The following is a 60,948-nucleotide window of genomic DNA, read 5'->3' as shown; positions in this document are numbered from 1 at the left end:
ATGCCATTTTCATTTGTTTTCTTATTTACAATATTATGTTGAATAAAAAATCAAAAGCAAAGTCTGATTTCTATTAAATATGGAATAAACAATGGCGGATGCCAATTACTTTTGTCAGTTTCAAGTTATTTCAGAGAAAATTGTGCATTCTTCGTTTTTTGTGGAGGGGTACCAACAAATTTGAGCACGTCTGTACTTGATAAGAATTCATTCACATATCCTGGCGCACAGTTAGGTTCCAGTGTAGCGCATAATGTTTTGCACTTTCAGCAAGGTACTGAGCATAAGTTATTCAATTAGTTCAGCTATTAATACTGATATCTAATAGCTATACAGTACTTATAAGCATACCTCCTTAAAACATATACAGTAAATATCCATCGGCATCTGTGGAAAACATTTTCTGTATTTTCATTAAAGCAATTACTACTGCATATGTAAATTACATACAGGCACTTTAGTAATCACTGGTTGAAAAAAAGCAATACACTATACCAGTATCAATAGCGTTTGTGATAATGAACGCGCCTTGTACAAAAAGCTTTAGAAAAACTAAGTTAATATGATGTCTGTGCTGAACTAAGGATTCCAAACAGCATGCATCCTCAGTTTCTATAGATATGATAGAAAGGCTACCAAGAAAGATAGGATGAGCAGCTTATCATTAATTCCCCTATTCCCCTCCCCACAAACCTCTGTGAAAGTGTTTTAGAGTGCATCCATTCATGATGAAAACATCTAGTAATCTAGACAATTATACATTTTCAAATAAAGGAGGTGTTTATACTGGCACCTATGGTTAGGAACCAATACCTGTTCAGACAAGTAAGACTAATGGAATTCCAACATTTTGGAATAGCTCTAACTAGATTCAATTATAAAACATACACGCACAGCAAATGGAAGGTACGTTTATTTTACTACACCTAAAATGAAAATATTTTTTATAAAGCCCCTTTCACATATAAATGCCGCTACTGAGGCATCTCAGAGTTGTTAAAAAACTACCCATTCACACAGCACGAAATTGCGCAATCTATGCCGGTATAATACTGTCATAACCCTTTCACACAAGGGATCATGCGAGTACAACTTTCAAAACTGTCAGTCAACAGATCGTTTTCATGGCAACTGCGATTCGCCCATAAATTACAGCATCACGCACCATCACTTCTATTTGTAAATTCACCTCCTCGCCAGCCTGTAAAGCTAACAATTCCTTAACTTATTCCAGACTCCAATTACTACCTCGTTCTTGATCAGCCATTGTATTTGACAAAAATGAAAATGTGTAACACCAATGACAAAAATACCCCAAAAGTCTAGTATAGTCAGATGGGATGTTGACTTTCAATCCACGCCCAGTCCCACTATAGTGCTTCAGTGCTAGCATATCATTTCACACAGGAGTTAAGACTGTTCAGTGTGATGTATGATGTATGTAACAAAGATGTAAAATCAAAACCTCAACAACAGGACCATTCTACTGTTAAATGCTCTGTTTAAGCAACTCTGGCTATGTTTACAACATAAATAGAGGTACCACGCCATGATTGCAGCACTTTTATTCCTGAATCCAAAAAAAACCTAGACCGTCCTTTATTTAGACAAGGGTTTACAACAAACGTCTGCGTACTGTGCCACTGGGTGCCAATGTATGATAATTAAAGAGGGACAATGCTAATATTGGATGTCAAACATCACAAGAACTGTGCTGTTAGAATGTTATTATAGAAACGTTTCAATTTCACTTTCCTAATCTTGACTATCCGGGTTTACAATAAATGTAACTACAGTGTCATCTCTGTCTTTTTTTTAATCTCAGAGGATGGTTAAATGTAATGCAAGATTCCCTTGTAGCACAAATTCGATTTGTTAACTTGTGCCAATACTAGGCTATCTAGATGTGTTTTGTGCGATCAGCAGTATCAATAGCTTCACTGTAATATAATTTTCAAGTTAAAACAAAATTCTTAACTCAGTACCTTTGTATTACATTTCTTTTCAACAGGGGGATTCAATGCTACGATCTTAAGGACTGGAAGTGAAGGCTTCATATTGATTGAGCTTGTTAATATGATTTATCAGTGACAGTCAGTAAGTGTCTATATCGACTATATTTTATTTGTCATTTATATTTATTAAAATGTACAGTGTAAATAGATTATACAGAGTTCTCAAGAATGTACTTTTGACAATTGTGGGGTAGCACTGACATACAGAGTAGCTCTGTGCCCTAGTCATTATTTTTTTCTTTTTACAAAGTGTTTCATTGGTTATTTCTTCTGAACACGAAACTTACAACAGGATCATAGGAGATAAGAAAAGTGTATTTCTGTCTCAGTACGATGACGATTCTTCAATTTGTCTTGTGAATTTGACACATTTTTGATCCATGGGTGCCCAAAGTCTTTGTAAACATTACCAATGGGACCAAACTCCCATATGATATATAGCACAATTCCGAGTAGACAAGGGTATATTTATTACATCACCAGAGTGTTTTAATGCATTACAAGAATATATACAGCTGTATATCCAGAGTTAAATGTTACAAAAATAAATTACTGGATATATAAAATCATTTTTATAAACAAATACTTAAGTTGGATCTGCTAGGAATTTGGAGTCAGTGTGCCAGTTCCATTATAGATATGCAAAAAAAAAAATGATCATGGAGGCTGCATTACCCTGTTATTTATTATAAAACCATGAGAACTACTTCTGTTAAAATGAAGAGGAAAAAAGAAATAAGGTACCTCAATACAGAAATGAGTTAAAAAAAAAACCTTAAGCCATATGGCCACCATATTTACACATGAAATGCCTGCCAGATTTCAAAGTACAAGAATTTACTGCTACCTAGAAACAGTCAATGAGAAGCCTTACTTTTCATTGTCAGTCCTCCGTCAGTGGTTTTCTAATGCAAAGCCCATCTCTTCAATGTTACAATGAGCTTGTTTATCCGTCACAGCCTGACATTGTTTTCTTGCCTGCCAGATCAGTCTGTCTTGATTGTGCAGTTAGACAGCACTTCCTCCAATTTCACATGACAAAAATGCAGCAAAAACAAAGTGAACGAGACAAGCTACGGTAATGTAAAAGTTAATCATTAAACAGTTTTAGATACTGTGATGCTTTTTTTTTTTTTTAAATCTGTGATCTTTAGTTGCTTTTGTGCATTTTCATTTGCAAGTGAACTGTGACATTAGGGCCTATATTCTGCAATATTGAATACTGACTTTGGATACTGTTTTAATTCTGAAAACTGTTGTTTTTTTAATTGTTTGCTAAATTGCATTGCCTTTTACATTTTACAAAGTTCTGTGCATGGCTAACATGTTGATTTCATTTTGCTGTTGGGTTGTTAACGGGGAATTTTACATACTGCTACAATATGTACCAGATTTAAAAGTATGTGCTGTATTACAGTCCACGTGTCCACAGTCATCTCTTTTGGCAAGTGATATGTTCAGAATCATATCATTCTGAATTAAAATACTTCTTTTGAAAATACAGTACTGTACCAACAAAACCAACTACAGAACCTCCAAATGGAAGTCTGCTTATTTTAAAACACAGTCCTTTCAGCTACGTATTTTTGACAATGTATCTTTTTTGTGTTCATTGAGGGTTGGAACGGGTCAAAATGAAATAATCAGATATGTGTCACACTCATTTAACCGTCACTGAAGTCAAAATTTGATAGGGTTGTATATGTAAGTGCTGACTGTATATGCCGAGTAGATAGGGTCAGCAGAGTTGAAAGGTCACACTGTCACATGGTTTGAATGGAATGAGGAAGGCTGTTCATTGTGAATTCTCACAGAGAAAGATGATAACGCAGTATTGGAGTACCAGAAGCACTCTAAATGACAGCAAACATCACAGAATATCAAAAGAAAGGGGGAACAAATAAATAACATAACATGAAGCTTCTTGTTGGTTAAAAAAAACAGTCTTTTAAGTGTGACATCCTTGACTTGTTCTGTTTCACAAGCAGGGCAAAATTGCAACTTCAATTGGGCCGTCTATTTTAGACTAAAACCATTACACACATTTCTCAACCTTATAAGTAATTATAAAAACAAATCCTTAGTAAAATGCATTTTGTTTATTTGTATTTCTTTTTACCACACAAATAGTGTGTGCAGCAAGAAACAAAACAAGCTGGTATGTGGCTAGGTGAGATTTTATAAATATACTGTAAATATTAATTTGTAATTTCCTTACTCATTTGGGTAAATGCTTTACAGGTAAGTTTACAATCGGACAAGCAGTTCTTTAAGTATATTTGAAAATGTAAGTGTGACATTCATCCATCGCCGGTGATAAGAAAAACGTTTCCGGAAAGAAGCTTACTTATAACTGTAGCGATCACCTCAAAGCAGATCATCTGGCTGTTCTGGAACAGTTTAACAAATGGAAATGCCACTAACAGTAGGTAAACGATCTCCCCAAAGACGGCTAACCAGTGAGCCAAAGATGATAATATTCTACAAGGACAGAACCAAACAAGCATCAGTTAGGTCGATATACCTTGAGCACAGACCAATGTCTTAGCTAAAGAAGGAGCCTCGTGAAGTTACCATTTAACACAGTGAATGTGGATTAATACTTGTTAACTAAATTAGGCCACAGATGTAGGCATAGTACCAGGTACAACATTATTGTCTGTACCATAGCTTTGCTATATACTAAAAAAACTATGAGCAGGTTAAACGGCCCTTTCTAGACAGCGCTGCCCCAGACACACCGCTGGAGGCCCTTCTGCAGCTTGGTGCTCTTGATGGGCTGCACCTCGTGGAGTTTCACAAAGGCAGAGTGGGTGCCCTTGTCAGTCAGGCTGCAGAACGCTGCATGGTTCACAGGAGCGCCAGATGAACATTCTAGAATGAAAAAAAAACACACCACCAAAATGGGGCATGTATTCAGAGTGACTGTAATTTGCTGCTTTTTTTGGAAGTAGAAAAAGTCATGTTAATGTTACAAAATAAGAAACAAACCACTTGAGAGGGCTTAAAAGTACCTGGTCCTAACAAAATAATTCCAGTAAATTGTACCTATTATATATTACTATAATTTTGTTGATATCAGATTTTCCTATGTGAAAAATGCACACATTACGGTAAAGGTAAATTAGATGTTTTAATGGTAATTTATTTGAAGCTGTTGGGAGAAGAATATTTATCGAGGAATATTTATTGCAGATATTTCAATGCAGTACTTCCGGGCAAATTTCTAAAGTCGTATGAAGAATTAAGTCTGCATTGAAAATACGTCAGTCATAGGAAAAGCAGTGAGCCAATGTGTCTAGCTTTTGGGAGTTTCAGTTATTTTAAGAAAATAAATGGCAAATATTTAATTTTTTTAAAAATTTCTGGACAAATATATCGTTTTTAAAAAAGCGCTCATGAAGAATTTTCTAACAAAACAAGATGTTCATAATTGTTTTTCCTACTCGACTCCCAGAAGCAACTCATGTGTGCCGGTTGCACAAGACATGTTCGCCAATTTTATTGTTTATAAAAGCAATGAAAGAAATACCACTAAAAATCAAATACATGTTTAACATTATACGTGCATCTTTCAAAAAGGAAAATGTGAGATCTATGAAGTGATGGTAATACATATTACATAAGATTAAGAAAGGAAACTTGCAGGTGTGATATGTTAGTTTTGACATTGAGTAACCCAGGAATTGTTTTGGCGCCACAATCCCTACAGCGGCTTATAAAAAAATACTGTACCAAATAACTATGGTAACAGTGGCAAATGTCTTCTAAAGGCTAACATAAAATGTGATTTGTGTTGTTATTTGGTACTTTAATAGCTGCTTTAAGGATAAAGGAGTCACAATTAATATGTAAGCCAAAAGTAGGTCAGAAGATAAACTAGGCTTTGTTCACAAGTGATATAATGTTAAATGTTACCAAAGAGACGGCTTGGATTAAGCCACATCCCATTCCCTACAACAGATCAAATGCAGCCTTCAATACGGCATTAATATAATAGGACAGCACCCCTAGTGGCAGAGCATCCTGTTGTGAAGACACACAAACTGAATAATCTGTGATAAAACCAAAGCAAGCAGAAAAAATGACCCTTTGCACTACATATGTAGCTTAGATGTTATTGTGGCTATTTCTGATTCATGGTTATACTGTACCTGTATTTTGCTGGGTATTCCCCAAATCCTTTGATCAAGGCTTGAAGTCTCTTTGTTTAAACCCTCTGGCAATTCATTCTGAAATGCAAGTGCATTGAACAATGCATTAAATTAATCTTTGCTGTGCTCCAATTACAATTACAGGACGAAATGTATTAACCATGGAGATGCTTCAGTTCATATGCATATTCACATTAGTGGCAGTATGTATCAACAGAAGAATCACCAAGAACGTTATCACGTTTGCATTGTTTGTATATGCTATGTGGCTTACTAGCCAACTGAGTTATTTATTGGAAATGTTCCCATTATCAGACTACTATCAAAGCCAAGACTTGATGATTGAACTTGTGTATTAGGATACAGACCTATCACCACAAAAATAAAATGTCATTGAATGACTCAAAAGCTAGAAGAATGCATGGAAACAACAGGCACATAATGTTGGTGAATCAGCCACTGTATTAGGCCTGCTGCAAAGAATCTAACCATGTTTGACCATTCAGGGTTCGCTGGGTTCACCCCACCTCTCTCTTCTAGTGTTGTGTCCATGGGAGGTCTCAGGATTCGGGTCTGGGCTTTGGAATCTCTTGACAGGTCTCTGAACACGCCCAGATGCAACCTTCATCTTCAGGCTAGAAATCGGCTCTTTAGAAGCTTTGCCTCCGTCAAGGTCTATAATCACTGGCCAGAGGAGGTGGTGGCTATGGGTGTACACAAGATAAAACAACTCAGGAGAATAAGCTGTAAAACAAAGCTCTCTTTCTGATCTGATAGTTTCCCGACCATACACAGGAGCAGTGTAGGGGTTGTAGCACATAAAAACAGGCAAGTTTACTGCCCCTAGCTTGCAAGAAACAGGATTACCTGGCAAACAGAAATCATCCAGCAAACCAAAGCTTTTTTTAAATTACTTCAATCGCTGTTGAAAAAAAAAATAATAATTTGTTTCCAAATAGTGTTTTTTGATGTACTGATAACATTTTATAGGAAACTAATATAAAACCAATTGCCAACGTTTGTAAATATATGCCTACGTATCTGTGTGTTTTATAGATGTGTTATTGGCTACCTGATTAACATCCTTCGTGAGAGACTGTATGTTGTATATGTTAAGGCTGCCATTTTCCATCACAGCAACAATGTAGTGTCCATTTGGCGCAATTACAGCTAGACCAATGCCGTCGTCATGACTCCCAATGTCGAAGGATTAGCATGCAAGTCTGGATATGTCACCCTGACTCAAAACTCCAAGGACCTGAAAAGGTGGTACGAACACGAGTATGCAAGTTATTTTTACACATTAATGACGCTTTTTTTTGTCTTTGCTGTAGTCACAGAGCATTTTATGTTATATAAATTCAACCACCAATGCCTGCTTTAGTAAACAGCAAGCTTATTTATAGCGATTGGACAAGATAAATAGAATAATCTGAACCCATCACTTTTAAGAAAGTTCCTTGGGAGTAGTAGTTATGGAAAAGCACCTGCCAACGGAGCTCCTGCTATCAACCCTATCAGATCTGCGGTCTTGCCCATTGTAACTGAAACTTCAAATATACCTTTCAGTGCAATAAAAGAAAATCTACAGATCACTGTTTTACCAACCTGACTTGATCCTCCATCAAAGCTGTCAGGCAGAAATACCTGGGAACGAATGGTTCTGACTTTGGTGGCATCTGAATTATTCTCAGCAGCTGCCAGTATGAAACAAGGCAGTGGGGAGTAATTTATTTTACATTTCAATGAACAGCAAAAATCAATTTTCCTAACTCAAAATAGCATTACCAACATTATCACTACTCTTCTTGCTGTGCAGAATGTCATTCGGTTTGTTGCTTCATTTATTTATTTATTTATTTTTAATGGCTGCTTTTTAGAACCCATGTCACATGGGGTCTATTTTAATGCTCTAAACCATGGCAAATCTAAATTCTATTGCCATAACACTCTTAAACCTGATATACTGCAGACCATTTCTCATATTTTGTATTGTGATGTTAAAAAGAGGAGGGCAATATATCAACCCTGTGGAATTAATACAGAATTAAAAGTGTGGCAAAATTTAGATCAGCCTGTTTACATGATTAAAATAGATGCCTCCAGAAGTGGAACAGAATTAACCACACAACTCTTTCTAGATCACTGTTTTTCTATTAACCCACCTTTAAGGAAAGTGTGCATGACTGGTCAATATCCTTACTCATTCAAAGGGCTGTGTAACATAGTACATCCATACAACAAAGTCCTACCACCAATAGCACAGTGCTGCCACACAGTGCATTGGGGGATCTAGACAGGTAAATGGTGTATGCTGAGGGGAACATTGTGGGACAGAAGTGAAAAGGACCACTACAAAATCTTTAAGCCACTACTATTTTCACTGCAATATAGAAAGACTGTAAAGAACTGACGTTGTGATTGCAAAACTTTGTAATGGGCCCTTCTTCTGGCACTGATAATTGCTATTTACAGTGCAGTGTGTCGCTTTCCCAGGCGAATATGGATTCATCCTTACAGTAGCTCAGGATAATGTTACTTTATGGCAAAACAAAAACACTTACATTTTCTGCTTTACTTGGAGTTTAGAATATGGACATGCACTTCAATACTAGGAAAGTTCTGTAGCCACTGACATAATAACCCTTTAAAACACTGGTTAGCCAATTAGAAAGTCTCCTGGCATGTTGCAGTTCTACTGTATTACTTCTAAACATAAAGGGCTCAATGATTATGATCTTCAGGGAAGTTGGGGGTGTAAATCAGGAGTACTGCCAATGGACTTTTGCCAAGGTATTGAACCCGGGAGGAGATGTCTAGTCTGGGAAATCCCTGCCTAGCTGAAATTACCCCTAGCTGATATTCAATACTCTCATAATTCAGTCTACACTGCAAACCACAGTGCTTAACTAGGTAAACCACTGTGGACCTCATAGTCGTCCCTTCTGAGATACAAACATAAAAGAGTTAAACTGAGCACACAAGCACAGCTAAACGCATCTCATCATTATCGACTGTGACATATCCCTCACCCCCCCATTTCTTCAAGTCATGTTTACAGCCTATGCTGTGTTTTGAGTACCAGGGATTTTCTGTCAATATGATCGACAGACGATTCGTGCTCTCTCATCCAGCTTATCAGCTCCTTGGTGTCTTAACCACAAAAACAAATACACATCAGGTATGTATTACACTAACTACAGAGGACAACTTATTGGTGGGACTGCCAGCCCTATCAAAAATTCATATACCGAAACATGACATTTATCAGGTACTACATCCGCTGTTTTTATTAACTATTTGGACCCGCTAATTCAGTTCATTATATCACTACGTGATACTCTAATCATTACGTAGTGTTTCAGTGTAACTTAAAGTATCTTGCCATACTGGTTCAGTCACTGAAGCACTCTATGACAATGATCTTTTACAGCATTTCAAATAATATCTCGAATACAGTATTTACAGGGTAGTATGTGTTGACAAACAAGTGATTTAAGATTGAATTGTTAAATTATGACTATATGTTGGGATGTATATCAAGGTATACTAAGGCTTTAAAATCCACTGGTCTGTAACCTTATCGCTCATCCCCTTTTAGCATTTTCACTAAGGTCAGATACCAACATGGATTTTGAGTTTGTGCATGGATTATATGATTTCAGGCAGCTGTCAAGAAAACAACCCTAATAAAAATAGGTAACAATCATTTTTACACCGCATTTGCTTTCCATTATTTAGTTTCAGTTCCTCTCAGGAAACTACTGCACCTGTGTCAAACCACTAGAGTAGTCTGCTAGAGCCACCAAGTATTCAGTCTTCCTTCACAGGTTGAAGGCCAAAGCAGTGCATGCCTGTCCAGTCTTCCGTACAAGGTTAAACCTGTAAAATTATCAAGCAGCCGAAACCAGCATGATAGTGTACTAAAGCGTACAACAAAACAGAATTTAACATTAGGCCATGATTTAAACCATTAATTGCATAGCAGTTTGAGCCATTCTGTAGTTGTACTGAAATGTGCATTTGACCATTCACAATCTTGTTAGGTTGACTCAATGCCTAGGTAGTAGTGACCCTAACTTAGTTGATTTCCATAGCTTTTTTTTCTTATGCAAGTAGGAAGAGATGTAGGATGTAGAATTACGGTATGGGACACAGCCCAGATTTCAGTAAGTGGCAAACACAATTTAAGCTTCATCTATCAATTCCAAGAAATGCAACAATCACATAGATGTTGTTTACCTGTTTCAGTTTAAGTCAAACGCACAGACATTTCCACGGTGGTCTCCAGCAAGAAAAACCTCCCCTGTTGTGTCAAAGGAAGCAAGAAGAAACCGAACCAGCTGCACTGTAGATAACATTAACCATTACCCTGTATGGGGAAGAAAGGTCATTCACTGAATTTGTTTCACTAATTGTACATTTAGGAAACCAAGCTTTAAACAAAGCAAACCCTGTATTATAACCATGCCTCCCAGATTGTGCTTGCAATCACACAGAACTGACCACCTGTTGTGCCTCTTTTCAACCAGAAGATGGCACCACAATAGTGACCCAGGCCATTACATTTGATTTAGTTGAAGCCAATTCTAGAAATTAATCCCATCCAGGAATGCTAGTGGCATATCTTGTGAAAGGATTTTGTTTTTGTAATTAAATTATTACAATCAGCTTTTATAGTCCCCAAGACTTACATTTATTTTTGTGCAGAGGATATGAAGATGTAAAAATTGTGTTATATTTCAAGCAGATTACCACAATTTACAGTGGGTGCTAATGCCTTTGCGCTCTTTTGGAACTATTGCAAACAGACAAAACGAACATTTACAAGGTATAGTTATAGTGTTAACATGATGAAAAAGATACAGTACATCTCCTATTTGTACAGCAGCCATCGACCTCTATCGATCTAGTAGTAGTGGTACCCTTTACATACTGTAAAGGTATCAATTTTTAATTCATGGAAAGGATGTGAAAATCTAAAACAAAAATGAGACGCACATATTTGTTAAGCATCGCAAACGCCATTTAGGCTTTACTAGCTGCTTTACTAACTGTGCTGTAGAAGGTTTTCTGTGCCTGTCGTTGTTCTTGTTGCCTATGTCTGTGGTCTGCATTTTCTAAGCGATCAATATGTATCTGGAATATTTTCACCAGTGTGAGATGCAGAACGCATTTGCTTTCCAGTCGCCTAGTGTAGCGGGACATTCAAATATAACTTAGTTTGTAACCAAACTTTAAATATACGCTGTAGGCTGTAATTCCGATAAATGCATAGCCATTCATTTTTGTGAAATATTTTGTGAAACGTGGTGGGTTGTGGGAGTTGTCGTTCTTAAGGGGACTTCCTCTCTATTTCTAACCTGTTACATCAGTACGTATAAACTACAGACCCCATAGTTTATTTGATTACAGTAATCTTAGAATGGTGGGTGGGCTTTAAAGTAACTGCCACATGCATACATTCAATCTTTAAATGGCCTGTATGTTGTAGCTGCAAATACTCACTTCCTATGAAGTTTTATAGTGCCATGTGTGCAACAGATTCACCAATAATTTACATATTTAGTAGTTGTAGTTTGAGGAGTAAAAGTGTAATAAAGCAGAGTGGAAGTATGTAAAGCACAGGCAAGCATAGGTGCAACATTTTATAAGGAATAAACTCAAGCACAAGTTTATGGTGTGGACAGCAATGATTTGACTAAGAAATGTACATTAAAGGGGACATTAAATAGTGAATACATAATCAACAGCATGGCCAGTGGAAAATCAATGACCGACATGGCCAGGACAAACCAGTGCTGCCAATTGCTGAAATTTCCAACAGGTGGTTTCTTAACTGTTGGCCTTTATGTTGAAGCTGTGATTCAGTCCCATGGTAAACTTTTGAGGTTTGTTTAACATGTCAGTTCCACCAGTTGGCACTGCAGTAGAGAGCTTTGTAAACAATAAAATCCATTGAGGTGATTTCTTATGTAATAACTTTTATTGGCAATAATATTATATTAGGTAAACGGCACTATTCACAACATGTGAAAATGTACTAAGCTGTGTAAAAAAAGAAATCTTGAGATCTTAAGCAACAAACTTAACTTTTTTCAAATAATGTATAAATTAAAGCTTTGTGAATAGGGCCCATGCCCACTTAACCTATTTCATTAACTTGAAAATGTAAATATTGTAGCTGCACGTGCAGGCAGACCGGCTTTGTCTGTGGCTGTATTGCATTCCGGAACTGTTAACTTGTGAAACTTGATTGCTTGCACCATGTGGCAGGGTGCTGGGACTTGGCGTTGGATCAGACCCCATGCAGATGTACAGGACTTGACACTGGATCAGACAGTCTACACGGGGGTCACGGCTGTGCAGGACTCTGATTGGGTGAGGAACGTGATAATCTATTACATTGTTGTTAGTTAAAGGTCAGTGGGCGCAGTTTGGATAAAAGATGGTGCATCAGGTGTGTGTGGATTCAGAGAGTGGAGAATTGTGTGCTGTGAGCTGTGTTACTTGCTGTGAAATTGCTGCTGCAAATAATGAGCCTGCCGGCTATTGAATCGTGCTCTGATGTCAAGACAGCCTTCTTTTTCTGATATAAATTTCATCCAGTGCTATATTGGTGATCAGAAGTGAGATGGATCGAATACCGTGGAAAGTAAAGAAGGAGCCGGTGGAAGGTGCGACCGGAGCCGACACACCGCCACTGTCCAGGCGGAGATTGTCAGCAAGAGAGGGCATCTCCCAAGACTGGCTGCGAGAGTGGGTTGGGTTGCTGAGCGAGAGATGGAACAGAGTTAGAGTGGGCGCTGCAGACAGAGAGACCAGTGGCGAGCAGCAAGACCCAAGCAGTCAGCAGAGAACAGCCAGGTGGAATAAATATCCCGGGAGTCGCTGGCACCAGCAGTTGGGAAGCCTTCGCTGTGGAGCTGGAGTCACTGGCCAAGCTGCACGGCTGGAACGAGGCAGAGAAGGTGAGCTGACTGACCGGGATGTTGAGGGGCGATGCACAGCTGTTCCTGTTAAACCTTTCCCCGGCAGCCTGGGAGAATGCACGGCTCTGAGTGAGGCTCTCACGGCTCTCGGATGTACAGGACTTGACACAGGATCAGGCAGTCTACACGGGGGTCACGGCTGTACAGGACTCTGATTGGGTGAGGAACGTGATAATCTATTACATTGTTGTTAGTTAAAGGTCAGTGGGCGCTGATTGGTCAAAGCTTCACATAATTGTAACTTTGTGTTTTCTGGGTCTGGGTCTAGGTCTGATGGGGGATAAATGAGGGTGCATCAGGTGTGTGTGTGTGGATTCAGAGAGTGGAGAATCTTGTGCTGTAAGCTGTCTTACTTGCTGTGAACCTGCTGCTGCAAAAGAGCCTGACAGCTATTGAGCTGTGCTCTGTAGTCAAGACAGCCTTCTTTTTTCAATAGTAATTTCATTCAATGCTACAATATACCGCATTTGCTTAAACTACAGCAGCTGAGCAATTATTGGTCAGTCAGACAACAAAGAAAGCTCAGTCCTCAGGCCTTGGGGACGGTTTTTCAAAACTTGTAATCTGGATGAAAGTGATCCAGATTTTGTAATTATATATTTTTGTGATCAAGATTATTTTTATCTGGATCATTTTGATAAGCTTTTTCAGAAAATGTCATTGCTGTATGACTTTGATCCAGATTACAAATAATTGCGATATATATATATATATATATATATATTATATATATATATATATATATATATATATATATATATATATATATATATATATATATATATATATTTAAGTAATCTCGATCACAAAATCTAGATCACGCTTATCCAGATCACGTTTTGAAAAACCGGCCACAGGAGACCAGAGGGTCGCGGTGCACTACACTACGCAACTCCCCGTTCCTGCCTGCATAATTAAGTAGGCAGGAAGCAGGAAGTGCATCTACAAACAAGTCTTAAGCAGCCACGTCAGGGAAACTGAAGCTTGGTGGAGGCAGAAACGTTGAGATCTTTTTTATTTCGTTTTAAATATCACAGTGACTTGTAGATTTTTTTTTTCCGTCTGGTCGTCTGACAGCCACTGTGTACGTCTGAAGAAGTCTTACTGAAGGGTTCTGAAGAGTCGGTGTCTTAGTAGTATTGCAAAGATGTCAGACATTGGGGACTGGTTTAAGAGCATCCCTTTTATCACCCGATACTGGTTTGCAGGATCAATCCTGGTGCCACTGATTGGAAAATTAGGTATCATCAGTCCTGTGTACCTGGTTCTGTGGCCGGATGCTTTTATTAACAAATTTCAGGTAATGTTGATACACACGCTAAAATGTCAATAATAAGTGTATTGTGTTCTGTTTACGTATCTCAGTATAACTGAAAGCATTGTTGACTACCTACTTTAATTCTACGTGTAAATTAAATTCGTCTTTCTTGACCTAGCAATGCATCTTCAGCTAGTTAAACTGTTTGCCATCATTACTAATAGTTAGAACAACTCGTGTTCACAACAACTGTACTAATACAGTGTATTGGCTGCGCTAAATGTACGTTTCAGTCAGTATATTGTATTTTATAAATACACTAAGTGTGTGCACGAGTGTTAAAAAATCTCGCAACACAAAAATAAACTGTTAGTCAGGTTGAACACAGGACTAGGCCTGTAGGGTGGTTTTCATTGACACCAATGCTGACCATTAGAGAGATGACATATTTCATAAAAGACCAATTGGGATACACTGGAGGTGGGATTTCCGGCCGTCTGCTTTTTGTTTAACTAAACAAATTACAGAATGGTTCGAATTTATTAAACCTAACTGAAGTATACGCTTACCAACCGTTTTATGTGAAGCTTTGGAACCTGCAGCATATCATAATTAATATGAACCCAACATGTATTACGTCATTTTTAATTTATGATGAAATCTGCAATTTTATTTCATCGTAGTGGTGATGCAATTGTAGAGTCCCACTAAATGCTTACTGGTTGTTAACCTATTGTTGGCTAGGTATGATGCAGTGTTTGTTTATCTGGTGTGTCCAGGATATTCATGTATCCCCTGCTGGGTTTGCATATCCCCTATCATAGGGATGTTATTTAGTGGAGGCAGTCAAACATCTGTAATCTTTTATGTTTCAAGCTTATTTACTACTAAATGACGAGATACACATTGGTCATCCAAGTGACACATGCAACCATTCTATACTAAGAATCACACTCATCCACACAGTCGTTTGTGAAAATGCAAGTTGATTCTCTTTCTGAACTAGGACATTTTTCATTAGTCATCTTAACTTTAAATAGTTACTCATTTCCTTTGTGCGAGAGCTCTGGGAAGTGTTAAGTAAAATTTACTTCATTATAGTGCACAAAAGTAAAAGATATTTGGAGGCAATTGTTGAATTGTTTAACAGAGCACAATGCAGTGTTTTATAAACAGATCAGTATGAATTATCTGGAGTCCTGCTTTCTGTAAGGGGGTGGAAAGTAGTAATGTTTGGAGTGCTTCATGCTGTTAAGCAGGCATATGAAAACTCCACACCTTGCTGTTGAAATAGTAGTGGCCGACTACTAATACCTCTCTGTAATCAAATCAGCAGATATGGGAGCAAAGGTTTTTGTCTTTGTTCCTCAGACCCAAAACCCAGTTGTTACTATTCTAGGTCTAGTACAGGGCTTCTCAAACTCCATCCTTGGGACCCCGTGTCTGCTGGTTTTCAATCCATCCGAACTCTCAATTACTTAACTATACACTTAATTGAACTGATAATTTGCTTAATGTACTTGTTTGCAGAGCTTAAACAGTTGCAGATTCCAAATTAGCTATAACATTTTATAAGTAACTTTTTAACTGTTTAAGAGCTGAAAACAAGTAAACATATCTAATTAAGTAAATTATTAGTTCAATTAAGGGTCTAGTTAAGTACTTGAGAGCTCGGTTGGAATGAAAACCAGCAGACACACAGGGGGTCCCCAGGACCGAGTTTGAGGACCCCTGATCTAGTAGGTATTACCAGCCTTTTCCACATACCAGTACTCTCTGTAACTAACAGTGTTCTTCCTGTACAGAAAAAAACACATCGTGGGCACTTGATGGGTGCAGAACAAGGGCTAATCTATAAATGGAGAGTGAAATGAACATGATAGTGAAGCTAATAAAGGGTTTGAACATTATAATAGTTACTGCACCCCGTTGCCAGTATACAGTGCGTGTGCAGGGGCAGGGGGAGGGGTGTTTGGGTGAATGACCAAAAACCTGTTTGTTCAGGTGATATGTAAATTAGGCTGCTGGCTGGTACAAAACACCCTGCTAAAGTTGCAGATGGCCAACCTCAATACAGATTTGAGAATGCTTTCCTGGCATCTTGGTTTGTGTGTTATATAATTTGCATGATGTCGTTATTTATGGCAGGCAGCAACTGAAAAAAAAAGGTCACATCAGGAAGGGTAAGAATGAGAAGTGTGACTGTCGGGTAAACGGCCACTAAAGTGTTAATGCTTAGTATGCAGCGAAGGAGGAGGGATTGGCTGTATTTTCCACTGAGCTGTGTATAAGAACTTTGTCTGTTTTCCACGCCAGGGAATTATGAATGGCAAATGTACTTGTCTTTTTGCTTCTAAGACCCTGTAGAACTGTTGCTGTACTGCAGCCCAGACATAATGACAATACCCATTTTTCAATCAGGGTGTACTGTAAGTGGAAAATTAAGGTGTTATAAGACTGATACATAGATTACAATCATTTCAAATTTCTTCAGTGTTGTATTTTGGCAGTCACTGCTCTGAGGATAAACTATTGTCACTAACAGTATCTCATAAAAACATCATTCAGGAGCCACTATTCTTTTTTTTAGTGGCCATTTGGGATATTTAGAAAATGCCGTATTGCTTCGAATTAGCGCCGCAGTGTTTATTTTAAATTGTTAAAAACAGCTGCGGCACTTAATTGAGGGTGGCATTTATTTGAGGGAGGTGTTTATCAGAAATACTATGGTTTTTGAACAGTGAGTATTTTATTACATGATTTAAGGCATTTTAGAAGATCTGCAGCAATATGTTTTTGGGGCTTGAATACAGTACATTTACTGACAGTTAACGAGAGCCTATTAGGTGGCAGTTGGGAGGTCAGGGGAGTACTGTACCAGTGAATTAGTAGAGTGTATTGGTTGCTGTGGGGTTGGACAAGAAGAGGAGAGAGAATGGTAGTTGAGTGTGATGCAGTTATTTTTTTAATGGAAAGTATTACCTCTAAATATCGGTTTTATTTGTTAAAACGAAAATATATCTACTCGGTTATTTTTTTTCTCTCACTGTAATTTACATGCTTGTTTGTAATTATTCTGTAAGAAAAACCGAAACTAAGTCTTCTCATATAGAAAGCACATTTTTTTATGTATATTTGTACAGGACTGAATAAAATTCCAATTGAATAAAAAACAAAACAACTAAATCCCTTACAAGAAGATATCTTCAGCCACTTTTCAGATAGCGGTTAGAGTGACCGGCAAAGCTCCAAGTTCCTCTGATTTTAAGTTTTCACCATCCAAGCTGAGGACGAGGTAAACAGACAGGTCTTGTTTTACCCCCTGCTGTGTTGGCACTGAACTTGGAAAAAAGAAAAATAGCCTTTCTACAATACAACATCATATCTGTTGTATATTTGGTGTCAGGTGGTCAACAGAAGATTAGGTTAAAATAGCATTTTGACAGGACGAAAGCTCTGCACATGTAAATAGTGTCTGTTTTTGTATTTAAGTTTTGCAGGGATGGGGTAAATTCCATCCCTTCCAAATCCATGTGTGGAATGTGGCTGGGTCTTCATTGAATAAGTGATCATCAATCAAGTCCCAGCCACATGCTTTATAAAGGAAGCCAAGTCCTTTGTTTGGGTGTGGTGCTTTGAGGAGAGAAGGCAGTGAAGGAGTTGCTCAGCCTGGCATGTATTTATACTGTATATATTCCTTGTCGTGTGTTCTTCTTTTTGTTTTAACTCTTTGTTTTGGTCCTTGTCCCGTTTGTTTAGTGTTCCTGTTTATTAACAAATGTGCGCTCCAGCGCTTTCACTGAAGCTTTCCTGTCTGAGTCCTCCTTCCTGACGATAACATCTTGGACCACAGCTCTAGCCTGTCACAAGCATACTTTGTAATATGGTTAATCTAGCTTCAAAATGAAATATTTTGGTGTCCAGCCCCATGTTTTCAGGGTCAGTGACTAGATTAAACTACTGTGACTGAGCTTATTTCTTATTCTTTTTTGTTTGTTCTTTTTGTAATGGAATAACCCAAGTTCTCCAAACAGTCAGGCTATACCTGGGTGACCCTACTTTCATTTCATTGCATAAAACCATGCTTAACTACCATGAAGAAAAGCTCTTTTGGCAGTAACCTGTTTTCAAGAGTTTATTGGGATATGACAAACATCGTAGATTGGCACTTGTTGCCAAAGAACAAACATATTGGTTAAGTGAAAGTGGATTGCATTTGTGAGTAGATTCCACACAAAGTTTAACATTTTACTTGGCATTCAGTTTTGTAATGTTTTACCTTTTTGTTTCAAGAGCCAAGGACTCCTTGTAGTAAATTCATTGCTGACTATTTTTGCACTTTTTATATTTAGAGCTGTTTACAATTAGCATCTAAACAGGTCCTTCTTCTCCTTCTCCTCAACAGATATGGAGACCGATCTCATCAACGCTGTATTTCCCGGTAGGCCCTGGGACTGGATTTCTATACTTGGTTAATCTTTATTTCCTCTATCAATACTCAACAAGACTGGAAACAGGTACGGCCTTGATGAATAGAGACTTGCACCACCAATTTGCAGGGTTGTTTGGTATTTGCATGAATAAAATAGTCAGTCATTTTAGAAATGAGATTGTGTTTTTTTTTTTTTTTTGTTGCTTATAAAGTAAAATAATCCTATAGAATCTCCATTCTGAGGTGCAGAATGCTTTCTTTTTTCAGGCAGACAACAACATATAGTTGATGTTTTCTAAAATCTGTTTTATGGTGAACAATTAAAAAATTAAAAATAAAATAAAAATAGAATGTTGAAATATTTGGTTCCACACAGATCTCTGAAGCAGTTTGATAGTGTCAAGCATGTAGGCTGTGCATTTTTATAAATAGGGCTTCTGATTTTCGATTTTAACTGATTTAAAACCCGATAAAACACCCCCGATAGAAAAAAAAATAAATCGGTGGATAGCCAATAAACACCGGAAAACACAGTAAAAACTGTGGAAATGGTTAATCTATTCACGTTGACTTTACCCTTTTTACATTTAAAAAAATAAAACATACTACAAAAATTATAATAAATACATTTCCCTGTGCTGCTGGGCAATGTCCCGCCATCCTGACTTGTATCTATCATTGATTAGTTCTGAATACTTTAAACCCGCCCCAACTACTGAGTGACAGCACATTCCTACATTGCTATTGGAGACTCCTCTTGCGAGATTTAAAATGAGATTACAATCAGGATGGAGGCTTGTTAGCGGGATTTAAAGATGTATTACAGTTAAGACACGGAGGATTTAAAACAGAGTTGTGGCGGAATGTACAAAAATGCGTACACGCAAAAACCCCAGAAGAATGTGCTCGTGACCATAGGGATTTCGTTGTGGAAGACAGCAAAGGAAAGAAGGTACAACTTAAGTGTGCAAGTACTGTAATATTTTGACACACACACGCACAAAAAAAAACGCTCGAGCACTTTGGAAAGTAACCGAAAACACTAATTTCATACAGTATATCAAAAACGAAAGCCCTGAAAAAAACGAAAAAATAAGCTAAAAATAAGCACTGAAATACAATTAATAAAACCCGAAAAACAGAAGCTCTAGTTCTAAATATGGTGCAGTACAAAGTTACACCTGTGTAAACACATCAGCTGGGTATTTCCAGGTTTAGCCCATCAGCAGGCAGTGCATGGAAATCGCTGTTTTAGCTTGCCTTTCCTTGTTGATTTATTATTATTCAGTCTGTTTCTGACAAATACAAAAAGCACAATTTTAAAATGGGACTAGTATGTGTAAAGAGTAATATACAAATAAAGTATTACAAGTATCATTTAAATTCTGAATTTAATAATCAAGTGATATTCTACAGTATTTTTATTTTTTTAGGTGCCTTTGATGGAAGACCAGCGGACTATATATTTATGCTCCTCTTCAATTGGATTTGCATTGTTGTATCCTTTTTCACACTGCGTTGGTGCACCTAGAAGTACTTGAAACCAGCCCATTTAATATAATTATATCTTTTTAAATACAGATGTATGCCATGTTGTAATTTTACATTTACGGTATTAAGAGAACCGCTTATCTGATTGCCATGAAACTTGGTTAGGATATTCTTTAAAGTTATTTAGACTATCAGAATCTGGGGATGTTCCATGTGCTTACGGTGGTTATCAACTTTTTCATGATACATCAAATTGTTTTAATGTTGGATTTGCAGGTGGGGATGGGAGGGGGGTATGGATATTCCTTGAATTTATGATAATGTTTTTAATTAGTGTGATATGTTTTTAAAGATGAATTGCTGTACTCAATTCCTTAACCATACCATACAGATAACAGGCCTAATAATGGACATGCAGGTCAGCATTTCACATATATTTTGAAGCACGGAGGGCGGCAGCAATGTTAATAATCTTAGGGGGCTGCATGTGGCATGAACCCATGGTACAGGCTACTGAGTCCCTAGACTGAATATTAATATTATTTATTTCTTAGCAGACGCCCTTATCCAGGGCGACTTACAATATATCACATTATTTTTTACATACAATTACCCATTTATACAGTTGGGTTTTTACTGGAGCAATCTAGGTAAAGTACCTTGCTCAAGGGTACAGCAACAGTGACCCCCACCTGGGATTGAACCTACGACCCTCCAGTCAGGAGTCCAGAGCCTTAACCACTACTTTACACTGCTGCCCTGAAATGCCTATATTTAAATGCAAGAAGCATTAGAAATACATTTTTAGAATTAGAAGCTGTAGTCAATGTGGTACAAAAAACATGTTCAACGTATATTGTTTAGAGCGATGATGGGACCTGTAACCCCCGAATCAACAATGTAATTTAGTATTCAACAGCAAAAACTGTCATTTTTAGGGAGTCTCCTATTTTTCAGCTTCTGACAGTTCAGTTTGGCTGCTGTAATTTGTTGAAATGGGTATTCAGCTTTTCAGTGGAGGATATATAATGAGGGGGCCTTTATCTGTGCTTGTATTTCGAAAACCACTTTTCTAATTGCAATGAAACTAGGTTTGGATGTTCCTTGAGTTTATAGGTTGAACTAATGAAGACTATTTTTTAGAACCGTTGGTCCAAATGTTCACTCGTGGTGAACACAGTACTGATTGGCTAAGCCTATTAAAAAAGGTGTGTACCTATACAGGTATTTTGATTACAACAGTAGGGTGATATTTATATTTTTGTATATAGGACATTTATTCAATACATTGTTTTGTGTTTCCAGCTGTTGATGATTCCTCTTATTATGTCAGTGCTGTACGTATGGGCTCAGTTGAACAGAGACACGATTGTTTCTTTTTGGTTTGGCACTAGATTTAAGGTATGGTATGAATTGCTGTATTATGATTGATTTGGGGGTGGGGGTGTAGATGATTCATAGGATTCCTTTGTTTAAAAAAATAAATTAATAAATATATATGTCATGCAAGTCACTTGCAGGACCATTCTTTGTTTTTCTTTTCTTTTTTTATTTAAATAATCATATCCATTACATAGATTGCACACATTGTAGATCTTGTACTGTGTAATATATGTACTGTACAATTCTTTTCAATTACTCAACTTATTAAACAGTTAATACAAAATATGTATATTGGTTCTAGGCTTGCTACCTTCCTTGGGTGATTCTCGGTTTCAACTACATTATTGGAGGATCGTAAGTATTTTCACTGTTTTTTCCCCAGTGACCGTGCCCACCCTCATTATGTTATTTGTGGCGGTGCTGACTGGGAGAAGCAGATCCTGGCTGTTACGATACTGACTCTGTGGATGCTGGTGTACTTGCAGCTGCTCCAATCCCGCCTCACCAAGGCCTATATTAAATCAAAATAGTGATACGTTTCTTTTGATGGTCGGTATACATTATGTGACAAGTAACATGTAGCAAATTATAATTAACCAAACAATGCTTACATTTTTTCCAATCCAGGAACAAGGAGCCCTATAGTACACACATTAAACCTTGGTTCTAAACTTCCAACATTAATACCACGATATGAACACAGTGGACATGGCATATACTATAACCTCAATTGGTGTTGTCTAGTATTGTCATAGTTAAGGTGCCTCTTCACTCAAATAAGGTGAACAAATCGAATGTAAAATGATTTTGTCTTCTGCATTGCACAATTGCAGGATTGTTAACGAGCTTATTGGAAACCTTGTTGGACATTTGTATTTCTTCTTGATGTTCAAGTACCCCATGGACTTGGGAGGGAGGACCCTTCTCTCAACTCCGCAGTTTCTGTAAGTTTTTGGCATACTGTTTGCTTCCCTTATACATTTACCTTTCTACAATTAAGAATCAGTGCTGGGACAAGCATGGAATTTTCGTGTTCAGACTAGTATTCAGACACGCTTGTTTGCAAAACATTATCAGTGCCAATATATGTATTAAAGTTGAAACATATTATTATTAATTTCTTAGCAGACGCCCTTATCCAGGACGACTTACAATTGTTACAAGATATCACATTATTTTTTACATACAATTACATTATTTTTTTCATACAATTACCCATTTATACAGTTGGGTTTTTACTGGAGCAATCTAGGTAAAGTACCTTGCTCAAGGGTACAGCAGCAGCGTCCCCGGCCTGGGATTGAACCCACGACCCTCCGGTCAAGAGTCCAGAGCCCTAACCACTACTCCACACTGCTGCATATCCTAGAAGTATGAGGTTTTGAAGGCCCTACTTTATCCGACTGAATTAACTACAAAACAAAGGCTGCCATAGAGTTGGCGATGTACTTGATCTGTATCATATGGCAGACAGAAATGGGCACCCATTGACTTGCTTCCCAAATCTGAAGTAATACTGGCACCTTTATGTAGAGATCACTATTTTGGCAGCTTGTGTTGCATGCACATCCTAATCTGGACTGTTTAAAATGCTAAAGTTTCTTCACAGCCAGAGGAAATAGGAAACCAGGAGCGATTGTGTTGGTCTTCTGTGTTGTGTTTTTTTTTTTTTTTTTTTTCCCTTTAATATAGAAATCCCACACAGAGGGAGCTATTTTTCCACTTTCTAAGTTTAGAAACTGTTGCGCAAATTCAGGGAAGGTGGTAAATCGTTGCAAGACAAAACATGCTGCTATATGTGTCTCTATCAGTTGTATAATTTCTGGCGCACGGGGGCATGTTTTTTTGCCTTTTTAAATACATTTGGATATTTGCCCCAGCACTATAAGAAATTAATGTTCAAGAACATTAATGCTATATAAAATGATCTGACAGTTGGAATTGGCTAGTCCAAAAATGGCACATGTATATTCTTCTGAATGCAGATATGGAGTCTTTGTTAGATTGCACTCACCTCTTTCCCCCTGGATTGCAGGTACCGCTTCTTCCCCAGCAGGAGAGGGGGGGTATCTGGATTTGGAGCTCCCCCACCTAGCAGGGGACATGCAGCCGATGAGCAGGCTGGGGCCAGGGGTGGCCGACATAACTGGGGCCAGGGATTCCAGCTAGGGGACAACTGAGGAAACCACCCATTACAAGCAAAGACTTTAACTACTGTGCAAACAGACATTATTCAGAACACTATGCGGTTTTGAACAACAGTTGTATCTACCATTCTGGGATAAACGCAAGGTGCAGCAATGTGTCCAGTCTTGATGTCAGAGCAGCAGAAAAGTACTTTCTTTTTTTTTTTTTTTTGATTTACCATATTACATCACACTATGTATTTACATACATTGTCAACCTAACACAAACAAACACAAGCTTGTACACAAAAGTAGAGGCAAATAATTTGAGTTTGTTTGAAAGGTGTTTTTTATGGAAAGACATATGCTTGCCTTTTACTGTGTTTTCAGTGCATCCTTTCTTTTCTGTGTTTGCTACTTTTTGCTTCAGACGCATTGTCTAATGTTTTTGCTTGTTTGGTATTGTAGCTTGGTAGCTATTCATTTAGCTACGTCAGCTGGTAGATGGAGGTGAAAATGTACAATATTTTTTTTTTATATATGCTGTATGAAATTATAAAAGTGGCTGTTTCTTCCATGATCTCTATATGATTTTTCCAAACAATATTGTAATTTAAGAAGGAAACCTGTTTTAAATAATAGTGTTGCACTGGTACAGGGTGCTTCACAACAACCGTTAAAACAAAGCCTTTTACTGGTAAACATTCCCAGATTCAAATATTTTATAGTTGCCATAAATACAAAAGCTAAGCGCAGGGCACTGACAATGGTCTGTCTGGGGTTATGAATGAATGAATAAATTAATTAATTGTATTATGTGTTTGTACTGATGTTCTTATACTGGTCTTAAACTCTGTAACAGGTGGGGGAATGTGACATCTATACTGTGCATCCAGCGGAGTATTTTCAGTTCCTAACTTGCTACTGCTTAGATAATTGATTCTAAAAATCACAGGTAAAGACGGTGTATTACTGTGGCCCTCCTGTAATATTGAAAAATTGAGTCTTTTAAATCTGTTGGTAGGCAACATATCAAAATGTTGTTTTATGGTAAACTGTCATAAATGGGTCTACAATGTATGGATACTATTGTGTCCTATTACCAACCAAATACTTTTGTTCTTAATGACTCGTATTAAACCTGCCATTGTTTCCCAATGGGTATTTATTTGTTAGTCACAACTAATACAGTGGAAAGAGGCCTACATTGGAGCTGTCTTAAGGGTCTCGGTATAAAATCCAATGCTGTTTACATCATTAAATAGACCCTGCTGGCTTGTATAATGACACGATTGACAGAGATATCTTCCATTGGTGCTGAGGTTATGTTTCAGTCATTACCACCATCAGTCAGTGAAGTCACATGAAAACTTGCATCACCATCACATCATACAGTATATCGGATAGATGTAAGTTTTAAAAGCTCAGATCTATTACGTTTTTGCAAAATTCTTGTATGATTGCAATTTATTGTATTCAAATGAGTGTATTCACAGCATGCAGGACTGTGATCTTAAGTACTGCCTTTTAAGCCAAGATACAGCATGAGTGACTAAAGTCATAAACATGTCTAGATTCAAAGCCCCCGTTATGCCACCTAGTCCATGAAAATAATCCAGACGTTGTTTTTGTTTTGTACAAATAATTCTCTTTGTAATTGACTTTAATAATATAATTTTAAATTAAAGCAAACATCTTATTACACAATTGTTCAATGTGTTTTTAATTGTGTGTGTGTGTAATTATATATATATATATATATATATATATATTATAATGTATACATTTGCCACCTAGTGGTTGTGTGGTGCAATAGATACAATATGCACCACAAAAAAATAAATAAATAAATAAATAAATAAAACCTTTTATTAAGAAAATGTTATCTGACTCAAAAATACAATTTTTAGTCAGCCTGCACACACTGTACATACAAACTGCATAGTCTTATGTGATTTTACAGTGAATTTGACAATATGTTTCTGCTCCATTTCCAGTTTTCCATACAAATATATTTGGGTTTGAAGCCATGTTTTTTTCTTAATTTTGCTTTTATGTATGGTTTTCTACAGTGTACACATCCCTCTAGAATCAGGAAGGTTTTGCTGTTAGTAGCCAGGTTAGATTTTGTGTTATGGTAACTGAACTGATAGAAAATCAGATTAATATATCCATACTGTAGTTGCACAAATCTGTATTGGTGTAGAGAGATGAATATGACACTCTTGATTTAATGAGTTAGCTCTGATGATTAGTTTCTCTGGGTCAATTGCAGTGTACCAAATGTAGTCCACTTGATGTAGCCAACAGGAGGATTAAATAATTGATAAGGATCAATTGCTGCCTAACAGAAATTTATTGGGATCATCCGTTAATCTTGATCAAGGTTTGTGCTAAATCTGTTTAATATGAGTTACACACATGAAAACTTTGTTCTTTACACCCCTTATGCCTGTATTACATTAGCCAAGATACCATATATATATACAGTGCCTTGCGAAAGTATTCGGCCCCCTTGAACTTTGCGACCTTTTGCCACATTTCAGGCTTCAAACATAAAGATATGAAACTGTAATTTTTTGTGAAGAATCAACAACAAGTGGGACACAATCATGAAGTGGAACGAAATTTATTGGATATTTCAAACTTTTTTAACAAATAAAAAACTGAAAAATTGGGCGTGCAAAATTATTCAGCCCCTTTACTTTCAGTGCAGCAAACTCTCTCCAGAAGTTCAGTGAGGATCTCTGAATGATCCAATGTTGACCTAAATGACTAATGATGATAAATAGAATCCACCTGTGTGTAATCAAGTCTCCGTATAAATGCACCTGCACTGTGATAGTCTCAGAGGTCCGTTTAAAGCGCAGAGAGCATCATGAAGAACAAGGAACACACCAGGCAGGTCCGAGATACTGTTGTGGAGAAGTTTAAAGCCAGATTTGGATACAAAAAGATTTCCCAAGCTTTAAACATCCCAAGGAGCACTGTGCAAGCGATAATATTGAAATGGAAGGAGTATCAGACCACTGCAAATCTACCAAGACCTGGCCGTCCCTCTAAACTTTCAGCTCATACAAGGAGAAGACTGATCAGAGATGCAGCCAAGAGGCCCATGATCACTCTGGATGAACTGCAGAGATCTACAGCTGAGGTGGGAGACTCTGTCCATAGGACAACAATCAGTCGTATACTGCACAAATCTGGCCTTTATGGAAGAGTGGCAAGAAGAAAGCCATTTCTTAAAGATATCCATAAAAAGTGTTGTTTACAGTTTGCCACAAGCCACCTGGGAGACACACCAAACATGTGGAAGAAGGTGCTCTGGTCAGATGAAACCAAAATCGAACTTTTTGGCAACAATGCAAAACGTTATGTTTGGTGTAAAAGCAACACAGCTCATCACCCTGAACACACCATCCCCACTGTCAAACATGGTGGTGGCAGCATCATGGTTTGGGCCTGCTTTTCTTCAGCAGGGACAGGGAAGATGGTTAAAATTGATGGGAAGATGGATGGAGCCAAATACAGGACCATTCTGGAAGAAAACCTGATGGAGTCTGCAAAAGACCTGAGACTGGGACGGAGATTTGTCTTCCAACAAGACAATGATCCAAAACATAAAGCAAATTCTACAATGGAATGGTTCACAAATAAACATATCCAGGTGTTAGAATGGCCAAGTCAAAGTCCAGACCTGAATCCAATCGAGAATCTGTGGAAAGAACTGAAAACTGCTGTTCACAAATGCTCTCCATCCAACCTCACTGAGCTCGAGCTGTTTTGCAAGGAGGAATGGGCAAAAATTTCAGTCTCTCGATGTGCAAAACTGATAGACATACCCCAAGCGACTTACAGCTGTAATCGCAGCAAAAGGTGGCGCTACAAAGTATTAACTTAAGGGGGCTGAATAATTTTGCACGCCCAATTTTTCAGTTTTTTATTTGTTAAAAAAGTTTGAAATATCCAATAAATTTCGTTCCACTTCATGATTGTGTCCCACTTGTTGTTGATTCTTCACAAAAAATTACAGTTTCATATCTTTATGTTTGAAGCCTGAAATGTGGCAAAAGGTCGCAAAGTTCAAGGGGGCCGAATACTTTCGCAAGGCACTGTATATATATATATATATATATATATATATATGGGTTTTAACTTCCAATATGACCTTACAGCCCCTTATAAAAATTGATCATGGCCATGTTCTACAAATGTTCCACTTCCAAATGCTTTCCCAATGCTAATACTGTGCATTTAATGTGTTTTTATTTATTATTATTCTGCTTACCACATATCCTGTTAAGATAATGCTTTCACTGCATTATATTATACTGTGACATAATATTTTTTTTTATTTAGAAGCTTGTACTTTTTGATCCTTACGTGTTTCTGACTGAGGGGAGTTTAATTGAACCATTCTGAATAGTAGTTCACTTTTGCTCACCTTTGTAATATAATTTAACTTACAATATACTGTGTTGATTAGTAACAGAACAAATGGCGTATTTTCATTAAAATGTTTTATTCTTGATGTTCCCATGCAAATGTATTCAGATTATTAAATTTGGATGCGATTGCTGTGCATTAAAAAAAAAGTATGACTATTAAACATTTATCAAAAAGGACAGAAATCATAAACATGTATGCAGAGCACAATGTGTGGTGTGGAAAAAAGGAGGAAGGAAATATTGTGGGCTTATATTTTCACTGCGTTGCACAGAATGAATCGTCTAAGATCTGGTTATATGTTCTATATGCTGGTCTTTCGGATGGTTCTGATCAGTTTAACTTCAGATCAGCTAAACTAATGAATTAGATATTTTGTTGGGTCTGACATTAAAAAAACAACACCTTAAAACAAATCCATATATTTTACATTTGTTTTGTTTTTTATTTTGTGATGCAAGCGTTTTTGGAAATCTGGAATTCTAAAGAAGTTACAGACTTCATGGAGAAATGACACAGTGTTAGATTCTCAAAGCTATCTTCATTATTTTCAAAAAGTAAAAAACACCAATTAAAATTTCTAACAAACACAACTTCTGTCTACTTACAATCCCCTGATTTAAAGGTCTGAATTGTTTTTTTTTTTTCTTCTGGTAAACTGTGCTAATGACAATTGGGAGTAAATCACTCTGAATCTAGCCTATTCTCTTCCACACTGAAGACTGCAAGTCTATCTAGCATTTAGAAAACATATTTTAAAAATAAATACCTAAAAACAAATGAATCATTGGGAAAATGGTTTTAAAAACCTGACAAATACTATGAAGCGAGCAAACATTTAGTGAAAATCATGTTCTGTCTGAATAAATCACACAAACAGTTCATATCTGTTTTCATCAGAATCACATACATCATTTTCACATGAAAACTACCGACTCAAAATTCTCACTTTTGAATGTGCGACTTGGGGAAATTTTTATGTATTCACATTTGACCAGCACTGAGAAATAAAGAAGCAGGTTTAAATTGGAATAGTTTGTGTTTATTGGGTTACAGCAGATGGGCAAATGGTTAGAAAAAAAAAAAAAAAAAATCTTTATCATGGTCTCCATAGCAGTATAGTATTGCGGTATAAACGTCTTTGAACATATAACACTATTGTGGATGCTGTACACAAAAAAAAAAGAATAATCTGGAAGTATGGTCTATTTCTGCTGTATAAAGCACACTAAACTAGGATCTCCTAAAAGGCTAACGTAATAACAAACATACCGATATCGTGTGTCTGTTACACTGTGAAACAAGATGCAAAAGAGAAATGGGGATACACTGTAGATTGTTAAAACCCAGGTTAAGTTGCATCCCTCTTTAGCTCATCCTGTGTTTCTTTTATTTAAAAACATCCTCTTAAAATAATCATTTATTACAATGTTGCTCCCTGGTCCAGTTTAGCAGGGGCCACCACCTTTATTGTTCATGAATCTCAAGTAAGTGCTCCTCACAAGAGTAAATACTCCCTATAGGGACCATACTAGGGATGGGCATGTGTAATCGTTAATTCGAATAATTGATCAGAAAATTCTCATTGTTTAGAAAATGACTTATCTGTCTTGTATTGCAACCCATATAAATGGTCTGAACAGATCCATTAACCACACTAAGCCTGCCGCTACAGTCCAATGTATTTCTATAAATAAATAAATAAATATTAAATAAATCATTATTTCTTTCTATGATGCTAAATTACTCAAGCTCCTGACAATTACAAAAAAACAGGCGTTCTGAAAAGTGCAGGGCAATACAAATACTGTAGCTATGGGTAACAGAGGTGGCTGGAATGCACCATTGCACATATTCACAAACTATATTTAATTATTCTATTTAATTAATACAAGAGACTACAAAATAAAAATGCGTTTACAAAAAATAAAATAAAATAAAATAGGTAAATCAAAATGAGCCATTTCTGCTTACTCCACCCAAAGCAATAAAAAAAGGAACGAATAACGAACCTAATGGTTGACATGATCACTAAAGATACACTGACTATCAGCACTGTTTAAGGACAGGGTTCAATAATTAACGGCACTCAATGATTTAACGTCTACTCTGTACTACGTCATTTATAAGACTTCATGAGCACAGCGTATAACAGGACCGGGAGGTATGTATCGTATAGAATACGATATGTTACTTAATGTAAAAACTAAAAAAAGGATAGTTGTCCAATGAAGACATCATTTATTGATTAATTATCACCTGTACATTATGTTGCCTTTAATTGCTGTTTAGCAATTATGCATAAATTGGGCTTTATGCATACTGTACTTGTATTACACTTCCTGTTAATAAAAATAGCTACTTATTGTTTTATGTATTATGTACATTTTGGTATTATTTAAGCATTCTTTTTAGCCAGAGGCACATTGATGTAAAGTATTATAGTGTAATTGTTTCGTAAATTATGTGTATTAGATTATTCAAATTTACAGAAATGCCCATCCCTAGACCATACAGTATCCAACTGCTAAACTCTTTAAAATCTGTCGGGCTGGAATGTCAGCCATTATTTTATTTAAAAGTAACTTTTAACTGAATCAAAAGTTCAATTTTATTACATTAAAACAGAATAGAATAGAATAGAATAGAATAGAATAGAATAGAATAGAACCAATAGTGGTTACTATAAAATGGAGAACAAACCACTAAAAAGATCAACCAGAACAAAATGGAAATTAAAACAACAACTTGCACCAATTACTGTATAAACGTAACAAAATGTTCCAAAATTGTACAAATCTGTGGCAATACAGAAAACAATATTTACAAGGACTTTTTTGTTATAACACAGAAGTACAGCTTTGGCACTCTAGTTAGTTCCAAGTCAATGTGGCTACTACAGATTCTCAGTTCACTGCGTCTCCAACATTATGGGTCATATGCAATCATTGGTTCCAAATACAAAAATATACAATTTTTATCTTTGTCCTCTTCAAATAGAAGATGTTCTGTACAATTGACAGCAGTCAAAATTCAATCTCCTGAAAAAAAAAGGATAAGAAGCTGTTAAAACATGGAAAAGTAAAAGATCAACACCAAAACAATAAAGAATGGATAACCTTTTTTATTTATTTTATAAATCTGTGATGCAGAATCTTTAATTCTGCTGCACACTTAAGATTTGGCAGCTAATTCTGCAACATCATTTTTGTATTTTAATATAGTTATGAATGAGACCCAACAACCCAGCAGTAATACTATGAATGTTCAAAAATACAGATAGCTTTATTAATCTTTAATTCATTTGATATACATTTCAAATGCTGTAAACAATGTAAAAATATATTTACCCAATAATTAACTTATTAACTATAAATTACCAAAATAAACTGCTGGGTGGCAGCTGAAATGTTACTTTATACAACAATGTTGTAAAATATTTTAAAATATAGCTAGATGAAAAATAGTAATATTAATCTGAATTCTTTTTGTTTTAAATAATAATCTACAAACTCAAACATAATAAACTAAAATTTCTCAGCCTCAAATGTATTAAACATTAAACAGTCTTTCACAGTTATAATTTGTGCTGCTTGGTATCAACATGTCTACATTTCTGCAGCCTTCGCTGAATTGATTTATGACATTGCAGAATCCTGGAGGGATTGTTTACATTGTATTACCTAAGAACATACATTATTTGCACTCACACACTATTATTACCTTCTTGCAACTGTTTATCCTGTCATGCCTTCCGAGTCGTCTTCAACCATTTCATACCCAGCTTCCGTGCAGTCAGAAGCATGGTCTTCATCTTCGTCCACCCCGACCGTCACCTCCACCCAGTCCCCCTGCTCCTCACTTGACCGTCTGCCTTCGCCAACGCGCTCTGCTCTGTCAAGCTTGTCCTCTCCCTGCTTGTTGGCAAACCAGTCCCTTATCTCCTGATAGCTCAGTTTGGACCCCTCCACCAACTTTTCCAGGTCATCCTCCCGCAACTCCTTAAACTCCTGGTAGTGCTGCTGAAGGACAGAATGGCCACTTTTGGAACCCAGCATGGTCTGGCTCTGGTCTTTCTGGCTCTCCCCATTCAGTTTCTCGTACTGCTCCATCCACTGCAAGCTCCCGCTCTTAAGAGCCGACCGGTTTTCCATGAACCACCGGACGATTTCTGTGCGGGCCAGTCCCGTCTTAAGCGCCAATTGGTCATACTCCTCGGGAGAAGGCCACCGAGTCTGTGCAAACACACCTTTAAGAAGATCCAGTGTTTTTTGTTCTAGAGGGATTGAGGCAACTGTGGGTAGTGGAGATGCCCTCACCTGGTCCCCGTGCCTGTGCGTACCATTCAGTGCCCCCGACTGTTGCTGATCTTCTTTCTTATGTGAACTCCATGGACTCAACAGGGCTTGCTCCATGTTGTCTCGAACTATTCGCCTCTCCAAAAACCAGTTGTCAACCTCATTTCTGGACAGGCTGGTGTCTAACATCAGACGGTCGACCTCCGCCTGTGTTGGGAAGCTGGTTTTCTGGAAGTTGGCCTCCAGGATCTTTAGTTGCTCCGGGGTATTCCCTTTTAACCTCTGCTGTGCTGTGTGAACGCAAGGGCTCTGAGGTCGGCTGGACCTCTGTGTCATGTCTTTGGCTACAGATTCGCTGGTGATGTTTACAATGCCCCTTTGAGTCCGATAGCGGTGGTCGCTAAACCACTTCTTGATCTCCCCCCTTGACAGGCCTGTGGCCTCAATTAGCCTGTAGACCTCTTTGTCTTCTGGAAACTGGCTCTTGAGGAAGCTGGCCTTGAGCTCTGAGATCTGCTCCCGGGTCTTCTTGCGGTCCATAGAAGGAGACATGATGGGCGTAGCAGTTTTTAGGTGTGACTGAACCACATGGCCAACACTTGCTCGCTTTGCTTCAGGGGTCACCACCGGCGCTGGCAAGGGCCGCTTGAGGGGCTGCATTTGGTCCGCTACGGTCAGTGTGATGGGGGAGTAAGTCATGGTTGATCCATTGGTGACCTGGGTCAATACCAAACTGGTCTGTCCTAAGATCTGGCAGGGAAGAGTCTGTATAAGGGGTTGCGTGACTTTACTGTTCCTGGCTAGTTGCGCAGGCAAGACTGTTAAGGTCTGTGTCACGGGCTGGATCGTACCATTAAACATTTTCTTCCTGGCCTCTTCCACCTCCTCGGGAGACCAGCTGATGCCACGCTTTAGTCGCTGGGCAATAAACCAGACCCTAATTTGCTCCTCAGGGTGTTTTGAAGCTGCTGTCAGCCAGGATAGCTCTGCCTGTGTTGGGTAGGGAAACTTATTGAATGAATTAATGAGGGTCATGTTAATGTCCAATGACGGGTTGTATTTGGTAGTGTTCAGGGGGACAGCAATTTTGGGTACCAAGTTGTAATTGGGGGGCCGCTGTAAAGATGGCATAACGTGTGTCAACCCTTCTGGAACTGAAGCTTCAGGGATTATAACGGTCCCATTGACATTTATAGTAGGAATAGGATCTGTTACCATTTCCGGACTGAGGTTCTCTGACAGATTCTGTAGGTCGTCCCCCTTCCTGGGTAAACGTTTGGTGTCCATGTTTGGCTTCCCTATTTTCATCATGGGCATTGTATTCACAGAGATTGCAGGAGTAGCGTTCTCACCACTGATCATACCAGCAGTACTGTTGGCTCCTTCAATGGTCTGCTCCAAAATTGTTTGGTTGTTTCGTTTGATCAACTTCAGCTTAAAATTGCTCTCCCCGGGATGACATTTCGTATTATGTTCTGACAATGTGTCATATTTCTTTGTGTTGAAGCTGCACTCTGCACACACGTACAGAGGGTTGAGAATGACGTTGGGATGGTTCAAGTCCACATGTTCCGTAAACTCGTTCAAGTTCTGCGTGGAGTAAGGGCAATACTTGCATTCATAGCCTCCTTGTGGCTTCCGTGGTTGAGGAGTGTCTGCTGCTGGCTTGTCCTGCTCTACACCCTTCTGCTTACTTTGGACACCGTTTCCTGTAGTCCAATCATCATTAGACAATGGCTTCAGAGACCCGTTTTCCACCATGGTTTCTCCAGTGACATCCATCTCATCTGGGTCATCCTGTTCCACCATTTCAGTAGCACGGACCATACATGGAATAGTCGACTTCCTTCTGCTGGCCATGGTAAGGGATTGGTGTTAAACTTAGTTCCAGAACCCGTCAGTCTACGCAGAGTGTGTGTGTGTGCGTGTGGTGGAGTTTTGAGGATTTTCACCCAGTTGTGTTTTTGTAAATGCAGCTTTGATGCAGACTTTAAATGTCAGCTCCAATGGGGAACCTTATGAGACTTCATCACAGCTTGATCTAGAAAGAAAGAAAAGAGCAAGTATTGCTCAGTGATATTGCTACAGAATTACATTTTATATTAACATTTAGGAATCATGTAGAATTAGTAGGATGTTTATAACAAGGTCAACTAGCTTGCACACATTTTTACTGTTGCACCATAAAAGAGACACATTTGCTCATTTACAGTGCTCATTAAAATGCCTGACAGAACAGCAAATGTGTCAAGTGTTACCAACTGACAATACTAAACCCTCCATCACACATTAAGCAAAAAAAATAAAAGGTGAAGGTGGTATTTAAAGGCAAACTTCCTCATAAATTACATATTTTGAAATAAAAACAAATATTTTTGTACTCCTGCTGAAAAGTCTCCTAGTTTCCAAAGATTGTGTTTAATATGTGTATAAGACACCTTAAAAGTGCTTGTTTACATTTTCATTATATGTATATACATACATGGCAACATGGACAGGGAGATAAGCTTTATTGAAAACAATTAATAAGGGAATTGCCACACTTACAGTTGTGGCAGTGTGCCCCGCCACTGTGTGTACTTTATGTTTATATATTGCACGTGGTGTATTAATGTACTGAGATTCCAATTGAATGACTGATTAGCAATCCAATCTCGGTACAGCTGCATAAAAGGGTGAATGTTTCACTCACTCGCGGTTGTGTGTTCAGGAGCGGAGAACGGGTGTAGAGAGGAGAGTACAAACTAAAAAGTATTAAAAAAACAATTGCTACATATGCTGGTTTTGCAACCAGCATACTACTTGTTATTGTTTGTTGTCTATCTGTTTTGGCCATCGCGCCGTTTTGTTTTACAAAGTATTTTTGTCTTGATAAGTCTTTTATTTTATTTTATTTGTGTTAATAAAACACTGAGGCCCAGATTTATAAAAGGATTGTGCATGTTTTACGACCGTAAAACAGGTGCTGAGGGTTCTGAATTCTTGGATGGGATTTATAAAACACACGCAATGGCATAAACACGCAATTAAGACGTGATTTGCAGGGGCAATGTCTCTGTGCACTTTAGCCCTTGATGCATATGTAATTCTGTATATGCATATGTAATTCTGTATATGCATATGTAATTCTGGGGCGTTTCTGAATGAAACCGCTAAAACTGAGAGGGGATTTTGCAAATGAGGTCTATTAAATATTCTGTCTAATTTATTACAGCTGTCGGTAATTGTGGGCCTCGTATTTGCGTGATTATTTTAAGAACTCTGAAAAGCAAGCGTTAATTTGCCACAGTCAGACAGTAGGCTATATAAAAGGCAAGGTGATGTGGGAGACGTCTGCAGCAAGGAGACATCGTTTTCAAGGACAAAAGAAACATTCAATAACATTTTGCAAAGAGCTAATTTTTTAACCCTTCTGATCAAGTCAGTTTGTAAATTGCGGTTTAGCAATTACAAACTGGGGCAGCAGTGTGGAATACTGGTTAGTGCTCTGGACTCCTGACCGGCGGGTCGTGGGTTCAATCCCAGGTGGGGGACACCACTGCTGTACCCTTGAGCAAGGTACTTTACCTAGATTGCTCCAGTTAAAACCCAACTGTATAAATGGGTAATTGTATGTAAAAAATAACGTGATATCTTGTAATAATTGTAAGTCACCCTGGGTAAGGGCGTCTGCCAAGAAATAATAATAATACTGTATTGTTTTGCAAACTCCAATTTTCAATACATGTTTCATAGCTCACACGTCAAAAAAGAAACTCTGCAAATAGAGAATACAGAATCCATGTAAAAAAAAAGGTTCTTAGAAGCACCTAAAAAGGTCTCCCCACAGTGGCAAAGCAAGGTTCTAACAAGAGCCTTTACTTCTAGAGTGTAGGCATTATTATAAGAACGGTGGAGGAGATTAAGAAAAGATGGAATGATATTCCCGATGCTCACTAAACAAAAAGTCTCATATACATGTAATACAATGAGGGCTCATTCTCCACCGTTACTTTGGTAATGCCTACAGAATTTAGCTAGAGCAAATACAGTACAGCTGGTTGTAGGCACATCTGAATAATGTAGCTATATTATAGACCACACAGATATGCTTTAAAATCATACATAGAGTCAGAAATACAGACATACATAAGAAATAGGAGAGTTGCAACTGCATAAGAATTTAAGAAGATATAAGTCGTAGTTAAACTGAAGACTGTTCGTATGAAGCTGTATGGAGTTATTGTTGTTGAACATATTGCTGTACAATGGAAGGATTTTCCACCTGTTTGACTGCCATGGATGTAAGTAAATAAAACGTATTGTTTCTGAAGTTTGAAAAGTCTATACGCCTGGAATTATTCTATACGAAATAAAAAGTTGAACTAATATGCGAAGCACAGTAACTGGATGATGCGTCGTAACGTAAAAGCAACCTACTACAAACTCTGAAGTGGTACATTTGTTTATTAAGAAGCCACCACACATTCCATATTTTATTCATTTGTCCTGGTGATGTATTTCGAGCTTCACATCTTTATGTGTTACAAGTACTGCATGTAACAAAATCTCCACTTCCATATTGGTAAATTTCAGTTTTCGCTTCCGAGCATCCTCATCACCATGGCTACAGGCTGAGGTCTTTGTGTGCCAATCATTTTCTTTTGGAATGTGTAGCCTATACATGCAGGGTTGACCCAAACCCCCTATTTATTGTGCGAGGTGTGTAATTCTCCATCGCTAATTGCGGTGAGGGGTATTTAAACGGTCTGATTGCGGAATCGCCTGCTTCACCTAATGAGTCTTATAAAATAGGTCGTTATTTTGACACAGAGTGCAGCTGTACTGAACACGCACGTTACGTGGCTTTTTGCGGTAGGTTTTTCCCCTTTATAAATTTGGGCCTGAGTGCCGCAGCGTCTCAGTTTCGCCCGCAGTAGTTTTGGTTTCATTTCCTGGCCTGATGTCACCCCTGCAGCCAGCCAGCCCGTTCACACCATTTAAAGTCCTTCTTTAAACTGATGGCAAGGTTCCTGTTTCTTTTATTTAACATGTTTATTGTTTTTAAGTTCTGAATGCTTTGTAGATAAATGGCATCTCAACTTAGCAGGTTTAAGAGTTTTGTTTGACAAAACCTCCTGACAAATAATGCACTGGGGCTTGGGAAATACGTGCTGACGCTGCAACCGTTACCTCGTGTAGCAATTTAATCTATCCATTTCTAACACAATTTATTGCACTCGCTGATCGCCAACTTCGCTCGATGTACAAAAACACTGGAATACAAAGATGAGGTGGGTGGGAAGCAATTTGAAAAATGTAAAAATGACTGGAGAGTGTACAGGATGTTACACACCACTTCTGGTGGGCTGTGATGTGTAAATGAAAATGGGATTGGTGGCACACAGTCGACAGGATTTATAGCATTTTTGTTAAATATGGCACCATCAAGAACAGACTGTACACATTATTTCCAGAAGTAGTGTTAATAGAATTTACTTTTGGCATATAGTCTTGTGAGATATTAAACCTGGCTCAATAAACCCATAACATGGAGCAGAAATAGATCATTCACACTACGGTACAGCTCACAAGTCAAGCTACAAATAGCCTCTTTTTGTTTCACATTAACTTCTGTTACTACAGTATATGCAGCTAACCCCTGGCAACACTGTAGCACATATTTTTGAAAATGTAAAGTGCTAAAACTGTGGTCTTAATGTTTTTTTTTTTGTTTTTTTTTTAGTTATTCCAACCGAGTGAAGAATATTCAATGCAGTGCTCTACTTTTCTGTGGATCGAAAAGGCTGGGACAGCCAGATTACGTTTTTTTCCCCTTAAATTCAGTGAACACAAGCAGTAGAATGAGCACAGATTAGAAAGCAGCGCATTTATGTGAATGCTTGATGTAGATTTTTTTTTTTTTTTAAATAACGCTGGCTACAAAAAAAGATGTCTGTAATTTTGACAAGACAAATGTGCAAGTTATTTAGGTTAGTACTTGTTTCACAATTAAACTGTTTCAGTTAATGGCAGCTTTGAAGGCGATGCTTGGTATTGTATCAAAGGGAGCTGTAATATACAGTAACATTAATTTAAAAACACACCCATAATAAAAGAATACAGATAAAAGGGGAAACATGCCGACTACATACATGTCTTATAATGATATATGACGTGGTTAAAACTGTTTGTTGTGTTGCTTAGCAATAGTAGTAGCACAACGTGTGATTGTGTAGAAATGTTTTTTTGCAAGAACTGCATAACCAAAATGGGAGTTGTTTGCGGACCACCTGGAGTTTATCAGGGACCACAGGTTGGGAGCCACTGCCCTAAATACATCACTCATAGACTTGCCAAGATTCTAGAGAACATATCACTCAATTGTTCCACTCCTGTGTCTTTTTGCCTGGAAACATTTATGTGCTAAATACACCAGTCAGTTGTCAGATGAGCTAAATATTACATATGTGTCAACTCTTGGAAGCACTGCCTGTACATTTCTGAAGGCCAAGTATGTAATATCACTATAATAATATGCAGAAGTCTTTCAGCAGGGGCTGTACCTGAACAATGATCATCTTCAGAATAAACTTTTTTTTTTGCCATTTGTGCTGTAGTGGTGTGCAAAACTAAAAATGGGCGTTTCTGAACAAAAACCAAGCATCCCTAGTTGCTTAATCTGAGGGGTGTGTCTGAATGGTCTGTAAGCATGAAGTAAAACACAAATGTAAGACATAAGCAATTGATCCTGAGGTTAAAAACAGTGTGGCACTGAAACGGTTCACGTTCACTGGAAATGGATTGAGAGGAGCAAAGAACACAATTGCGTACCAACTGCAAAGTATGTGGTCTGTATCAATATGTCAGCCATGTCAATTTCATAGTCAGCAATGCATTTATCTTGGAAGGGTTTATATTAATGCTGGAAAGGTTTTAACAGTAAATGAAAAAATAAAATACTAAAACAGCATTGTATTTTACTAAGCGTTTAACTAATAAAAGTCCTAACAGGGACATTGATTTTTAGATTTCTTCAAAAAGTTAAATCATTTATAGCACTTTATTGCACTGTCAATCACTGTAATTGAACACTGTGTGAATATCTAGGGAAAATTTGAAATAAATATGTGAGTAAAATATCAAGGCTACTAAAAAAGGAAAATAATAAGAGTCAGTTAATACAACAGTTTTCTCTGCTGAAATGGGCAACCAAAGTTGAGTCATTTTTAATAGCCGCTTCATACATCCCTCTTTAATATATGCTCCAACGCACTTTAAACCAAATCTGCCTGGGAGTGCTGCTCTGAGCTGTGTAGGTACTATATATCAGTCTTTGTTGGAAGTCTGAGGTAGCAGAGTGGGCCTCAATGTGCTTGTGATGCAGAGACCTCTCAGCAGTGAGTCAGGCAGGATCAGAGTGAGTCAGCAGAAGACTGGGAGGCACTAGGCCTTACACAACTCAACCCCCCACAGTCACAATGCCTTGCTTGCCTTAACAGTAAAACAAAGGGCTTAATTCCTTAACCTTTATTTTATTTATTTATTTCTTAGCAGACGCCCTTATCCAGGGCGACTTACAATTGTTACAAGATATCACATTATACATTTTTTCACGTTATACAGATATCACATTATTTTTTACATACAATTACCCATACAGTTGGGTTTTTACTGGAGCAATCTAAGTAAAGTACCTTGCTCAAGGGTACAGCAGCAGTGGCCCCAACCGAGGATTGAACCCACGACCCTCCGGTCAAGAGTCCAGAGCCCTAACCACTACTCCACACTGCTGCCCTTTCACGCCCATAAGCTGGTGTTAGAAAGCTGTGTCCCAAAAAATATGTATTGTTGCCAAACACAAAGTCTGTGGAGTGGTTTTCGCTTTATAATAGTGCCCCATATTGCATCTCATGTTTCCAGTTTTTTCCTACGACCTGGGTTGAGAAATATTGCCTCTTGTGAAGTCTTTAAAAGTGGAATGCAGATGCTTTAACTTTTACTGTATGCCTATTTGGTTTTCTGATCAAGTTTAGCAACTATGCTAAGCCCCTAATTTCCACTTTGTAGGTAAATGAAGAGAAGGAAAAAAAAGAAAACGGTTATGATACAGCTACAGAAGTGCACATTTTGGTTGCACAGTATGCCAGTACAAAAGTATGAAAAGTATTTATTTTTATAACCATTAAAAAAAATCTGAATACAGCATATCCTGGTTTAAGTAAAACTGTGTTCTGGGAAGCATCCAGGGTTTCAGATGTGTTAATTAAAATCAAAAGTTACCTTTTTCATCTGGTTTCAGAGCCCGATTAGTACTAATCTTGGACTTGGAGGACTAATGTTAATATAGGTAGGGTATTACAAGAGGAGTGCTTTTCAGGGCCTGTGAAACCAGCGGACACTCGGCTTTGACTAAGCATATAGTAAAAGCATACAGATCAGATCTAATATCCTCACAATCTGAATGTAAATCACACTACCACAAACTGCAAAAAAAGGAAGTCAGTGAAAATCACAGTTAGGAAGGGCAATGATTTTCAATCTCACATGCCTCACAGAGGGTTACACATTTCCTCACCCCAAGGATCTGTATCACTAATACCCCCAGAGGCTAATGTCTAGTCTGTATTATTATTCAACTGAAATATTTCAAGTGACAAATGCCAAAATATTGCTCCATAACTATTACACACTCAATAGTGATGAATTTAGAACTATACTAAAAGAAACACAAATTCAGTAACAGACGTTTTAATTTCTAGTCAGAACGTTTGCCACTGAATTGTAGTTTCTAGTGTTTCTAAATGACCCTCCACTCAGTCAGTGGTTTATGTGTACCAGCCTATCAAGGCTGAATGAGAAATCCCAGGTGTTGTTTTCAGTGTTGACAGGAAGCTGTGTCAAAAGCTGTGGTTTGTTAGGCTGTTAGCCACAACTGCAAGAAATCCTGTCTTCAGTTTGAGTTTTTTAAATAGAAAACATTCAATCATTTGAATTCTGTGCCATGCTTGGAAGATATATAGTGCTATAAGAATATTCAAACTAATATTTTTTTACATGTATTCGCTACAAATGACAAAAATAATTTGCACTTACCGCCTCACCAGAATTTGCATGAGAGTTTAGAAAAATAGCAAATGAAAAAGAGCTCCGTGTGATATGTGAGATTAATATATATACAAAAAAAAGAGAACAGGCAATGACCTAACAGGATATTACGTTCAGTGTCTAAAAAATGCAAATTTAATAAACAAATGCTTAAGCACAAAGTTGTCGTCAACAGTTTAAATCCCCAATGTATGTATATTTCCACACATTGGGGTATGCAAACTTTTGACGACATCTACCTCTCTCTCACACACACACACTGTATATGGAGGCATTTCTCCGTTTCAATCAAGTTTTATTTTGTAGTGGAGTTGCAAGTATAATTGCACACAGAACATACGGGAAAACTAAACAACTTTACTACTAAAGCTATATTGCTGTAATTAAAAAAAAAAAAAAAAAATTACATGCATACATATATATATATATATATATATATATATATATATATATATATATATATATATATATATATATAGACACACACACACATATATATTATATATATATATACACACACACACGTCTTCCCCGCTGTTTGTGTGTGTCACCCTGTGTAAGTGAGCAGAACTGCGTTTTTGTGTCTAGGCATTGCTGGTGTGCTGCCTGGGGTATTAAGTGCACAGTGCAACCGTATGCAGACCCCTAGTGCTGGCTGCACTGCGATTTGTGTTCGGGTCCGCCAGTCAGCTGTTTGCGCGGGACAGAGTGTCTGAGCGATTGGACCGTGTGTATGTAAATGTACCCGTGTGTGTAAGCCAATAGAGCTCGGAGTCGTGTTGTGGAGTGTTCGTGTTGTTGCTGGGGAGTGTAAAGGAGATAAATCCATTTTCTGAAAGAATTCCTAGTAGCATCTTCATTACCGCCGCTGAGAACCCACTACATGCCACCGCCACAATATATATATATATATATTATATTTTTTTAAACCTTGGTTGATATCCCTTATTCTGTTACTACTTTAGTTAATTTCTTCAAAATTGTACAGCATTTAAAAATGCAGAGAAAAGGCAGGGAGTGAGCATACATATTTATGAACAAATCAGTTAGTATAACATGTTGCATGAATCTTTTAAATGTAGCGGTACTGTGCTGGAATTAGCTTTCATTTTCAAAACTACAAATAACTACTGCCTTAAAAAGTTAACTTCTAGCCCTGATATTATATATTTTTGGTTGCAATGTTCTGTTATGTGGAATGTAATAAACGAGAAGCAAAGCTGTGAGTTTTTTTCACCTTCATTTTACAACGCCATTTCCATGTTTGTTTTATTTGAAGTGTTTAAAAGTTTACATTTCAGTTTTCATTTGCTTGTTCAGGTACAAAAAGGCACAAGTAAACCCTGTGTTATTAGTTTATGAAAATGTGTTTAAAAAAATTAATAAAATAAAATAAAATACGGTGTCTTTATGTACTATTTATTTTGGGAATAAACAAAACAACATTTAACTTGAACTGTTACTTGGCATCCTTTGTTTTGTAGTTAATTCACTGGGGTAAAGTAAGTCCTACACAACTTATTCTTTACTCCTGGGATATTTTTCTATTTTAACGTGTTACATATTGTAACGTCTTGCTGTAAAATACAGGCGCACACACAGGGGCAATGGCCACGCCCCCTGCCTCTGCTGCTATGCTGTGCTGTCCCTGCCTGTGTTCAGAGCAATATAATGGCTTTTACTACTTTTTGAAAAACAAATATCCAAACGAATATTTAAATTATGAGAGAATATCCGAACATGAAAATCTTGTGTCCGTCCCAGCACTAATAACAATATAATCAAGTTTTAACAGCTTCAGCTGAATTTGAAATTGTCAAGGACATTCTTCCGAGTTGTTGCTTTTTACAGGGTACCTAGGGTTGAAAAGCTGCAACAGGAAACATAGTTATCGGTTTGAACAATATTTTTCAGACATCAGTCTCTAAAATATGGCCATACATGTAAAGTTATTTCCAGGCCAGGGCTGAGACATTCTGACAGGGCAATGAATGAGGAAGCTCGCACTGTGACTGCCTGCTGTGAAGACTTTCTGTAGAAGGTCAGTGACCACAGGCAGCACTTCTATTGTGTATACTGGGTATGCCAGCAGCAGCCCCAGCAAGGACCTGCTTTTAGTGCTGTTGGAACCGATCTGGTGCAGAGGAATCTACTTGCTGTCATTCTGTTGTATACACACGCCCAAACGTATAGGCTTGAGGAAAGAAGTTAACAGCCATCGCTGCAAACATCTAATGAAGCGGAAGACAAAGCACAAACTAGGCCATGGCCTGAACCAGTGACATGGAGAGTGGCTGATAAAAAGTGACACTGACTGAATATGAAGAATATGCCTGCAGTAAAACTAACAGATACCAAGCTAGGTTTCTCTACTTACAGTAGCAGAAACTGGCCTTTGAACCCTGGAAATCAACAGGCCTACAGGCACCTGTATCCAGGGAAATTCCCCTGCTGTGTGACTACAGACACTGGTTTCTTAAAAGGTAAGGTTGCAGTAGTAGTATATAAAAATACAAATAAAAACTGCCATTAAATTATTAAACTGATGTTTTTGTGAACAGAAACAAAGCAAAGCATGCTGCCCACAGGCATAGTGAAAGGAAGGTGGTATCTGATAGGATTATATATATATACATATATTTTTTTTATTTAGTCGTTGCCAATTATTTTTTATTATTTTCTCCCAATTTGGAATGGCCAATTATTTTTAGGCTCAGTTTGGGGAATGCATTTGGCATGCCAGCAGCAGCCCCTTTTACTTCTGTCACACTGCGTGCAAAGGGTTATGGGCCAGAGAGATAGCTCGGGAGAATTTTTTCTATTGAGTGTCAATGCAGTGCTGTCAAATTTTGCAGATTTTCGCTGTTTAGAAAATGCATCAGACTTTTGAAGTAAATTTCACTTTTGCCCAAGGTCTCTTGAACAAAATGACATTGGCCAATTATGACAGTACGTGACTATTATGAGAATTGCTATTTTCTGAGCACAGTCCCGTATTGTGACGCATGCACAGAAATACAGAGTAAGAGCACAGCTATTCTACTAGTGACACAGCATTCGGAAGGGTGAAGCTGAAGAGACTTTGGAAGCTGTATCAAATATATTATATAAATATATTTGGTTATGTGCTTTATTAATTTATACAATTCATAGGCTACTTTACTGTTATCGCTGTATCAAACAATTTTGATTTGAAACACCAAATTATTATTATTATTATTATTATTATTATTATTATTATAACAGAAAAAAATGCAAATCAGAAAAAAATAAACGGATTTCATAGGTCCCTAGTTATATCAAGTTTCATTTCCAGACTTGAGCTATATGCTTTTGCCTTCCATTTTTACAGTTTTCATAGTAATTTACACTGCACATGAAATTCAACTGGGAGGGGAAAGGCACGTCGAACAAATCCAGCTAATCTTAAGACAGCTGTGTACAAAATACAAAGACAATATCTCCAAGTGTGCAGTTCATACCAGGCAATGATTTTGAGTCAAAAGACCTTCATTTGGTGACCTTGTTTCTGAAAACAAGCAATCATTAAATTGGCAGGCTTAAGGGAGTACTAACAAAAATGGTGGTTTCTAAATAAAGCTGTCAGGACTTCAAAAGACCCTTGAGACACAGCTGTTTTTTTTCTCACATTTTCATACTGTATTTCTGGACTGTGACAAGTGTGATAGAAACTGTACAGTACCTACATTACAATTATTAATCATTCAACATGTTTGCAGCACAGACACAATGATGTTGGGATATATTTAATTGGACTGTACAGTACTGTACCAAACCCACAGTTTAATTAAACTATCTATACTGTAGATGTTTGACTTTGGGTTATCATCTTAATGGCCTCATCATAATGCTGTATTTTCATTTTTCCAACAGCTTGATCTAAACAGCTGCACTATCGACTTGGGCGTCATGTAAACAGCTGCACTATCGACTTGGGCGTTCTGGAAGCTGCATTTATGACTGACTTAAAGCATCAGCACCTGGGGTACAAAGCTGTATGCTTAGGTAAGATCTACAAAATAACCCCTTTTCAATTATATTTTACACAAAAGAAAAACGATTGCCTATTTTTTTCACGCTCTGAATATGGATTCCAGCTGATAACACGAGGCTTGTTGGACTCGATCATGACCACTTTACAGCTTGGTGAATTTGGCATGCACACCAAGATGGTGTGGAGGTTGTGACTGCAATGGTGTTGTATTCAGATTCTAAGATATACTTCACAAAAATGGTGGCCACTGGATTGAACACATTTAATAAAAAGCAACCATTATGCCAAATAAACAACAATTGCTGTTGCCAAATACAACTGCAATTAGACCGTGCTTGACATACAGTCACTTCAGAAGGAAAAACTGAACTGCTGCAATTTATTTTGCTTTTGGGAGTCTATAACACTTCAGAGAAGTGTGGGAAATATCAGATTCTTCCCAGGCATTTTCCATGTTACCAACATTACCAGCAGAGGTCTTATTAAATATTAAGGAGACGTTCAATTTCATGTAGTCGCTATGGCAACGGGGAGACATTGAGATGCCCTTCTGTTGCTGTGCTGCTGCATATTTAAGATCCTCTCACAGGTATTAATTAAACAGAGGCAACTTAAACGGAATGTTGGGATGTTTACAAATCACAGTGGAAGATTTTTGGTGCTGGAATCTAGACAGTGTAACTTCTCCACGTGCTGAAATGTTTTCTAGACCCCAGCACCAAAAATCCTATCGTGTTTGATTATGACTGTATTTTTGTTCATGATTTCTGTGAAATGTACCCATTGCCGTGTAATATGTAGACCCCTGTGAAAATTCCCTTTTCTGAAAGAATAGAGTAAACATATTTTTTTCTCACTTAAAAATAAATACAGTATCTCTTGTACTCTTGCAATATTCAGCTGAGTGACAGCATGCTTGACACCCTTGTTCCCGCTTACAGCTCAGTAATCACACCCTCAAGTAACCAATTTAGAGTTCAGAAGGTTTATAATAATACAATACATGATAATATTGTGGGACTTGTTTACCAGGATACTCAGTTGACACTCACTGTTTTGATTTCTAGACGATACTAAAGTAAAACCATGTAACAGACAACAAGCAAGATATATAAATGTATAATCTATATATTTAAACTTTTACTGACCACATTTCTGACAACAGGGTTACTGAGTATACTGTAGGTGAGTCATATTGCTTGTATCATGTTTACAGTAAGGGCAATAAAAAAAAAATCCCACCATGTGTAGCTGCTAGCTAATTTTAGAACAAAGGATGCCAATAGCAGTTCAAGTTAAATGTCGTTTTGATTATTCATGAAATAAATAGTACATAAAGTTGACACCGCATTTTATTTGTTTTTTAACCTTTTTTTCATTCCTTGCCATTGCCGTTTCTCCACAGTAAAGAGTGGCCATCGACACGTTTTCATAAAGTAATAAAATGAGGTTTACTTGTGCCTTTTTGTAGCTGAACAAGCAAACGAAAACTGAAATTTAACTTTAAACACTTCAAGTAAAACAAACAAGGAAATGGCGTTGTGAAATAAAAGGGAAAAAAACTCAGCGTTTTGGTTCTTGTTTATTACATTCCACATAAAATCTGGGTTGTTTATTTTTTGCAGTCTAAAACTTTTAAATAGAGGCTCAAGAGCTGCTGTGCTGATCCTGTTTTTTTTTTTTTATATATATTAAATCACACAAAGCTGTTTTTCATTTGCCATTTTTGAAAAGCTGTCGTGCAACTTCTGGTGAAACGGTAAATAAGTGCCAGGTATTTTTGTAATTTCTAGTGAATATGAACATCTGAATTTTGTAATCTGAATACATGTCAAAAAATATTTGTTTGAATATTCGGATATTTGTCCCAGCACTACAAAAAATACTGTAAAATAGCATAATGGTAATTCAAAGCATCAAACCAAGATAAGCAATTGTCACAATGTTGTCATATATCCTTTAATTCTTCAGACAATCATGTGTCATCGCTGTAAAGCAGTAACCATGACCTACACTCCCAATAAACAGCTCAGTAACAAATGTCATGTAAAGATTTTTTTAAATATGGACGAGCAGTAGAGCCTTAGTACAACAAATCAGGGTGCAACAAAGTAGGTAAGCCTCCCCATGGTACCCTCAAATATTTGTTGAAGGAATAGTCAATCAAAACGTCATCCATATACTGTATGAGAATATTTCTCAAGTGTAAAGATAACATAGTATACTGTATACAGCAGATGGGAATCCACACATCACTCCACTGAGCAGTGCAAAACTGTACCTTTAAACCCCTTAGTGGTGACTATAAAAGTAACTCTTCAGCATGGGTCTACTCATTTAGTTTGACCAGAGGTTGCTGGTAAAGCAGCAACCAATCAGGACGCACAGGGCGTTTTGCATCAGCTAGAATTTTAGGATTGAGACAATTATATATTATATATATATATATATATATATATATATACAGACGTGCTCAAATTTGTTGGTACCCTTACAGCTCATTGAAATAATGCTGCATTCCTCCTGAAAAGTGATGAAATTAAAAGCTATTTTATCATGTATACTTGCATGCCTTTGGTATGTCATAGAATAAAGCAAAGAAGCTGTGAAAAGAGATGAATTATTGCTTATTCTACAAAGATATTCTAAAATGGCCTGGACACATTTGTTGGTACCCCTTAGAAAAAATAATAAATAATTGGATTATAGTGATATTTCAAACTAATTAGTTTCTTTAATTAGTATCACACATGTCTCCAATCTTGTAATCAGTCATTCAGCCTATATAAATGGAGAAAAGTAGTCACTGTGCTGTTTGGTATCATTGTGTGCACCACACTGAACATGGACCAGAGAAAGCAAAGGAGAAAGTTGTCTGAGGAGATCAGAAAGAAAATAATAGACAAGCATGGTAAAGGTAAAGGCTACAAGACCAAATCCAAGCAGCTTGATGTTCCTGTGACAACAGTTGCAAATATTATTAAGAAGTTTAAGGTCCATGGAACTGTAGCCAACCTCCCTGGGCGTGACCGCAAGAGGAAAATCGACCCCAGAGTGAACAGAAGGATAGTGCGAATGGTAGAAAAAGAACCAAGGATAACTGCCAAAGAGATACAAGCTGAACTCCAAGGTGAAGGTACGTCAGTTTCTGATCACACCATCCGTCGCTTTTTGAGCGAAAGTGGGCTCCATGGAAGAAGACCCAGGAGGACTCCACTTTTGAAAGAAAAACATAAAAAAGCCAGACTGGAATTTGCTAAAATGCATACTGACAAACCACAATCCTTCTGGGAGAATGTCCTTTGGACAGATGAGTCAAAACTGGAGCTTTTTGGCAAGTCACATCAGCTCTATGTTCACAGACGAAAAAATGAAGCTTTCAAAGAAAAGAACACCATACCTACAGTGAAACATGGAGGAGGCTCGGTTATGTTTTGGGGCTGCTTTGCTGCACCTGGCACAGGGTGCCTTGAATCTGTGCAGGGCACAATGAAATCTCAAGACTATCAAGGCATTCTGGAGCGAAACGTACTGCCCAGTGTCAGAAAGCTCTGTCTCAGTCGCAGGTCATGGGTCCTCCAACAAGATAATGACCCAAAACACACAGCTAAAAGCACCCAAGAATGGATAAGAACAAAACATTGGACTATTCTGAAGTGGCCTTCTATGAGTCCTGATCTGAATCCTATCGAACATCTATGGAAAGAGCTGAAACTTGCAGTCTGGAGAAGGCACCCATCAAAACTGAGACAGCTGGAGCAGTTTGCTCAGGAAGAGTGGGCCAAACTACCTGTTAACAGGTGCAGAAGTCTCATTGAGAGCTACAGAAAACGTTTGATTGCAGTGATTGCCTCTAAAGGTTGTGCAACAAAATATTAGGTTAGCGGTCCCATCATTTTGGTCCATGCCATTTTCATTTGTTTTATTATTTACAATATTATGTTGAATAAAAAATCAAAAGCAAAGTCTGATTTCTATTAAATATGGAATAAACAATGGTGGATGCCAATTACTTTTGTCAGTTTCAAGTTATTTCAGAGAAAATTGTGCATTCTTCGTTTTTTGTGGAGGGGTACCAACAAATTTGAGCACGTCTGTATATATATAAACGGTATGAACATAATTTTGTCTACCAGAAGCCATAATTGTAGTACAGTATTTCGTGTTAGATTTCGAAATGTCACATTTGTCAGTTTTTCGTTAAGTATATGGAAAACTACAAAGCGGTATGTAATTCAATATGTTAACGTAACACTATTCCGGAGGTTTCATTCGACTTTATGAAGCAAAATTAGTTAATTCTACACGGGGATGCAAAACATTTGGCCAGAGCTGTAGATCTTAACTAAGATTCCGATACTTTCATGAGGATGAAAAGCCAACAGTGAAGAATGAAGAAACATGACTCCCAACAACATTTACAAAACTAGCAACTAGGGTTGGACTATAATTACATTTTCAGCTATCATTTATCCTCTGTAAATTATCACAACAATCGTGATTTATCGGCCAAATAAATAAAACATAAATTATTGTAATTTATCAAATTTATACTTGAACAGCATAACAACCGCCAGTCTAAGGCTGCGTACGCACACACTGCAGTTGGCTCGACAACCATATTTACAAATGGCACTGCGATTGTCTGTTGTACACTCACACCTTTCATTACTGAAGTGAGTGCACTCCGTTTAAACAAACCACTGAACTCGGGCCATCATTAATGGCGATCGTGAGGTTTTGTGTGACAACATGGAGGCTGTGTTTTTGTTTATGCTTTTGGAAGAAAGTACAGTACGTAATCGATCGACAGCTCGTCAAGCACAGCTATGTTATTTTCTGCAAAACCAGTGGAGACGCCGTTTTTCTTTTTCTGCACTGCTAAATACAGTCATTCATCAAATCAATGAAGACGTCAAGGGAAATTAAGTGAAATTTGGCTTTTCTGGTGGTTGTTGAAAACATTAAAACCCACATACAACATCAATCTGCTGACTGGTGACTAACGGGCCTAGATGTATTATGCACTTTCCACTGTAATGTATTAAAGGTTTTTTTTTTTGTCTGTTTGTTTGTTTGTTTTACTAAATATAATGTATTATGCATTTCTCTGTATTTAAAGTATTATGGATTTTCTTCTTGTTACTGTAAAGCACTTTGTGATGGTGATCCACTATGAAAGGCGCTATATAAAATAAAGATTGACTGATTGATTGATTCATGTGAACTAAGCCCTTGTAGAGTCAACCCAGTTCAGTCAGTACACTAGCTCTTGTCCTCATCAGTATATTAGTACAGAGCATCAGCCACTTCAAAAGCACATACTGTACAATATACAATTCTGACAATAAACCAACTGGTGATTAGACCCGCTTGCTACAGTTCCCAAAATAACCCCAAGACAAGAAACAGGAGTGCATGCTGTATTCAGAGAAGCTGTCCCTTAAATACTCTTTTCAAGAAGTGGTGTTGATCCACTGACTGATTTTTGATTTTATCCAACAGGTACTCTCCAAAACAGTAACAGTAATAATACAATAGCTACTGTACAGTACAACAACAACAAAAAAACACACATGTTTAACCCACTTTTATAACCCACTCTAACCCACCCACACCCTTATAGGCAGAGTCTGAAACCCACCCACACCCTTGTGTTATTTCAGCATATCACAACACCCTGGAGTACCATCATTCGATTATAAAACAGCACTTATCAACTGTACTTACTAACATACTAATTAGGTACTTACACTCTTCATAATGATGTTCCTTGGTGTGTCCTGCTGTTTGAAAAAAATATGTTCAGAAGAGGTGCTGTGTGTGTGTGTGTGTGTGTGTGTGTGTGTGTGTGTGTGTGTGTGTGTTTGCGGGACGTACTAGATTTATTATTTTACAAATAGTAAAATACTACTGAACCCATGTGCATTTTTAATCAAATTTAATTTTAATGGAGAATATTGGACTGATTATTAAACAGCTGCTAAAATGTAGTGGCTGTAATGCTAATGAAACAACTCCAGTTTAGGTAGGTTAATACTACAACTTGTACTACCAATAATAATAGCAGCCTATATTAATATTAATGACAAGAATAAACAACAGTGGTTCTGCCACCCACCATATCTCTCTCTCTCTCTATATATATATATATATTTCTGGAGCATGAAGGTAATGTGACACAGTAGAGGTAATGTTCTAAAATTACACAAGTTGAGGAAAAATAGAGCCTGCCCCTTTAACGCTAACTTGCGGGTGATTGGATTTCCACAAAAAAAGCAAACAAAAGGCAATCAGGAAATCGTTGAGGGCAGACACCCACATGGCTTTCAAGAAAATCAATCAGGTGGAACTTTTCAGCAAATCGCTGCTTCACTTCCTCAGGACAAGCTCTAAATGTCGCAGGACGTCAGCAGGACAAATTTACAGCTGTGCGGTTTGGAACCATTTGGAATTTCTGATTTCTTTTGTTTTATGTCGCTTAGAGAACGACTAACAATCCTGCCCACTGCTTTTGATCCTTTTTTGCAGAGCACGTTGTACAGTATACCACAGGATGGTAACAACGGTACGGCCTGGTGGAGTGCCCTGTCTCTATTAAATAGTAGACACTGTACAATTATTGCCCCAACACAATAAGGAGCGGACTGTAATTTATAAAACAACCTATGCTGGGTGCACCTGAATTTGAATCACTCATACATACTGCTTTACAATAAGGTACGGCAGGCACAGGAAATCACACCTTTATTTATTACAGTAGTAGCCTTGAATTCACTGGCTGAGACGGCAAGCGCTTATAATTATTTATAATTTGCTAGTGTATTGTACTGCTGTATGTAGTAGTCGATCCCTGTTCTGCTATGGTGGTAGGCGTCACCATTTCCTACCATTACGCCACAAACCCAAACGCATAGTTTACCGTAGCCTAATGCATGACCTCTCCTCATCAGCCTGGCTGTTATTAAATTAGCATAGGCTCTACCATGCACCCACCAGGTTAATATAACTGCCAAAAACCAAGCGACTGTAGAACAAAAACGCTCCTTAAAATATATATATTCGTAGCGACGTAACGTCATGTCGAAATCGGAAGCCATATTTTGCTGGTTATTCTGAAATCGGAAAAAAAGTAGACATGTTTTTTCCCATCTTGGTCGATCAGAATTGAGGCAAACTTCTTGATTGATAACAAAAAAAAAAAAAATCTTCCATAACTATTCAGCAAGCGGGTGACCCCCCCGTGTCTGTTTTAGAACCCCAAAGTTCAGAGGCTAAGTTCTGCTTCTAAAAATAAAGCACACAAGCTAGTAGTGATGTAAAACGAGCCACGGCTTGCCACGGTTAAGTTTCGGAATTGTTATGTTAATATTGTTCTAGGGATCGTTATATCAAGTTTGTTAGTTTCTTACCTGTCCCCGGTGTCTGCAGCGCTGGGACGCCGAGATTCCAAAATGTAACTCTTTTGTCTGCGATGTGCAGACTGCCAGGATTAATTCTAAAGATTCAACCGAACCCTAGACAACAGTAGAAAAGAAATTCTCGATCAGCGGGGGATCTACGCCAAAAACCACATGATCTTCAACGTCAGCACACATATTTGCATACGATACCAGATGCACTTCCACCCAGAGTTTAGAACATTTTGGCTTAAAGTTGTTAAATCAATTATATACAAAAACAAACAAAAAAAACAGCAAGTCCAAATTGTTGTGTACCTGCATTAGGTCTGCCCTTAGTGAATGAATGAATTTGTGCTTTTTCTGTTTGTTTTGTTTTTTACGTAGTTCTGCAACAGTAACGTTAGTCATTGAATATTAAGTATCATCCGCAGACCTTGCTAAGAAGCTGACCACCCTCGATATATAGTGCGGGTGTTGGTTATTCAGGCGATTTCCCGTGAAGTGGCTGTCTTCTGGCCCGTGTGAAGACTGATTTCGGTCGGTGCAATGAAAGTGTCTGCCATAACACCATACATGATATGCAGCTACACTCGCCTATTTATTTTAAGTAAACTTTCTGGCAGCCGTTAACAAATGTTGAATCTGCGCATAGACACAAGATAAGGGCAAAGGGCATGGGGAATGCAAATTACTCTGTTTACTTATAGTTCAGATAGTCGACTTGCAATGCAAACATTTAACGGTCTTTAATGCAACTTTACCCGCTGAATTATTTGTCTTGAGTAACGTGTTTTTTTGTTGTTCTTGTTTTTACGTGCATTCCATACATTAAATTTGACCACAATCAGTTTGACTATTAATTAAAGTAATAATTATGAATGAAGCCTATCTGATGCTTATCCGTGGACCTTGAGAGTCAAGTAGTAAGCATGGGATGAAAACAGTACGCCTTTCTCCATGTCCAAATGTTATTATTCTCATACATTAAAATTATAACGAATTTACAGTAGTGTACTTAGTTTAAGATCTCCTGTGTTTTCTACGTTGCAAGTCTTCAGTCCAGAGCAATGGCAGCAATTTGCGGTTAACAGCGACACCTAATGGCGCTTTATGGAAATAGGTCGACATTTAAAGGGTAACCAAATGTTGTCAGTTTTAATAAAGAATTACATTTTTTGTCTTATATAACATACTGTAATTGTATTAATTAGGATGTGTGTTATATTTTGTTAACTTTCTATCATATGCAGTTGCCTATGCTGAATTGTGAATTCAGAATACCTTATACGTGATTTATAAATATGTAATACAAATGTAGGTGGAATTTCAAAACATCCTATAGAAAGAGTAAATACTGATGACAAGATTTAAAAACAATAAACAATGGGTTCTGCAAATGGAGGAGCTGGGCTTCGTGTACTCTGGTGTCCATTCAATGAATGCAACAACTTTTAAATATTTGAGGTCTGTAACAGACCACTGCATGAGGCATGACACAATACTTGACTGGAGTGCTGCTTTATCTAGCTAGGGCGATTCACTTCCAACTTAAAAACATTTAGTCCTTTCCATAAAGCACATTAAGAGCCACTTGGTACGGGTATGGGTATTACCATTAGCTAATGCACCTGCTTTGTACATAATCTTCTCTTTCATTATATCCTGGTGGCTTTTTTCAGCTCGGAGCACCTGATTTCCCACACATACATTTAAAATGGAGAGGGCTAATTTGCACACAGTGGAAAATATAGGCCAGAAGTTTAAGGCAGTACACCTGGTACTCCAGGGTTGAACCTTAATCCAGGGCTTCTCAAACCCGGTCCTGGGGAACCCTGTGTCTTCTGGTTTTCATTCCAACAGAGCTCTCAATCACGGAACCAAACCCTTAACTGAACGAATAATAAGCGTATTTATAACTTTTTAATTGTTCTCAGCTCCAAATGTTACAGCTAACTGAAAACAAGTAAAAAGGTGTAATTAAAAACTTATTAGTTCAATTAAGTAATTGTGAACTCAGTTGGAATGAAAACCAGAAGACACAGGGGGTCCCCAGGACCGAGTTTGAGAAGCCCTGCTTTAACCTGTACACCTACAACACTTTTACACTCTTGTGATTCTAAACGACAAGAAGAATGGATTAGTTAAGATACCTGTGACATTTAAGACCTGTACAAAGTGGCTCTTTAAATTCAACATTATAGTTTGATGTCATTCAAGTAGTTGTCTGGGAAGAAAAGAAAAGAGAAGAGAAGAGAAGAGAAGAGAAGAGAAATCGGGGAGAGCCAAGTCAACCCAGGAGAAGAGAGGAGAAATCGGGGAGAGCCGATTGCAGGAGAGAGAGAGAGAGAGAGAGAGAGAGAGAGAGAGAGAGAGAGAGAGAGAGAGAGAGAGAGAGAGAGAGAGAGAGAGAGAGAGAGAGAGAGAGAGAGAGAGAGAGAGAGAGAGAGAGAGAGAGAGAGAGAGAGAGAAATTTGACTGTTTGATTTCAAAATTAAGCACTTCTGATTGGCATTATCAAGTGCTTGGCGTTGAGAGTCGCTGTTATGTTAATCAGGATTTCGTTTCAACTGTTATTTATTTATATAAGATGTACTTGTTTTAATAAGTTTTAACGACATGAGTAGTTTTATTGTGTATTATTTGAAGTTTATTGGACAGTCGTCGCTAATTTTTTACCCCCGTTTTTCTCCCCAATTATATGTATCCTCGGCACCCCCTGCTGTGGTAAAGGAGAATTGGTTTCACTAAATTTTGGGGAGCAGGAGACTGGAGTCATTTCTGTTACTGATGCACCGACCAGGGTAAGTAATCGGGAGTTTTATTATACATGTAATGTGTGTATTGATCTTAAGAATGTATTGTCTGTTTTACCATTCGCCAGTGTTGATTTTAACCAGTGTCGTGCCGTTAGGACCTTCAAGGTATTCTCTGCTGACCAGACAGTGCCAAGTAAACAGTGAGTCAAATGACATTACGTTGCCTCACTCACTTGCGTACAGTGTGCTTGCTTATACTATGAAACATACTACTCTAATTATTATTTGTTCATTTGTCTGATGCCTTTATCCAAGATGACTTACAGGGTTTACTAGAGGTTTTTTTAAGAGGGTTTCCTGAAGGGGATGTGATCAGCCAATATGAGATCTGCATTTCCCCCGCATAAGTCTAAAACAACAACCAGACGCTTAAAAAAAACAGTTGAGGGTATTCTCCGTTTCAGTTGAAGGGCTTCAGTGAGTTTAACCAATAGGCGAGTCGAAGAATGTCCTTTTTTTTTTTTTTAGACAGGTGACCAATTAGGAGTGAGCAGAGGCGGGCCATAAATCTCCCAGGGTATTCTCTGCCTCACTTGAAGGCCTTGCTTTAGCAACCAATGGGAAAGTCAAAGCTCTGACAGCTGACCAATCATTAGTGAGTAACCCCAAAACATGAATATTCATTGGTTAGCACTGCAGTTAGGATGACTGCTGGATTTCGCACGATATTGCTTATAAATATACATTGATAAGTACAAATACCTTTACAACATCTAATTATTTCGAATTTTATTTTACACTAAAGTAAAAAAATGTGAGAAAACAGAAAAATCATAGTCGATTTGGTTACGAATCCTTTTTTGAGGAGAACTTTCTCAGATAGATTGGAGATTGTTAAAAAAGGGAGATATACACCACAGATCCCCGAGCTGACACAGGAAGGGAAAGGATATACTCGGCACTCAGAATTCAAATTCTGAAAGGTATATTGGGCTTACAGGTAGCTGCCACTTAAAAATGTGATGCTGTGGTTCAAAGGTTGATAAACTGAAGAGAGGTGACCTTTAAGTGTTGAAATAAATATACAGATCAACATCTTTATATATATATATATATATATATATATATATATATATATATATATATTCTTTTTAGGTGGGACAAAATACAAAGAACTGTGTGGTACCAAGGAGTTCCTTTAAGAAATGACAAAGAGAGCATTACTTTCAGGGATGCCACACAGTTTTGCTATAGATTTATCAACTCCAGTAATACATTATAATAACAAACCATTTCTCATGCAATTTCTCATAGTGTAAACCATGCCGTATACAAAAAACATTAGAGTGACCATTAAATAACCATTTAAAAAACGGCTCCCTTTCTCCACTTTATTGTAGTATCCCTTCAAGACATCTGTTTCTCAATTAAAAGCTGCATGTATATATTATTTAATATTAGAAAAGATGATGTATTATTTTGAAATATAAATGCTTTTTCTATAGATAAAACACAGCAATTAAACTTGGAAGTGTAACTTCCCTTCCCTTTTTTAAAGCTGAAATAATGACTTTTGGTGCTGTTTGGTATCCAATATGAATAAAAAGCATTACAAAAAATGTGGAATAAATCAAATCAGTTATGACTTGGTCATCTTATCATTTCTAAAAGAAATACAAACAAAGCACTGTGGCACCCCCCCCCCCCCCTGTTTAAAGCTACCCCCAATCCCAGTGAGATGATGGACTGAGTGATCATACAATGCTGGCACAATCTGGCTAAACACTGCTTGGAATAACATGCCAGATGTTCCTGGAACATCCTGCTACACCAGAGAGTCTTTCCTTGGAAAGACTGCCAGGACTCATTTGATCAGACACCGGTAACTTCCAGGTGTAAGAGTTTAACTAAATCAGACAAGGAATTACCTTTTTCTATCTCTGTTGTGGTATTTCAACAATATTTCATCTGTGACTATAAAACACTGATTTTGTTAAATTTAGAAATACTAAAATAAACTTCCTTCATTGACAAATGTATTAAATACTTGTTGAGGATATTTCTACAATGTCCTACACTGTCCTTAATTTCTGACTATAAATTTCCATTGTAACATTTTGACCTCTGTAATGTGATTTCTGAGGCCTTTCTTTCTTTCTTTTTATTTTATTTTTTTTAAATAATTTGCTCTCTAAATTTAAAGCAGCTTGGTTTCATGTGAAATAGGTGTATTTTAACTATGTATTGTTCTTGTTGGTTATATTCACTTTGTATCATTTTCAGTTTCAGTCGTCACATCCTGGTGCATTTTTACAACTCAGAAGTTTATAGCACTCCTGTTGTCTCTATAAAACTAAGAATCAAGTTTAACCTCCAAGTACAACTGGAACACCAGACTTTGAATGTGACAGCTTAGCTCTGGGTGTGTGGTACATTGCTCTTGCAGGGATTTTGTTAAGATTATCAAAAATACATACATACAAGATATTAACATTAATAAAAAAAAAAAAAAGGTTGGCGACATAGTCTGTACAGTACACACTCCAAATTTTGGATAAAAGTTACATTTTAATTATATTGACGGACACAAAGGAAATTAGTTTGGTGATCTGACTACATTGCCCTTCCTCTGCAAAAAGGTGAAGGTTCATCGAAAATGTTATTGATGAGGGAGAACAGGGAATCATAGTTGCTGATGTGAATATATATTTGCATACAAACGAGTATCTAATGAATATTTAAAATATGATCCCTCTGAGCAACCCTCTGAGAGGCTTAATTGATCTATGCTATCCTTGGAGGGTTATTGAAGTGTGAACAAAGCAAAGATAAATATGGAAGGTTTAGTTTAGATTGTACCAATGAAGAATGACTGGCAGATACATTTGGTCTCCATTTTACATCACAAATTCACGTTTTCTGAATCTAGAGCAATCACAAATACAGGAACTGGAAATAAATAATAATAATAATAATAATAAAAACACCTCTATCTAGTGGTAAAAAATCATAACTGCAGCGGCAACAGGGATAGAAAAAACGCCAACGTTTTAGAGCTGTTTTACTTAATTAAAGCTTATTAAAGGACCTGTATTTAAACCTGTGTTAAACAATGGGATTTTAACTACTGCTATAAACAAAGTAGTCGGCTGTAGATTTACACAACACTAAAGTTAAGCTAATTCGAGTAGTAAAATATCTTTTTCTTTTTTAAATGGTGAATAACAAGACTGGTCCTACATGTCCACCCAGTTTAGCGTTCGTTGTAAATTAATAATATTTGGATGCATTGTACCACTCAGGACATAATAGAGCGTGACACATTCAGTGGAAGCTATCCCCTTCTGCTCTCGTCTGTGCTTGTGATATTAAACCATGGGCCTGGATCTAAACAGTCAGTCAGTCTGTACTACGGATATTATATAATTTACTGATTTATTGTTGTATTAAAGAAAGAATGTTGAAGCCCAACATATTTTAATTGGCCTGTCAATTCAATAAACAAGGCTATATTTTAGGCACCATTTCCTTGTCAGCCTAATTACAGTGCATATTTAATTGTGTTAACTTGAAGAATTACTGCCACACTACCAGTTAATGATGGATATAGTTTGTCAGAAAAGTACACTCACAGCCATTGTTGCTGTTTAAACTGCTTCTACCTGGTGACGTTTGTAATTCCCAATAATATAATAACGATAAACTGAATAGAGGTGACCTTTAAGTGTTGAAATAAATATACAGATCAACATCTTATATATATATATATATATATATATATATATATATATATATATAGATAGATAGATAGATATTATTTTTAGGTTGGACAAAATACAAAGAACTGTGTGGTACCAAGGAGTTCCTTTAAGAAATGACAAAGAGAGCATTACTTTCAGGGATGCCACACAGTTTTGCTATAGATTTAACAACTCCAGTAATACATTATAATAACAAACCATTTCTCATGCAATTTCTCATAGTGTAAACCATGCTGTATACAAAAAACATCAGAGTGACCATTAAATAACCATTTAAAAAATGGCTCCCTTTCTCCACTTTATTGTAGTATCCCTTCAAGACATCTGTTTCTCAATTAAAAGCTGCATGTATATATTATTTAATATTAGGAAAGATGATGTATTATTTTGAAATATAAATGCTTTTTCTATAGATAAAACACAGCAATTAAACTTGGAAGTGTAACTTCCCTTTCCTTTTTTTAAAGATGAAATAATGACTTTTGGTGCTGTTTGGTATCCAACATGAATAAAAAGCATTACAAAAAATGTGGAATAAATCAAATCAGTTATGACTTGGTCATCTCATCATTTCTAAAAGAAATACAAACAAAGCACTGTGGCAGTTATAACCGAAGACAGCCTGAAGCAGCAGTGCAGTGTGCCTGGAAAGCTTTTGTTCCATACAATGGTCTCATTGAGAAGAACATGTCACTGCGGGAGGAAGTACTCTGGATCAGTGGTGTAGCCAGGAGTTTGTTTCAGGGATGGATGGAGATTTTTTGATGATGGTTAATAACACTGGCGTAGCAAGGCTTTGGTCCCGTGGGGAGTGGGGGGTGCTGGTGAATGATCGCTTGCCAGGATTTCGTTTCACAGGGACAGGTTTGCTGGTGATGGATCGAGATTTTGGCACATGATTGATATATATTTTTTTTGTCCCACGTAGTTAGATAATTCATTTTGGGGGGGATGGGGGGTGGTGGTTTCAAACCCCTAAAACCACCCCCCTAGCTACACCACTGCTCTGGATGTTGACCATAATTACAGCTGCTTAGCTTAGCTCATCACTGATGCAAATTGCCACCATGAGTAAGTGGATTGAGAACTTTTGGAAGACTAAATATTCTATAATGCTTTACATGATATACTCAACATTGTCTATCAGCCCAGTTTCTCATGGTGACTATTTCATTTCTTCCCTGTTAACTTAAATGTCATTTCTTGTCTGTTTACTATTATGTAGAGTTGCAACTCGTTTTGAAAATTGATGCTAAACTGTTTTGAAAGTTTAGCACCTGAGAGCCTACTGGTGCTAAATTATCCCCCCGCCCGCCCACTCGCTCTTCCAT

General features: G+C 37.5%; 2 protein-coding genes across 4 annotated transcripts; one reads left to right on the top strand and one right to left on the bottom strand.

Moving 5' to 3' along the window:
* The first annotated feature begins 14,051 nt into the window (after positions 1-14,051).
* LOC117394414 (derlin-1-like) lies at positions 14,052-25,558 on the top strand. Its single transcript, XM_033992663.3, has 8 exons — positions 14,052-14,461; positions 18,825-18,936; positions 20,285-20,349; positions 20,734-20,760; positions 21,648-21,743; positions 22,027-22,079; positions 22,559-22,669; positions 23,761-25,558. Exons 1-8 carry the CDS (start codon positions 14,309-14,311, stop codon positions 23,903-23,905), a joined length of 762 nt encoding a protein of 253 aa, XP_033848554.1. The 5' UTR covers positions 14,052-14,308; the 3' UTR covers positions 23,906-25,558.
* Positions 25,559-29,317: 3,759 nt separating this feature from the next.
* Positions 29,318-53,724, bottom strand: LOC117394413 (zinc fingers and homeoboxes protein 2-like). Of its 3 annotated transcripts, none has more exons than XM_059012728.1 (4): positions 53,534-53,724; positions 53,110-53,214; positions 32,021-34,636; positions 29,318-31,338 (listed from the first exon to the last, which is right to left on the bottom strand). In XM_059012728.1, the coding sequence occupies exon 3, from the start codon at positions 34,453-34,455 to the stop codon at positions 32,035-32,037; it is 2,421 nt and encodes an 806-aa protein (XP_058868711.1). In that variant the 5' UTR covers positions 34,456-34,636; positions 53,110-53,214; positions 53,534-53,724; the 3' UTR covers positions 29,318-31,338; positions 32,021-32,034. The 3 variants fall into 3 exon arrangements, with proteins under 3 accessions (XP_058868711.1, XP_058868710.1, XP_033848553.3); XM_059012727.1 differs by lacking the exon at positions 53,534-53,724 and adding an exon at positions 53,416-53,521; XM_033992662.3 differs by lacking the exon at positions 53,534-53,724 and having other exon boundaries at positions 53,110-53,309.
* Between the last annotated feature and the right edge of the window lie 7,224 nt (positions 53,725-60,948).

The sequence above is a fragment of the Acipenser ruthenus genome, chromosome 3 (genome assembly GCF_902713425.1).
Source record: "Acipenser ruthenus chromosome 3, fAciRut3.2 maternal haplotype, whole genome shotgun sequence".
NCBI lineage: Eukaryota > Metazoa > Chordata > Actinopteri > Acipenseriformes > Acipenseridae > Acipenser > Acipenser ruthenus.
This window is presented reverse-complemented; position numbering and strand designations above follow the sequence as displayed.

Excerpts from the sequence above, each read along its gene's own strand:
- LOC117394414 (XM_033992663.3), top strand. The coding sequence starts at position 14,309 with ATGTCAGACATTGGGGACTGGTTTAAGAGCATCCCTTTTATCACCCGA. Across the intron at positions 21,744-22,026 it reads GGTTTGGCACTAGATTTAAG|GCTTGCTACCTTCCTTGGGT; the intron begins GTATGGTATGAA and ends TATTGGTTCTAG. Across the intron at positions 22,670-23,760 it reads CTCTCAACTCCGCAGTTTCT|GTACCGCTTCTTCCCCAGCA; the intron begins GTAAGTTTTTGG and ends CCTGGATTGCAG.
- LOC117394413 (XM_059012728.1), bottom strand. The coding sequence starts at position 34,455 with ATGGCCAGCAGAAGGAAGTCGACTATTCCATGTATGGTCCGTGCTACT.